Here is a 72,089-nt window from a genome sequence, read left to right as displayed (position 1 = left end):
TTTAGAGATCCTTCTGCTATTATTAATTTGAACTACAAACTGTACATGTATGATCACCATTGATGGTATTTTGCTTCCAATGACCCTATCAGAATGATTTTAGAATCTTTAGAAGAAATTGACTTGCTTCATAAGTCATAGATATCAAACATGTTAGGGATTTATGATCATTATAACTAGATCGGAAGATTACAGTTTTAATTTGAGAAAATAATCCTTGAACAATTTCCATGTTACCCACAGAGTAGAAACAAATCTTGTTGCCTTCATTTCTTACACAACTAGAATTTTGAGAGCTAAGGAGGATTAACGTAGTCTCATTGAAGGATTAACACAGACTTGTTGAGCCTTACCAGTATATTTAGATCACATTTAACACATTGTATCTTTGCAAGGCAGAAACAAGTGCTCCTTCCATCTCATTTACGTCACATTTCAAGGCACCAAAGCAAAAGTGTGCATTTTCAGGAATTCCTTCATCCCCTCGTCTACTTTATAACTAGTCAAGTCATTCAAATAGGCAGACACTCTCTATATGGTTCTTATAAAGCAACACCATTAAGTATTGCAAATTTGTACCTGTAACTCTTATTGTTCCCCATCTCTTACACAAATAATAACTAGGTATAAATGAAGTATTTTACATGGTAATGATATCATTACAAAAATGGAAAGAACTAAATTAAGATACTCCATAGATCATATGATAACAGCATTTGGAAAAACATATAACAGTCCATAAAGAGAGGACATTTACCTGATTATCTGCCTTATTTATTTCATAGATGTAGGCATAAGGGTAACTAATACAAATGCCAACTATTTGCATAAGACTACGGCTAGTACAGAAATTACAGAAAGCACCTGAAATCAATCTATGACTTTGATTTTGAAATGATCAATATATGACTTAACTAAATGACAATATAATCACTACCAAAAATGGGAAAAAGAAATTTATCAGTAAAATTTACCAACATGTACAAGTCATTCATATATGGAAAATAATTATCCAAAGGGTCCGACTAAAAACAGCTTATACAGACAAAATTACTTGATTAAAAAAGACAGCCAATATATACAAAATTATAACTAGCATTGATAGATCCGACACACAAATTTGGAATACCAATATGCAAGAAAAACCATTCTGTTATAAGATGTTATAGTTTTTAAACTTTTTGAACAAACTTTGATCAGAAAATTTTATAATTTCCCTAACCATCTGAAATAACAAATCTATAAAATTTTGCTACATTACTCTTTTCACAATTCACACTTTACAATAGATACTATCACCAAATAAATTGTTAGTAATATAGTATAGTTCATCAAGGAATTAAAGCAAATCTTTTCAAAATGGATGTATTACTAAAGTAATATTCATAAAAGCTCAAAAACCCCTTTTAAAGTACTCTAATAGCAACACACTTAAAACATTAAGAAACTACAGATGCCAATCAAACAGCCATAATATTCTTAATTTGTGGATGTCAACTAACTTAGTTACTTCCGTTTAAACTTTTTAAAGTCTCGTAGGTGGTGCCCAAAAAACACGAGATCGAATCCCGCCCTTTGTTACACCACTACACTCGCATAGAAGAGAAAAAACACAAGTTTAACAAGCTAGTGATCATGAGCAATACCAGGTGTAGAATCTCGAATGGGGAGAGAATTAAAACCCTGCAGTGGACTTCTGGGGCTATCATACTCATCATCCTGCTCTACAACCCTAACTTTCACCTTTGGATACACTTCCAAAAATAAATAATAATAATAATTAAAAAAAAAAAACAAATTAGTATAATTGTCATGTAGCCTATTCAAATTTTCAGCTTCTTTTAGAATTAGTTTAATTGAGTTGCTAAAAAAAGAAAACTAGTATAATTGTCATGTACCCAATTCAAATTAGAACAAAAACACATCAAAAAGTTCAACTTTTTCCCAATAAATTAACAAAAGATGCCAAAAAAAAACTGCCATGAAAGTGCAATGATCATTCTGAAACCAAAACACAAACAAAAACAAAAAATTTAACATAATAAAGTAAACTTACTGATGAGAGGAATTGTTAAGCAGGTTGCTGTTTAAGCATGAGAAAGAATATATTGAAGGAACTGTATTTAGTTTTTCTTAAAGAGTTTCTAAGAAGGTTGACTAAATAAATAAATAAACACTACAATTGTATGAACAAAATGAATATTTGAGGGAATGAAAGAATTAATAAAGGATTAAAGGTCTTTGATTGCGTAACTGAAAATTGTTTTCAATGACATATGTTAGGTGAATATAATAAAGTGACTCTTGCGCAAATGGAAAGGAACAAGGGAAGGGTCAACTTTTGAAATTGGTGGGTGGGTATTGAGATTTCAAAACCAAACCCACCTGATCTAAAACTATTTGTTTCGAAATTTAATCGATTTGATTTGACCTAAGAAAACTCGAATCCAAATGTGAATCGATCATAACTTAATCCGACACCGATTTGACTAGACCCAACCTTAACTCGAAACCTATTTAACTCGACTTGAACTCAAACTGAACCGAGTTAACTTGACTTGAACTCAACCTGAATTGGCCCCACAAATACTTAATTTAATCTAATTTGTTTTTATCTAATTGATACTATATTAACCGAACTGATTTTAACCCATTCTGATTTCAAACAAGACTTAATTTTAAACCCAGCATATTATTAACCTTCCTTTTTTTTAACTTAAACATAACTACTTTAATTCATGTAATTGTTTCATTAATCATTAAGAACATTCTTTTGGAAGGTGAGAAGTGAGCACAACAATTTTTAATTTGTGATGAAAGTAATATAATATATATTTCCTTCACTTTTTTTAAATGCAAGACACCTATTTGGCATGGTTTTTGTAGGAGATAATTAGACTAGCTAGGTAAATGATAGGCACTACATGTAAAAAAATTAGTTTGATTAATTTGTCCGTTCACATTGCTTACTCTCTTTCTCAAAGTCGTGCCAAAAAAGGTATGTTGCATTTAAAAGAAAACATAGGAAGTATATATTTCTTCAATATATTTCATCAATTTGATGTTTTTACTGTATTCAAGTCAGTTTAATCAATATTCCTGAATAAAAAAAATAATAAATAAATAAATAAATAGTTTAATCAATATGTGGCTATCATCAATCATTAGTTCATTACTTATCGTCTCACTTTATGTAAGTATGTAAGTTATTAATAATTCGATTTTAATTTGGCTTAATACTCTGTAAGTGTTAATGACACAATATGAAAAATGCACATGAATGATGCGATAAGGTAATAATTCAATAATTACACTAGTTTTGAAGGACTTTATTTGTCAAACCTGAAAAAGGCTCTGAATTGGAATTGATCCATTATTAAATAAACCTTATACGAATCTAACTTGCTCTTACATGTTTTGAACAAACTACGAATTTATTCTAACCGAATACGAACCGATCTAAAGTTGACCCGAAATTGACTAGACTTAAAATTCACACAACCTAAATTGTGGCGTGTTAAAAGGGTGACCCGAACAGGCCCGACCCATTGCAGGTCAACTTTAACTCCATTCGGTTATTACTCGAATCGACACCCTAGGTGGGTATGAGTGTATGGTTGTACATTTTCACTACTCCCTTCATATATATTATTTTTAATGAAACATTTTGACTTTTTACACGTACTACTTATTTTATTCACTTTCATTAATGGTTGTGATGATTTATACATAAGAGAATATATAGTTTAGTGGGTACTTGTTGGAATCGTCTCAATGAATAGAATATTAGTATTCAACTTTTATAATTTTTACATATGATAATTAAAGATATTATTGGTGAAAACTATAATTTTACATATGATAATTATAGATATCACTACAAGAAAAAGGGTAATTAGAGACGGCCAAAGAAATCGCAAATCCGTCGCAAAAATGGATTTGCGACGGATTTGCAACTACTTTGGTTCGTTGCCAAAGACCTCGTCGCAAATCCATTTTTACGACTAATTTTTGAACAGTCGCAAATTTAGCGACAGATTTGCAACGCCTTTGCAATTACCATTTAGTGACTAACTTTCAAATTTTAGCAACTAAATTATTGTCCGTCGTAATATAATTGCGATGGATTAGCAACTATAGAGATCAATGTTTTAAGACAACTTTTGCGACGGATTAGCGACTGCAAGACCAAACTTTTGCGACTACGAGACTAAACTTTTGCGACTACGAAGACTAGTTTTATTGTGACGGATTTGCGACTATTGAGACTAATGTTTTTTGCGACGGATTAGCAACTACATATGAGACCAAATTTTTGCGACTATAAAACTAATTATTTGTGACAGATTAGCGACTACTGAGACTAATGATTTTGCAACTAACAAATTAGTCTCTAAACCAAATTTGCAGTCGATAAATATTTGCGATTAACTATCAATATTTGAGACCATAATTAAGCGACGACCAATATTAATCACAAAACAAAAAAGGTACCCACGCATAAATTCAAATAACCAAAATGTTAATTTTATTCAAATATCCAAAATATCATCGATTTTGTATCAGTGTTTTAAAAAACAATATTCAAACCCATATGACTTATTGTTTCAAAAATCACCTCCCATAGCTAATTTTTCCTTCTTCCATGTAGCTTTTTGGCTTTATTCTTCCTTGTTATGGTTTTCTTCCGCCATCTTCTTTAATTCTTCAACTTGAGAGCTTAGTTAAGAAATCATGGAAGGAGTGGAAGATAATGTAGTAAGTTGAGAAGTAGGATCGCTCTTGTAGTACATTTGTGAAGAACTCCCTAAACCGTAGACTTTTCTTTTCTTTTGCCCACCTACAACCTCCAAGTAGACTTTGTCGGGGTTTATCTCAATTCCTTTGTTCTTATATTCCTAAAGTTTTTCCATATATTCTCCCTGCATTAAGATACATTAGTAACTATGATCTCAAATGTTAAAACTTAAAAAACTAAAAACATTTGAAAAAAAAAAGTTAAAATAAAAAATGCAACACTTATAGTAAAATAATCTTTGTAAGCAAATATTAGTAAAAATTTCGACAAAGTCTCCTTTGTAAATTGAAGAATTCCCTCCAATAGGATATGGCTTCAAAATAAACCTGTTTCAATTCACATTATGCCATACCACATTAATCATTTGGTTAATGTCGGCCAATTATTCTCATCCTCCAACTCAATCACACAAACAAATGTTATATAGTCGACCTTCTAATCTCTCATACATCCATTTTCGATTCAATTTGTCCATGATCCTAACTATTAAACGACATTGTTAATCATACACACATATGTAATATAGTCTTCTTATATGTGTAATTTATTCTTATTATATATGTTATTTAGTACACAATTATAGGTATACCATGTGTTGAGGTATTAACATACAGATACATTCATCTTATCCAATTTCATGTGTTTTGTCAACTCTTTTAAGCATCCCATCTATTTTAAATAACATATTAAAGTTTGATATGATTATAAATTTATTATAAATTATTAGGTGATAACAAGCTATTCCATCCACTAGCAATGGTTGGTAGCTATGACATAATAGAGTGCTTTATAGGTCTGAGCTCTAAATTATTAAAGGACAAATTTTCATACTAATTTAATTTTAATAGGATCAAAATTTGAGTAGTACAATGTGCTGATATAAATTAGTTTAAAAGGGTGTGAGGGTGTCATTCAAATAAAATGGGAGGCACAATCTCTTATACCGTAAATGCTATGGAAATTCTTTTAAGGTGGCAATACTATTCACTCATTTTTGCCCTGCACCCCTAGTTCAAATATAAATGCACTTAGCTTTAAGATTTTAATAACAAGATTAACAATCTAGTTAGTATAAGGCATATCTATTAGTAATTTCTTCAATAATCAAGACCCTTTTCTTCTCAAGTTTGTACATACTGCACTAATAATCCCACTTTTTCTCCTTAAATTCATGGACAGATCACTAGAAATTATTCAAGAAGGTGATAAGGATGATAATAACTGAGTCAAAGATATTATCATTCAAGAATTTTTGACTCGTTAATAAACTCTCTAACTCTATTTGATTGCTTTACTATATGTAATTATCTTGATTAATTTGCCATGAATGCCAACTTTGGATAATATTCTATAGTTATTTGGCTAGTATCTCTCTGTAATCTTTTATAACCTTTATATGTAATTCTTCTAATCAACTCTTTAAAGCTAATGCTCTTAATGGAATATTATGCAATTCCATCATACTACTGCTTCTTTATTAGGGTCACAAAAAAAAATGCAACTGAGTGGTTTTATGCCGAGAGTTCGCTAAATAATGCAATTGAGTACACGGGGTTTATACTTATGTGACTGATTCAATTCAGTATACCAGAGATTTATGTAAGAAATAAATCCAAAATGATTATAAGATAAGATTAACCATTTCTTGTTAATCTAACTGTTAGTCAACATACTAAGGGCCTGTTCTCATTGACTGAACTCAGCTGAACTGAACTGATCAATGAACTGAACTGAACTCAGCTGAACTGAACTGAACTCAGCTGAACTGAACTGAACTGAACTGAACTGAACTCAGCTGAACTGAACTGAACTAAACTGAACTGAAATGAATATTTTATAAGAGAAGGAAATTAGGAGCTGAGCTGAACTGAACTGAACTAAACTGAACTGAAATGAATATTTTATAAGAGAAGGAAATTAGGAGCTGAGCTGAACTGAACTGAACTGAATTGAGCTGAGCTGAGCTGAGCTGAGCTGAGCTGAATTGAACTGAACTGAACTGAACTGAACTGAATTTCAACGTAAGAGAACATGCCCTAAGTTACATTTGCCATCAAAGAAAAATCAAAACTTTACAATGGGAGCCTGATCCATCAAATAAAATGGGAGGCACAAACTTTTATACCGTAAATGCCATGGAAATGCTTATACACATCAGAAATTCAGAATACCATGTAGATTAACGATTTTATAAAATAAATACCCAGAATCGAATGGAATAAAATGCAATTTATAAATATGCAAGTTAGCTAACAGCATAGCTAATTCCCGTGGCTATGCTATTAGCTAACTCTGGCGTCATCAAAAGTAAATTGTGCCAATCCAAATAATCATCTGTAAATGACTCAAGCACTTATCATAGTTGCTATTGACAATAACAATATTAATTTACTTGCTCTAAAAGTTGTTGCATGCGGGCCTTGAGATCCCAAAATCCATTGAACAAGTGTTAAAAAAGAATGGTGAACTTTGAAGTTTTTTTTTTTTTTTGACAAAATTAAAACAGTAGCAAAATTTATTAAGGGATGCTAGCAGAATCAAGCATCACAACAGCCATTACACACATTACAACATCTACTTACATGAGAGAAAGAGATATGATTACTAAGACTAGCAAGCTTAAGAATATCACTGCTAATAACTTCTTGTTTACCCTGCTTCAAATAATAAAAAAGTTCGATGTAATCAGTCTCAAGAATAACCTTGCTGAGGCCAGCATCCAAAGCAATTGTTAAGGCATGTCTTGTAGCACAAAGGTTTTCATTGATCTTCTCTCAACGAAAGTGTTCAGCAATTCTCTTCAACCAAATGCCCCACAATAGACACCAAAATAAATCCCACCAAGATTATCCTTTGAAAGTTTATCCCCCTCAATTCTCAAGTAACAAGGCAAGGATATCTATTTCAAAAGACATGAAGCAAGGCCTAACAAAATTTATTGTACTCAACTCTATTGTCTATTGCTTTTGTAAGTAGGATAATTTCCCTTTGCAAAAAAATTTTCATAGAAGTAAGGCCCAAAAATTTCAATACTCCCTGCACTTAATAACACTCTTGTATCTAATGTATAATGACTTATTTGGTTCAAAATTATAGCTTTGGATTGCCTTGGAAGGAAACATCATCTGGAATTTAGAAAGCTACTCATCAACACATTTAGAATTCGGAAAGCACTCAATACATTAATTTCAATAACTTCCATAAAGTATAATTTCATATTGCAGGATAACAAAAATCAAATTACATAATCTAAAGACAAAGTAAAGTAAAATCCACAACATAGAACCCTATAATTTGATATGGAAGATGAAAATAAGTAAAATTTGCACAAGTTACAAAATCCACCATATAGCCTAGTAAAATTCATCATATAAAACCCTAAAATTCAAATAAAAAACACGAATTACCTTTGTTTCAATTGAGCATCGATGATTAATTCTAATGTGAAAAGAAAAGTGCAAAACAAGATAAATAAAATAAAAATTGAAGAAAAAAAAAATCATCTGCAGTTAATAGCTTCTTTTGCGAAACAAATTTTCAGAAAAAAATACGAGTAGTAAACTAAGAAAAGCGAAAAAAATGAGTAAACAAACCTAGAAATCAAGGGAAGAAAGCTGAAACAAGCTTGTAACAATGGTGGAAATGAGAGCAAAAACTATGACGGATCGGAAGAGAGAATGAGCAGAGGAGAGAGAAGTAAAATTAGGAAGAGAGAGGAAAGAAAATACTGTAAATGGCACTGAAACGTGCGAACAAAAACAAGGATTGTATATTTACTTTCTTCATTCAACCCGCCACACAATACATTAATGTAAATCCGCTTTTTTAAAAAATTTGTGTTGATAAAATATGTTGGTGTATAGGAAAAATGAAATTCAATTAGAGTAGTGCTTATTAATTTAATAAAGTTCAAACAAATTTTGCATATAACAATTTATTTAATGAAAATAAAGAAAATATTTATTTAAATAATAGAGAAATATATAATAAATTATTCTAAAATTATGGGGGATTACATAAGGTGACAAGTCACCATTGCCACTCACCAAAACCTGGCCCCGAATCAGTTACAATACGCTCCAAAGAAGCCCGAAGGGATTCATCAAAAGAAATAAGTGCCGTTTCAAAAAGACGAGGAGGACAAGTGCGCATAGCAAAGTAGAGTTTTGAAACCCCAGACACGCACGAAGAAGCAACAACTCACATAAGGGATCATCAAGCGTAGCAACAACATCCATTAGCACAATGGTCTTCGACACTCTCTGCGAAACAAGCTCACCACAAAAAGAGGAATCAGCACTGACAGGACCACCTAGCAACTTAACACTATGCACATGACAACCAATATATGGAGGAAAAACACTGACAATACGGCTACGAGGGTCCTCCGAGGGCCAGAAAACTTCCATTTTCTCAATGTTGACATGGAGTCCGAGACGAGGTCCCTCCGCCAAATCAACTCTAAAACCTTTCCTACCACTAAGGTGTCACCAATAATAGTGTAGTCATCTAAATACCAAGCTTGCAAACATAAGTCAAAAGAATCCATGATTTGGTACACTAACAGATGAAGAACTAAATCAAAAGGCAAAGGGCCTAGAGGATCACCCTATTGCACTCCCTGACATGACCATAAGGTATGCTCCCCCTAAAACAGCCTGACTGGAGTAGAGTAACAAAATTCAACCCATCTCGAGAGAACTGGACAACGGAGACGATCCTCACGCAATAAAGCCGAACGGTCAACCAAATTAAAAGCATTCTTAAATCCACCAACAACATAGAGATGCCAACATCACCACCACGCGCCTCAACCAAATGATTAACAGCATGAAGAATGGCCTCACCACCCACCAACACCCCAACACCAAACTGAAGACCTCCTAGATAGCTTCCTAGACGCAGGTCAATCAAAGCTGCCCCAACCTTTGAAACTAGACGCCTCCAAACGGTACCCACAGCAATAGGCTGAATACCACCACCAAGCTTAACAAGAGGCGTAAGAGGAGCACTAACAATGTATTCTCCCAACTGAGCAAGACATTTCCCTGCGAGAAAAAGATTAACCACCTGCATAATAGAGTCCAGCAACTCTTCCGAAATAGCAACTACAACACCACTCAAGCAATCCATAACATGTTGAGCACACAAGCCGTCTCTACCGCATGACGTACCTCGTGGAAAACCCCTAATCTGATCCAAAACAACAGCATGAGTAGCAATATGGTGGGATTATTATTATTATCATTATTATTATTATTATTATTATTATTATTATTTAATATTATTATTATTATTAAATATTAATTATTATTATTATTAAATATTAAGGAAAATTTGACGTTTGCTACCACTTAAACCTACTGGCTTCAGATTTGCTACCTATTTAAATTTTTTTTTACTTTGCTACCACCCTAAACTGATCATGTTAAAAATAACTACCATTTAACAACTTCTGTTAGTTTTCCCACTATGTGGGGCCCACTCAAATGGCTATATGAACTTTTCCCCAATTTAAACACGAATTCCCCAATTTATGAACTTCTCTCTCTAATTCTTTGCTCTGATATTTTTTTTCTTAAATTTTTTTTTTGTTGAAATTGCATCAATTGAAAACACAAAGGCTGTGAAACACTAAAATTTATCAAGTGAGGGTGTTCAGGTAAGTGTTTAGGGTTGGCTGGGAATTTTTGCGAAGCAATTGTTGGCGGAAATCAGGTAATTTGTCGAACAATTTGCTTGCATTTATGCAATTAATGTTGTTTAACTTAGTAATTATACTGCTAGAAGCATGTATTACTGATTTTAGTATGTAAACAGGGATTAATTTGTAGTTGAATTGAGGTTTAATTGATGAGCAGAATGTAGGGTTCTTGACAAAAATCGAATTGGGGGTTTTTGTATAAGGTTGATGTTCATGAAATTGAAGTTGTTTGTTGGTGTTTACAATAGTTGTTGATGTTATATTTGCAGGGAATTATGTCTTTGATTAGATCATCCCCCTCAAAATACAAGAAGTGTGACTGTGGCATTCCCATGGCTAGGTTGACCTCGTGGACTAGAGAGAATCCAGGCAGGAAGTTCTTGACTTGCAAGTTCTATGATCCCAAAACAGAGACTAGGGGCTGCAAGTGCTTTCAGTGGTTGGATGAAGATGATGGCACAGATTGGCAAAGAGATGTGATTAATCAGTTGGTTCTTGACAAAAAGCTGATGAAGGGTGAGATGAGCTCATTGCAGAGGGAAGTTGAGGATCTGATTGGGCAAAGAAGGTGCTTGCTCACTGAGAATGAGAACCTCAGAGTCAAGTGCAAAGCCTTGAGTGGTGACAGGAAGAAATACTCCAAGGAAGGCCATCAAAGCAATGTTGGATTTGGGGTAGTTGTTGTAGGTGTTGGCATATTTTGTGTTTTGTTCATGTTGGGTATGTTAGTTGTTGGAAAAAAGGGTTAAGTTAGTTTAGGATTTATGGTAGTAGGTGTTCAATTTGCTGTTATTATGTTGTAATAGTCTACTCACTTGAAGTGGACACTATGATATTGTAAGGTGGTTAATTATGAATGAAAAAAGACAAGTTTAATGGAAAAGTCAATTTTTTTGGAAAACACAAGTTTCATTGCTGACATTTCACAATAAACATGATCTAAACTCATGCAAAAAGTCATGTTTAATACAAACTTAAACCTTGTTCAATCATGTTCAATCATACAAAGGATGAGTTGTTCAAGTACCTAAGGCATACTTAAAGCATGTTCAACTATTACAGACAGTAGTGGCAACTTAAGTTCATAATTCAGTGAAGCCAAACACCTAAAACTATTACATAAGTCTTCAACACTGAAATGTCAAACAATCTTGTTTTTGCCCTTAGCTTTTGACTGCTTCTTTGGGGGGAGGGTTGTTGTAGTAGCAGAAGCCTGAGTGGTTTGGCTGCAGGTAACAGGTTGAGAGCTCTGTCCTTGGGCCTGCATCTGTTCTTGGGGAAAAGTCCTATTGGCAATGCTCCAACGTCCAGCCCCAGCTGCAGTCTACACTCACAACATGTGTATTAGCATCAAAATACACAACATGCACACACATATTTAAAAAGAAGAAAAACATGCCCTTACATTTCTCAATGCCCTTTCTGCCTTCTTTCTCCTTTGTTCCTGCATCCATGGAGTGTTCAGAACAGGCTTAGCAGCTTTCTTAGGCTCAGCAGCAGCAGATGGTCCTGGCTTTGGTGAGTTTTTGCATGTCTTGGCATAATGACCTAGCTGGCCACACTTGGGACACCTCTTTTGCTTCTTTTGTGGTGGCTCTTTGCTGTCAGCTCTCTCTCCCTTTTCTAGCTTCCTCTTTTTTGACTTTGGCCTACCTGGCATAACCCTTACTGGAGGTGGCAGGGGTCTCCTAAGGTCTACCCTTTCCCAATGTCTTGGCCCAGGCATAGGCTTTATGGCATCACCATAAGCCAGCAAATAGGTTGCCCTACTGTAATAGGCATCCACATAGTCATCTGGGTCAGCTCTCTTGTCCAAAATACATGCAAATGCATGTACACATGGAAGCCTAGTCAACTCCCAATGTTAACAGGAGCATTTCCTCAACCCCAAGTCCACTTCCACCTGGTCACCATTGAGCTCAACCTCATAACAATCATCCCTAGACAGTTGGACAATATAGTGTCTGGCTACAGGTTCCATCCTCTCAAATGTTTTAGTCACATATGGCATGTTCTTACATTCAAGCTTCTGGACTGTCTTCCATTTTTCACTATTTCTCTTCATCATATACTTCCTCAACCATTCCATCTGAGTAAGTATAGGTTTGTCCCTGGCATCCTTGATGACAGCATTGAAGGTTTCACATAGGTTGTTTAAAATCATGTTTGATTTACAGAAGTCTGAAAATGCATGTCTAGACCAGTGTTAGGCTGGGATATTGGCTAAGTAATCATAAGCATCTTCAGACAGGAAATTTATGGACTCCATTGCAACCTCAAAATCAAACTAGCACATGTGAAAAAAAAAGGACACATAAACACAAGGTTGTAATAAAAAATAAACAAACTCACAAGTAAAAATTCCAAATAGTTATATGTAGCAAAAATAACACACATCACAACCAAAACATACTTCACTGCCTAATCTAGCTAAACTAGTTCACATCAAAGCCAAGACAGATTTGTAGAAGGTCCATACCAAGGTTGTTGCCCTTGCTGCATTCCAAAACAACTCTTTGAAAGTTGAGCTAGTGAATTGAAGCTTGAAATTGGCCCAAATGTGCCTAACACAATACCTCTTCTCAGCTAAGGGCATGACATCTTGGAAGGCTTCAAGTAATCCCTATCAAAAAAGTAAACACAAATCAGATGTGTTATTAAATGCACACTCAAGTGAGAATTGAAGCAAATTTAAGTTCAATTGTTCACCTTCTGTCTGTCTGACATAAAAGTTAGCCCTAATCCACCATGGCAGTCACCAACATCTTTCTTCAAGCATTCAAGAAACCAGCCCCAGGTTTCTTTGTTTTCAACTTCCACTGTGGCCCAAGCAAAAGGGTAAATCTGGTTATTGCCATCTTTGGCAACTGCAACCAAAATTTGCCCTAGATATGCCCCTTTTAAATGGCAGCCATCCAATCCTATGAGGGGCCTACACCCTCTATTAAATCCAGTCTTCAATGCATGTAAACACACATACATTCTCAGAAACAGGGGAGATTCTGGTCTGTCAATTCCCTCAACTACAGCATACACACTACTCCCTGGATTATGCTTCAATAATGCCTTACCATAATCCCACACTCTACTATATTGCTCTGAGGCAGAACCATATATCATAAGCTTAGCTCTATCCCTAGCCAACCATGCTTGAGAGTACCCTACACTCACTCCTAAGTCACTAAGAACCCTTGCCCTAAAACTGTTGATTTTCCAGTTTGGATTGCTTCTCCATTCTTCAACATACTTCTCTGCCAAAAACTCAGATGTCACACATGCATTCATCTTAGACCTTATACAGTTATGCTTCAATCTGAGCTCCTTAATTTGCCAAGCTGAACTCTCATAAATCCTCCTTGCAGATACCTTGAGGTTACACTTCCTAACCTCTTCAGTACAGTTACACAACCCAAGACTGCTTCTCTTTGGGTTCCACACACAGTTGCACCTTTTCCTGCAAAAAATAGTTATCCTTTCCCCTACATTGTGTAGATAATAAAACTCATATCTATTCTCAATAGCATGCACTCTCAATGCCTTTCTTAGCACCCTACTACTGGTAAACCTTTGCTTCTGTTGAAGAACAACAGGCTTCTTAAAGTCAAATTCCTCTCTGAACCAGGGGCTTTCATCTACATCTTCATCAGATCCATGCAGACTTCTCAGCTCATCTGAATCACTTCCCTCCTCCTGCAGCACAAGATCCTTGCAGCCTATATCCTTCACTAGTTGATCTAGCTCCCCACCCTTGTCTTGATTCTGATCCTTGTACTCAGTTAACTGTTGTGCTCCCCTAACATTGCATGTTTGTCTAAACCACTCTTCATCCTCCTGCTCACTGTTGCCTAAATCTTCTTCTCCAGCTTCCCAATCTATCTCTAAGTCACTCACATCAGAACTGGATGAACCTGACCCAGATCCCAACTCTTCTCCCTTAAACAACTTCCTCCTGGCCTTCCCCTTCTCACTCACACCAGAAACAGCCTTTCCAGTTTCATTCACAGCAGCTAAGCCTTCCCCAACTCCAGATTTGCTCAAAATTCTAGGGCTTCTCCTAAGAACTGGCTTAATTTGGTTGGAAGGTTGAATTTCTGACAGAGGTAGCTTATTAATGGGGGGTTGACTTTTAGAAGCTTTGCTAACCCTAGGACTTCTCCTAACAACTGGCACAATACTAAGGTCTGGGCCTGATTTAGTCAATGGAGTGGTTTTCAGATTTGAACATTGTCTATTTTGAGATGGGTGGGGTTGTGATGGGTTTGATTGGGATGGCTGTGATCCAATGCCAGTTTGGGCTGAATGTGATGGGTAGGCTGATCCACTTAGATTAGAAATGGGTGGGTTGGAAAGGTCCTGCTCCACTCTTGTAGCCCCAGTTGTAGGATGAAACCTGTCCCACTCCTCTACCCCCACAGTTTGAAAGAGCTCTAAATACCCATCCCTATGTTTGGCCTCTATGAATCCCCTAACATCTTCTTCAGTCAAAAGCCTCCTTTTCCCATTAGTCCATGTCAATCCCTTCTCCTTATACCATATACTGAAAATGCTAGGGACATCCCAACCCATTTCAACAAACCCTTGTACACAAACATACCTAAGGAATGCTACATCAATAGAAGACAGTGGGACATCATGCTTCCAATAAGTGAAGCCAGCTTCATACACCCAATACTCTTTGCCTTTTCTATATTTTGCAACAAACCCACCAAACAATCTAACCTTAATGTCCACATTCTCATTATCACCATCCATTATTCAACAATTAAGCACATAAAAACTGAACACAATAAGCAATTATAAATAGAACACAAGTACCCATGTGCATAAACTACCAATTGCAACCAAATAAAGCACATAACAAGACTGTTTACACACATTCATATTTAATTGCAGAATTATTGAATAATTAGGCTTAAATTAAGCAAAGCTCGATATTCTAGGGTTTACTACTACTTTTTTGCCAAAATTGCCCTACATTCCATCAATTATTTGCAAATCCACCACCATTGTTGGTCCCCATGTAGTACAAAAGAAGCTCTTACCTGTCAGAAGAAGATTCCACTTCCACTTCAGCAATGGTGATGACGAACACTTCACCCAGTTGGAACTCCTCCTCCAATGAACTGCTTCCACGCAAACCACAAGCCCAGATCTAAGGATAAGTTAGAGAGAGAAGCAAAGAAACACACCGACAGAGAGAGAAAGAGAGAATTTAGGTTAATTTGGGTAAAAAATTGGTGAAATTCGTGGGTAAAAATGGAGCTCAAAGCATTCAATGAGAGATGGTAGAGAGAGAAGAAGAAGACACGGGGAGAGAGAAAGAGAAAAAAGGGAGTTAGTTAGGTGAGGTGGGGCCCACTAACAACTTCTGTCACAGAAAACGTTAAATGGTAGTTATTTTTAACATGATCAGTTTAGGGTGGTAGCAAAGTAAAAAAAAAAAAAATTTAAATAGGTAGCAAATCTGAAGCCAGTAGGTTTAAGTGGTAGCAAATGTCAAATTTTCCAAATATTAATTATTATTATTTTTATATTAAATAATAAATATTATTATGATTAAATATTAATTATTCTTATCATTATTATTTATTTGAAACAACCCACCAATGCCACACTCACTCATTATTCAAAGAAACATCGTCAGAAACAAGATTACAAACATAAGAAGGGAAACTATCAAGCCATAAAGTTCTACCAACTACCTAAGGTGGAATATGAGCAAGCTCATGCGCCACTCGGTTTCCAATTCTACGCATTAAAGACCACCTAACTGAAACAAAGAAGCTAGTAGCATGCTTAATATCTTCAAGCAATAGGTGAAAAGAACTCCTTCACTAGTTAGTGCGAGTGAGAGCATAATCACAGGCTCACCAAGATAGCTTTTGCCTCAGCAAATTTCAGATCCCAATCCCCAACAAACTTTACATTGACACACCACAACAGGGTCCTTGATGAGTCTCTAGTAGCCACACCAGTCCCAAACCCAGCAATCCATAGCATACCAACATCGACATTGATCTTCACCTTATTCAAAGAAGGGGTTAGCCACCGACCTGAAGTATCAGTAGCCACACTCTGCACCAGCCTTCGTTCCTCACTTTCCTTCTCACCCAGCAGCTTCTCTATATAGCTCACCACCATCCCTTAGTTCACTCCAATCACCCTCAAATATCCCCAAACGGCCCAGCAGAAAATCATTATCCGTTTGCGCTTCTCCTTCTCAAAATTAATTTTGACATTAATTATCCAATCAAGAAAGGAGCACCACCTACCTCAAACTTCATCCTCCAAGCTACAAGCTTACGAGTATCAATTATTATAATTAATAATTAATAATAATTATTATTATTTTTAAATAAAGCAGAACATATTTCAGTAGAGCAAAGCAGATTTAGCATAACGTAACTACTATAGGGCCTATCAAAACTTGAATAATATAGTACCTAGGGGTGCTAAACCTTCGAGCCGAGCCTGAACAGTGGTAGGCTCGGCTCGAGCTCGTTTATCACACAGGAGGCTCGGCTCGAGCTCAAAGCTCGACGAGCTTTAGGAACTTAGGCTCGGCTCGAGCTCGAGACTTCAAACGCAAGTTCGGCTCGGCTCGAGCTTGTATGTTTTTAGTTGTTTAATGCTTGCGTCAAGCTTGATTATAGGCTTCCATAGTTGAAGGTTTCTTGAAGAGTTGACGACGGTAGAGAACTGAATCTGATCGAGGGTGGAGCGCTGATCGACGGTGGTCGTGAATTAATGAGTGTTTGACAGCTTTTTGCGTGAAGTTGTGCTAGTTTGAGTATATATGGAGTGTTTGACGACTATCACTGCCTGACTGTGGAACACCGATTGACGGTGGAACCGATTTATAGTGGTCGTGACTCGTGAGTTAATTCAGTTTTGATGGGGTATGGGTATGCTGTGAAATTGTGCTTGTTTGAGTATTGAGTGCTGACAGCTATGCTTGAAGAAAGAGATGTGGTTAGGAACTTAGGGTTAAAAGTTAAAACAAACAATTGGGCTGAATAGCCTGTAGTTTTGTAAACCACTGAGCTCCACTAAAAATCCCAAAGGTGTTTGTTTTTTTATTGTTTTTTTATTATTTTTATTATTTTTATTTATTTTTCTTTATTTATTTTTATTATTTTTTATAAATAAAATGAATATTAAAACTTTATAGGATATGACATTTAATATGTATCATTTTAATATTTAAAGTAAATAATTTATATTTTTAAAATTTATATTTTTAAATATATATATATATTTTAATCGAGCCTTCACGAGATTTTCGAGCCGAGCTTTAACTTGCTCGACTCGGCTTGTTAAGGTTCCGAGCCGACCTCGAACTCGAGTCGAGCCTCGTCGAACCGAGCTTTGACCGAACCGAGCTCGAATAGTTCACGAATAACTCAGTCTCATTATCACCCCTAATACTACCGTTGATTTCCTTAAAAAACAAATACCGTAGTGACTACGCCCAAAAGGCCATAATCACCCCCTTTTTTTTTTTTTTTTTTTTTTTTTTTTTCTGCGCGTTAAACCCCAACCCATCATCATCTTCATCATCATCATTCATCTCATCCTTAAAAAATAAACCCTATCTCCTCCTTCCTTCCCTTCTCTCTCTTAATTTTTTTAAAGTAATAAATTATCAAATAAAAAAAATCCGGCGATTTCGAGTTCATCTCAGAGATATCAATTCTCATTTATCACACAAGCCACATAAGCATATTTTAATATTTTTAAATACCAAGAGGTGGGGTCCTTATTTTTGTGAATTGACGACGTTACATGACCATTTAACGGAGGGGTAGTTGCTGGAAAACAAGCAAAACACCAGAAACTTTTCTAATCGAGCTTGCCCTGTTCGTTGTTGCCCTTCTCTCCTTGTTTTCTTCACCAAACTAAACCCACCCAGAAAGTAGCGAAGGGTAAGCTGTCCGGAGCTTGGATCTATGGAGGATTCGTAAACTTTGGTCTCCCACTGCCCTTCAGACGAATTCATTCGTTGATGTTCGGCCTGGATGCAAGGTGTTGTCACTTATAAAGGTAAGCTCAATGTCCTCAGTAGTTGAGGTGTTCGTAGTTAATATCGCTGTTGCTAATTTAATTTCGACAATTTGTAGTGTGAATTGGTTGTAACCTTTGATTTGCGACCTGTGTAGTGGTATATTCTTCTAATTGTTATTGTATGAATTATGAATTCTAATTGCTATATGGGTAAACTGAATTCTGAAATGATTTCTGAATCTTTGATTATTCGGTTTGGGTGACTTCATTTCTGAATTGTTTTCTGAATTATTTGTAATGCAGTTTGGGTGAACTGAATTCTGAATTGATTCTGAAATTTTTGGTAATGTGAAAGAATTCTGAAATTTTGGTAATGTGAATTAAATTCTGAATTTTTGGTAATGCGATTTTGATTAGGTTTATTTCTGAATTTTTGGGCCTATGTGTGTTTCCTATGTGTTTGATTACTGTCTTTACTGATATTGCATTATTCTATAAACTGCTGTAGTTGATGATACATAATATGTGTTTTATATAGTTTGCAGTTAGTTATGTGTTAAATTCTGCTGTTGGTGGTCATTGGTAGCTGTGGGTAATGGATGAGAATTTTGAAATGGATGCAGACAGATTTAGTCCCTTAGGAGGGGTGGGGTGTGATGAGATTGGTACGTTGATGGAGATAGGTGTAGATGATACTGAAAATGAAGGCAATATTACTTTGGATGAAGAGAACTTGGATAATATATCCCTCTCACAGACCGTAGAATACAATTCTCCTTTACCATGTATCAATGACAACTCTTGTAGTCAAAACCATCAAGGTTCCCCAGTTGAGAGTGTAGAGACCTTAAATACAACAGTGTCAACGAATGATGTGATTGAAGTCACCTCTATTGAACCTCCAAAGGTCGGAATGGTTTTTAAAGGATGGAAGGATATTGAGTGTTATTACAAACTATATGCTGAGGAGTGTGGCTTTGGGGTTAGCCGGGTTCAAGGATCATATACTACTAGTAAAGAGAGAAGGGGAATCACTTGGAAGTGTGAATGTTATGGTGCACCGGATATGAGGGCGAAGCGAGAGGCTAAGAAAAGGGCGAAGCAAATGGATGTTGGCGGTTGTGGAGGAAATGTGAATGGTGTAATAGGGGAGGCAGAGCTATCACGTGGGAAAAGGAAATCTAAAAAATGTAATTGTAAAGCTAGGGTATATGGAAGTGTGAATCGTGAAGGGCTTTGGGTGTTGCAAAGAGTGGAGTTGGAGCATAATCATGATCTGTGTCCAAGTATGGCAAATTTAGTGAAAGAGTACCGTATGAAGAAGATGACCTCCACAGTTCGCAAGCGTTTGGTGAATTATTATGAGGTGGGTGTACCTGTGAGTGTAATACGTCGATGTTTAGGCACGGAAAATCCTAATTTGCCTAATGTGAAGGATATGCAACATGAGGTGTACAAACAACGGCGGCTTAAGATGGCCGGTGGAGATGCTCAAGCCATGATGGCTTACTTTGATTCCATGCAAGCCGATAATCAGAATTTTTACCATGCACATAGGTTGGACGATAAAGGTCGTTTAAAGGACGTCATGTGGGTTGATGCTCGGAGCCGTGTAGCTTATGAAGACTTCGGTGATGTCGTTTGCTTTGATGCCACGTATCTCACAAATGAGTATGAGCTACCATTTGCTAATTTTGTAGGAGTCAATCACCATGGCCAGTCGATCTTATTAGGTTGTGCCCTAGTTTCTCATGAAGATTGTGATACTTTTCGGTGGTTATTTAAACAATGGCTGTTGTGCATGGGCAATAAAGCCCCTCTTGCCATCCTAACTGACCAAGCCCCTGCTATGAGGAAGCCATTAGTTGAAGTCATGCCTAATACACGCCATCGATGGTGCATATGGCATATTCTCCGGAAATTTCCTGACAAACTTGGGAGGTGTGCCATGTAAGTTTTGTAGATTGGTTTTATTAAAATTGTTTTTGTTTTTATAATGAAACTTTTCAGATTTCTTTTTGTTTTGTTCTGAAGAATCTTCACCTGTTTTGTGGTTGTTTTGTTGTGTTGTTTGCAATATCATATTGGCATGTTTGTTGCCATTTAAGTTTTCTGCTATTATTTTTGTTGTGTTGTGTGCAGTATGATGTTGCCATATTTGTCAGTGAAATGGTGTTATAATTGATACCTGCTATGTATCAAGAGAGTCAGTACCTGCTATGGTGGAATTGATAACATTTGTTGCCATTTAGGTGTATATGAGATGGCCATTTAGATGGCACAACATGTCTATCTTTATAAGCTTAAACAAAAGGAGTGTAGCTCTATATGAGGTTTTGGGAGCAATGCTCTGGTGTAAAATGAGGATGAGGTTTTTTTGTAGGAGTAGGGTATTATTTAGATTCACGGCATATCCATATCCTGATTCTGAAGTCTTCTGAAATTTAACTTTATCTGATATGACATTTTTTTATGTGTATTAAATAATTTTATGGCTAACTTGTAAGTTGCTGATCTGGAACTGATTAGATATATTCAGTGCTTTAGTATAAGTGAATAATGCCTATTTTTCTACATTTGACTGCTGAGCATTTTTGTAAACTCCTGGTCCTTGAAAAAATTGCTATATGTATTTAAGGCTACATGTGTATGGAGGTCAGTAACACTTTGAAGCAAACAGGTACAATGATTTCAAGAGCCCGTTGAAGAATATTGTTTACGATAGTTTCACTACCGGAGAATTCCAGACCCGATGGTGTGAAGCAATGAAGAAGTATGGTTTGGAGGACAATGAATGGCTTCAAGAATTGTTTGTAGAGCGGCACATGTGGGTGCCAGCTTGGATGAAAGAGTTCTTTTGGGCCGGTATGAAAACTACACAGAGGGTTGAGAGCATCAACAGGTTTTTTGATGGGTTTGTCACCCGTAAAACAAGGTTGTGCGAGTTCCCCGAAAAGTACTCGGCTGCAATGAAGAAGAGGGTTGGTGATGAGACCGATGCAGATGCAAGGGATGCAAAATACATAAGACGGCTTGTGAGTGGGTTCAGAGCAGAGAGATACTTCCAACAAATTTACACTGATGCGAAGTTCCAAGAAGTGCAAAGAGAATGTGCTAGAATGTTGTACGTAGTTCCTAAATCTGAGACTGTGATTAGTGACGTTGAAATTCACTATCTGCTTTCAGATCGAGTATGGATTGTTCCAGAAGGATCAAATGAAGAAATAATCACTGATTATCGAAGGTTGTACTCTCTGGTATTTAATCCTGTTACCAAAGACATAACATGTGATTGCAGGAAATTTGAAAAGGATGGGATTCTTTGCAAGCATATCATTAGAGTTTTTGATGAAAATTTGGTGAAGCAAATACCATCAAAATATGTACTTGATCGGTGGCGCAAAGATGTGATGCGGAGGCACACACGTGTAAAAGTGGCATATCATGACCCAAGTCAAACCGCAGAAGGCATTCGCTACAACAAGCTGTTTCCTGACCTCGAGGCCTTGTGTGATGAAGCTTCCAATGTAGATGAGGATACAATTGTGGCTGTTAGAGAAGCAGTTCTCAAATTGCGCACCGAAGTCAGAGTACGTCGTGCACTTCACTTGGAGAAAAATATTCCGGAAGTGGTACCTAGTAATATGGATCCTTGCTCTCATAAAGGATCATCAAATCAGCCCCCTGAAGCTGGAGGTACTCCAATGTCTAAGCCATGCAATGTATCGGACACCGGAACAAATCCCAACAATGCACAAAATGAAGCTTCAACCAGCTCAAGATTTGTTGTCCGAGATCCAATTACTCAAAAGAGGCCTCGTGGTCGGCCTAAGGGCTCTAGGAACAAGACACGGGCTGAGCTAGGATACAATACAGGAAAAGCAAAGGTGAAAAGTTTTCTGTCTCATGAGCCATAATTGAAGATTAAGTACCAATACCCCTTTGATAATTTAATCATTTTTTTAAAAAAAATAAGAATTGATCTTTTCGTATTCTCCTAATATCATCAGTCATCTCCCTTGTTCTGAATGTAATTTCTGTCTCCTGTAGGCATCAAAAAAGAAAGCTCCAGCAGAGGGTGCTGATGTTACAGGCGCAGCTACTAAGTTGCCGGTATTCGTTAAGTTTTTGAACATGTGTTGATATGATGTTGCTATTTTACGATATGCTGTAATCAAGGTTTTGTTTCAGGTGAAAAGGAAGAAAAAGGACAACCCATACACCGAGTTCCTAGAGCCAACAACAGAGCCAGATGGCTGGTGTGAAGATTTTGAGGCGAACATGTCAGGTGAAGGATGGTCGATGCAGTTTGATATGTGATGAGAAACTTTAGGTGACGAGAAACTATTGTGATGAGAAACTTTTGGTGATTCATTTGCATTCTGATTTATTCAGATCTTTATTGCTTGATGTAATTCATCCTATTTAGATTGAGATTAAGGAATTATGATTAGGGAATTATGATTACAGTATGACCTTTTGTATAATTAGTAAGCATTTTGGTGTCGTATTTTGTAGTCACCAATCCTGGTAACAAGGTTACCCAAATTGGGGTCCTAATCTGACTGATTGCCTATCATGTGTAATTTGAACATGCTTAATGTTTAGTGTAAAATTGGTCTATGTCTATCTGGCAGTACACAATTTGCTTCTTATTTGTGACTTTAATGATTATCAAATTGCGCGACCTTGTATTCGAATTCATAAGGTTCAATTCGTGAGGGAGAATTTTATACTTTGGATCTTTAATAAGGGGCCCTCTCTTTTGCAAGCGTATTAAGCATTAAGATTATATTCCTACTTTAAGTTGGGCCTTGCTTAATTTGCGGGTCACTTAAGCAGAACAAGTCCAACTCAGTTTGTAATTTCTGAATGCTTTTAAAATAAAATTTTTAAAGATAAAACTAGATAATTTAAGGATATTAATGGGTTTAAATGCTCATTATCTATTTATGATTGATTGTAAATGTCGTCCACTTAAACATCGTGCAAGATAAATGCACGAAATAAGAAAAAAAAAAGAATAAATGCACGAAATTATTCCATTTAATTTGACAATTATTTATTCGATAACAAAATGTTCACGCATTCATTGTTCGTTTTAGGGTTAAACACATTTCCGGAAATTACTCTTTTTAGTTCGATTATTTGAACAAGCTACATTGATAATAACCAAAAACAAATAAGTCAATTAGTTTAACAAAACAAACCTTTACTATTAATGAAGTTGCCATCACATACATGACACAGGTTTGTACTTTCTACCTAAAAAACATTACGATTAAGGAAATACAAGATTCATCTAGCTGAAAACCATTAAGCTAATTTGCTAGTACTATATTACATCCAAAAGGGCTAAGTCTACTACAAATTGCAACAACTTAAACTTTCTTAAACACAAAACATTAATTAGCTTCTACTGTAATCAAACCCTCTGACCAACATGTTTTTAATCAGGAAAGGCATAGACATAGTCTTGGTTCTTAATGCCGGATTCCCCAATGGTGAACCTCCTGTTAAGCTTCTTGTCTTGGTGTTGCATGCGAATGATTTTGGGATCCAAGTTGACTTCAGCAGCCCATTTCTGAAACAGCCTTGTGAGCTTCGAAGTCAACTTTGCGCAAACTTTGACTTCATGATAAGGTGTACAAGTGTTTCTAATGTAGAATGCCTTCACCCTTGAATTCATGTTAGCATTAGGACTCTGTAATTAGAGAACCAAAATGAGATAATAAGTATAATATAAGGGGAAGCAATTTTTAGACAAGTTTTGAAATGCATAAATTTAGTATACTACATACCCTGCCATACACAATGATTATGTCTCCGGTCCTTATCCTCATAGCTAGTGCTGTGGCTTCTTGAGGAATAGCCACACCATTCTTCTCTAGAGTTATTGCATAGGGTGAAACATCCACCCTAGAAGCATAATCCTCGTAAATGGCTTCAAAGGTCTCTTCATCCCTTATCTCGTAGAAAACGCCCATGTCATTGCGTTGTCTACTCTTGACCATGATTTTGTGGTTGGTGGGAAGTGGTTCGTTAGCTGCAAGAGGATCGAGAACATCATCTCTCACCACCGGACAGCCACTGCCACTAGCTCCGTCACTAGCAAAGTTCCTAGACTGACGGTTTCCACAAGCCCGTAGTGTGTCAGAGAAAGCTAAACCTTCCATTAGTTGGTTTTTCACCTTGTTTGAAGCCACGTTTGGCCTCTTAGTAATGCCCACAGCATCATTTCGCAACCGCTTAATGGCATTGCGATAAAGTGTTTTCTCCCTGAGGGTCCTTTTCTTAGGAAATCTCCTCGGGATAGGACGAGTCTTAAGGGCTACAAATTGCTTGGCTAAAGATGAAGGAGGAGTATTTTGTGTTGCTTTGGAAAGGCTCAAACCAAGAGGGGATGGCATTTTGTGGGTTGATGAAGATGAAGACATGCTTCACAGAAGGCTTAGGGTTTTGAAAAAAATGTTTGATGGTTTGGTGGGAAAGAAATGTCTTCCCACCAGTAGCCTTTTATAGTCAATGATATCCAATCATGGAGTGCCATGAAACATTCACTTTGGCGGGAAATTATTTAGACCATTGCCCTCCTAAGTAAAGATACAAGACCCCACTTTCTCCCTTGACTCTTTATTTGTTTGTTACCAATATATTTGTTTTGGTAAATTACATAGACAACCAAAACATTGTCCCTATGTCATTTCTATTGATAACAGATACGTATTTAGAGGATCAAACCCTACACTTTTTTTATATATTTATGTTTGTCTTTTATTTTTTGTGAGGGAAAAATAGTACTTTTTTTAAATACAATATACGAAGTACAAGTATCTAAGGACCGCAAGATGAATACAAATAATTAGCGGAGTGTAATAGGGTCCGTCTCCGAATTGGTAATTCATTTTAAAAAAGGATTATTATATCAATTTTTTATTAAGTATATTAATATGCTATATGTATATATCATCAATAGATTAAATGAGTTTTAATAAGTTTGATTAATAAGCAAATTGGCTAGATCAACAATGCTATACCTCCTCAAACTCTCCTTTATTTAATTCTTGGGTGAACAGATACTAATTACTGAAATCCATTTTTATACAAGACGAGTAATACCTAGAAAAAAGTGTTTTCACACATGCATTTGATATAATAAGTTAAATTAAATGTAATCTTCAAATCTATTTTCATTAAAATTCACATATTGCGTGATATCTTCGTTATTTGATAAAGGTGATGATTTAGGAAATCTGATCCTTAAATAACGCTAATCCATTGACACTTTTATCTGTTTCCTTTTATCTTATTGTTGATCTTAATTTATCTTATTGTTGATCTTAATTTACCAGACGTAGTGGATTGGGTTAAGTTAAATTAACCTTTATAAACAATTTTATTTAATTTAATCGATTTGCTTATCTCGTAAAATAGTCATCAGTAAGAAACTCAAACCTAATTTTTTTTTTAAATTTAATAACTGAAATTTTTTTTTTTAGAAAATAAGAAGTTTGATAATTTCCTCAATAAAATAAAATAACAAAAAAAAAACCAACATCAACTATTATTAAAGATACTTATCAATATCAACTAACGTAATCCTACTATTATTAAATTATACTATTTCACTTTGTGGTTGGACGTTCATCCTAGGGAAATTTTGAGAAACATCCTAAAGGAAAGTTGTAAGTTGTGTCAGCGGAAAAGTATATACAAAGTACTGCCATATATATTTAAGTGTAGAACTTTATATGTTCTCAAATAATTCAACCATATCGTCCCTAATCTACCTTTTCAGAACTTACTACAAGCTACATTGATTGTCAACTTACTAATGTTGTTATTTGATTTTGTATTGATGTGACAAGACCTACTATTTGTCCAAGGAAACAATCCTTCCCAACTGAATGATTCACAATCCTAGAACTTATGTTTTACATATCCTACACAATGAACCCCCTTTTTCAATAAAAAAATTTAACCCTTCACGTTGTCCTGTACGTTATTGTCATTTACCTTAAAAAAAAAACAAATTTGGGAAATCTAAATTTGCACAAATAGGAGGAAATTTTGGTAAAAATATTAATATTAATGGTTGTTTGTAAAAGCAAATGGGGTGCACATTTTGGGACTAAAATTTGTCCATTAGGTACTGTCAAAAGGGGACGGAGGGAGTTGTTGATACATGACAAATATTATTTAATGTTATAACATCGTACACAAATTTGAAAGCGTCGTAAAATTAAAATTTCAAACATTATAACACAACGATATAATTTAAATACAGATAAAGAAGAAAACTAACAAGATTTCTAAAAAGGGAAATGGAGCAAATATTTAAATAGGGTCGGAAATGGAAAGTAGAACAAGTATATATTTAAAAAGGAAGGAAGTATAATTTAATACAATGAAAAAGCTTCATTTGTCTTAATATAATTAAGTTCATATATCTTATGTTTGTGCTTGCTTAATCACACTGAATTCATGCTATTTGTTCCCAAGACAAGAAAAGATCCAAAAAAAATAAAATAAAAAATAAAATAAATTTAGGAGTGGTACAATCAAGATGAGGTATGAGTATTTGTTGAGGATACACGTGCATATTGGAAACATTTGGGACATGAAGGATCAAAGATATGTCAATGCCCTTGATGTAATTGCGCTTGGTGTCACTAAGGTTTATGGAACTTTTGACACTAAGTTCATGGGACCAAATTACCATTATACCCTCAAACCCTAAACCCTAAACCCTAAACCCTAAACCCTCAACCCTCAATCCTAAACCCTCAACCCTAAACCCTAAACCCTAAACCCGCAACCCTAAACCCTAAACCCTAAACCCTCAACCCTAAACCCTCAACCCTCAACCCGCAACCCTCAACCCTCAACCCTAAACCCTTAACCCTAAACCCGCAACCCTAAACCCTAAACCCTAAACCCTCAACCCGCAACCCTCAACCCTCAACCCTAAACCCTTAACCCTCAACCCGCAACCCTAAACCCTAAACCCTAATCCCTAAACACTTAACCCTTAATTGTAATCCCTAAACCCTAAACCCTAAACCTTTAACCCTAAACCCTCAACCCTCAATATGGAATTCCTCGATATGGAATTCCTTTGAACACACATATGTGTTTATGAAATATTGCGATCATATAATCAGTCATTTGATAATTGTTCATAATTTGTAATCATATATACACTCGGCGATGTTGTTACCTTTTATGAATTCCATACATAATGATTCATTAACGTCAACTTATTATATTGATAATTTGAGTTTTTGATATTTATTTAACCACTGACTTAAAGCTGTGTTCATACAATTTGTCAACGAATGATTTCCTGAAAACTTCACTCTTGGCATTATGTGTATTATCGTTGTCTTCTATATCTTAATTTATCAAACCTAATGGATCGATTGGGATAAGTTCTCTTGTTCTTAGGAGTATTTTGTAATTAAATTTGATCAATTTGCTAATCTCTAAAAATTCTCATTAATAAGATACTAATGAAATAATTTTTATTTAATTAAATTAATTTTTATTATTTTCCAGAACATATGAACTTTGATAACTATTTGCTTTACATGAAAACCGCATTTCTTCATTTTAAAAAAAATAAACATATAAAAACCACAAATTTAATCGAGAATTAGTCTTGTTCTTAATATAAATAAGTTGCTTTAAAGGATACTCATCAATACCAACAAACAACTTAGAGCAGCCACAATGGTAAGTAGCACCCTCCCCACAACTCTCTCTCTCTCCTCCATTTGAGCTACCTCACCATTGTAGGAGGTAACTCATGGGTTACCCATTTGATGGGGATGCCATCTCTGGCAAGTCACCAAATGCCTCGGCCCACGTGAAGAAGAGTGTTGCGTTTCATATTTTTTTTGCCAGTTTTTGTTAAAAAACGGTACCGTTTGACAGTTTTTAAAAAAAAAAAAAAATACCTGAATTTTCTGACGCGCGTCGGGGAGGACGCGGTCCACCAGATTTACGCCAAGTGTCCACTTGCTTTTATCTTGATTTAATTGTAGCCATTGATTTTATGGCTGTTGGAGGTTATATTTTCAAGTAAGTTTTATCTCTTAAAAAACTTTCAACGGTAATAAAAAAAAAATCTGTTATTTTTTTTTAAAAAAAAATTTTACCAACGGCTTTCTTATATTTTTGCCTATAAAAAGAGACCAACATTGCATATGTTATTCACACTTTAAATTAAGGAAAAATTGGCCGCAACAACACCAACTATGACAAAGGTGCGTGTAGCAGCACAACCTTTCAAGGGCGCACTCAACATCACAAACTATGCACTTGGGTGCACATAACAACATAAATGACATTGGCAAAATGTAGATTTCTTCTAAAAGTGAAATCTTAAATATTTTTAATGCCTTTTTGTTTAAAAATATTTTTGATTAATTTCATTCTACTTAATTTTCCATTTTCCATCACATGTAATTAAATAACCATTAAATTGAATTATTTCAAAAAGTTTTCGCCATTATTTTCTATCGTTTGTTTCTTCAATTACTTTTTTTACATCTCATGTGATGATTGGATTAGTTTCCTCTTCCATTATAATTAATTTTTTCCCTTTAAATTAATTCTCTCTTAACCTCCACAATTTAAGTGTTGTACATCAAAAACAAAAAAATCAATTTGACATATCCTAAAATCCAACTCTAAAATTATTTTTTGAATTAAGTATTTGAAATCACTTTGTGGGTTTTGATATTAGTATTTAGAAAGTTACCTATGTATCCTGAAATCTTGTAGAATAAAGGTATTTAAATGATTTTATTTTTTATTTTTTATTTTTTATTTTATTTATCAATTTAGTATTTAACTAGGTGGAAAGGGATAGGAAACTAAGTCAATCATGTGAGATCGATATTAGAAATAGTAATTGGAGAAGCGAACAAAGGAAAATAATAGCACAATTTTTTTTTTTTAAGGAATCCGCTTAATATAATGGTGGAGGTCAAGAAATGCTTAAATGAAAAAAATAAAATAAAAGGTAAGGCTAATTTAGTTACGCATGATGGAAAATCATATATGTTTAAATAATGTTTAAACAATTATATAAAATAATAAAGGTTCCACTTTTTTCCATGCAACCTTAGTTCATTAGTGTCATTTATGCTAATATGTGCACCCAATTACATAGTTTGTGCTGTAAACCGCACCCTTAAAAGGTTGTGCTGTTACACGCACCTTTATCATAGTTGGTGTTGTTGCGGCCAATTTTTCCTTAAATTAATCATGTCATTATTATGAATACTTTGATAATTATTACAAATAATTATTACGCAAACTAAATTGATGACAAATTCAAGAACTTATAGATGTCATTACTTTGACTAACATGTTTATTAGAAGAATAATTAAACATAAACTCTATTGGTAGGAGAGACAAAACATGGTAGGGTATTGATAAAAGTAGGAGAGAGAATGGTGGGGTTACTCACCATTGTAGGAAAAATAAAAGGAGTGACTCAAGAGGGTGACTCAAGATAGTGGAATATGATGTGGAGGGAAAAAGTAGGGAAGAGAAAATTGTGAGCCACCCCACCATTGTGGGTGCTCTTAAAGGAAAGTTGGAGGTTGTGTCAGAGGAAAAGTATATAAAAAGTACAACCATATATATTTTTAATAGTAGAACTTTTTATGTTCTCAAGTAATTCAACCACATCTTCCCTAATCTACCTTTTCAGTACTTCCTACACATGGATTCAACCATTCTATAATAGACTTCAGTAAGCATGCCCTTGTATTGTTCAAATTTTTTTAAAAAAAATTGATTTGACTAAACGCAATGTATCAGATCATTCAGATTATACTCAAACACGCAATCTAATTTCGTTGAGGATTGAACCCATTTGTTTTGCTAAGTATTCCTTGAGGATAGGGGTGTCCATAATTCGGATAAAAACCGAAATCCAATTCAATCCAAACCGAATTATCAATTCGGATCGGATCCGAACTTTAAATCGGATTGAGATTTTTTGGAAATTCGGATTTTCGGATTGGATCGGATTTACCCTAATTGGATCCAATCCAAACCGAAAACCGAATTGTAAAATTAAGCTTGTATAAATATGAATTTCTTTATTTTTTTTTTAAGTTTAGCACAAATACTTACTAATACAAAACATAAATTAGGGAGACTTTGTATTAATTAATTAATGACTTGACGTTGAACTATTTATTTTACTCATTATTTTAAAGACTTTTATTGTATTAAAGCTTTATTTTTATAATTGTATTAGGAGCTAAAAAATAATGTATTATAATTCGGATTTTCGGATCGGATCCAAATAACCGAATTTTAATTCGGATTGGATCGGATTGGATCAAGGGAGAAATTCGGATCGGATTGGATTGAAAAATTGAAAACCGAATTATATTTCGGATTGGATCGGATTTGGACTAAATCCAAACCGAAAACCGAACGGACACCCCTACTTGAGGATAGTAGTTTTGAATGAACTAGACCAAGTTACTCTAGACACGTGTGAGTAAACATACTTGTTATCAAGTTACTCTAGACACGTGTGAGTAAACATACTTGTTATCTTCACAGGTGCCCTTACCCATAATACCAATATATAAGCATGACTTACACAACCTAAAGACCCGTGCTCACCATTTTCACTTGAACAAAAAAAATAATCAAAGCTTAACCCTCATGGCTACCCTTGATTTCGACCCTCAAAACCCCGTGTACCCTCAGGGCTGCTACGCAGTTCCGCTACCAGACCATATGGTTTTTAAAGATACAAACACTGAGGGAAAACCAGAGATCAATTTCAATAAGGCCATGTACTTTACCGTAAAAAACGAACGTAATGCCCGTGAGATTATTAGCAACGTGACAATTCGAGACATTATTCGTAGTCCTGACAGCCCATGGGAGGAGAAACTTCAAGGAATGGTCATGCTTGGACCAAATGGTGAGTTCGTTCCTGTCCATCTCCCTAATTTAGTTGATATTGTTGGTACAATAGACTTAGTTGATGTGTTTAAGAAACTCAACAGTGGTAATGCCAAGTATAACAAACAAAACCTTGGGGAAGTAATTCCAAAATTTCTTGAGAAAATTGTTGACCCCACTCCAATTATCAATATTGAGGGACCTATTTACCCACTTACTATTAGGAAGGTTAAATCAGAATTTGCATGCTACTCTGATGGTTTTCAGATTTTTTATTTGCATGAGAAGATTAGTGAGCTTGATGTAATAGCATGTGTTGGAAGGTTTCGTGTCGATCCTTTCATAAGGTACACTGACGTTAGCCTTGAGTCTAAGTATGAAGTAGGTGAAAATGCCTTTCGTCTAGGTTCTTCCATTGTTATGTGGAATGCCCGTGGCGTTACTCGTCCCTCATTTAAGTCCAATGTCCAGAAAATTATCGCTGTTCACAAGCCTATCATATTCATAATTGTTGAGGCAAGAGTCTATCGTAAGTCATTTGAAGAAATTTTTAATTCAATTGACTATGAGTTCAATTGGACTTTGGATGAGAGTGTTGGGTTAATGGGTGGGCTTGCTGTGGTATGGGACGAGAAAGAAGTCAAACCAGATGAGTTGCTGGTCACGATGACACAAGACTTCCCAATGAGGCTCTTAGGCACAATGAAGGTAATTGGCTAGTAAAATTCAAATTCCAATTATTACTTGTTATCAATTGTATGGATTTCTATACTTGCATTAATTAATGCAATTATTACTTTCACACAGCCGGCACCTAAAGAAGATGAGGACGGAGCAGCTGATGAACCCCGTGCAAAGGATGAGGAGGGAGCTACTGGTGTGGATGGCGAAGGTGATGCGGCGATTGCATCTGACGAGGAGGGAGCAGCTGATGAGGATGGAGCCTGAGTATGTGTGGGGCCGGGTTGCCTTGGTGTTTGTGTTGGTTGGATTGTATCACCTTTGTTTCTTATGTAATTTGTATGCACTTTGGTCCGTATTAACAAGGAACTCGTTCAATTAGTAGCATCCTTTAGACTTTCTATTATTATGTATTAATTAAGGTATTATCATGGATAGTCCATGGTAACCATGTTTATGTAATGTGTAAGTGAAGCTTGTATGAGCTTCTTTTTAATTTATGTAAGGTTATTAAGATTGTGTGGTTTAATTATCTACTTCATTATTGCATCATATGGTGAATGATCAACTTTATAATATCAAATGGGTTTTGTCGAATGTGCATTGGAAATCGTTTTCAATCGGAATGGAAACAAATAATTTAACTTGATGATTCGGATCACATCTACTTTAATTCAAAAGGTAGAGCTTAGTTTTCCTAGTTAAAATTAACTATAAGTAGATGAATCTAAACTTAGTCAAAATATATTGGTATTGAAGTGAAGAGTCATGTGTGCACTTCTATGTTTCAAATAAAGGTACTAAGGTGTTTGCTTCTGTCAAAAAATAAATAAAGGACTTGATTAGCCGGATCCACAGTAGTCAAGATTATGTGAATGGGCCAAATGAAGTGGTTTCATAGTTTATATCTTAATTCAAAAAGTAGTAGTAGTTTTCCATAACCAACATTAACTATAGGTATTCACAAAAAAAAAAAAAAAAACATTAACTATAGGTAAAGTAGATGAAAGTAAATTTAGTCAAAAGTTATTAGTGATTGAATTGTTTTAAGTGAAGAATCATGCATGCACTAATAAATGTCGATTACAGTTCTTAAGGTGTTAGCATCAAATCTTAAAAATAAAAAAAAGGATGACTTGCTTAACATAACTTGCTTAGCATAACGCTTAGCAGAACGCACAGTAGTCAAGCTCAAGCTTATGTAGAATGGCCCAAATAAAGTGGTATTATTCTACACATTCTTAGTAAATCTAAATTTACAAATAGGCGACTTCTTTGTTCTATATTGGTAAAACAAAGTAAAATACAACAATGTGACAGCATTCAACATGATAATAAGGTCCTCATTTTGGCGAGATGACAACATTCCTTGTATAACAGTAAAAAGGAAGAAGTTTGAACCAATAAAATTGTACAGAAGATCCACCTGCCTTCTAACACACAACTGCATGAAAAAATAATTCAACTAATCAGTTATATGCTTGTTGTGTTTTTATTCTAAGGAAACCCATATCACTTGTGCTTATTACTTACAGCGCTGTTAAAGTAATGAAATACTGGTGAACCATTACCAAGTCTCAGCAACCAAACATCTACAGGATTTCCAACTTTGGAAAGTAGCCAGAAGTTGCTTACTTTTGGAATTGTATGTGCAGCCAGAAGTTGCTTACTTTTGGAATTGTATGTGCATCTCCGCAGTACATCTAATGCTCAAATAAAGAACTATGATGTTATTGAGATGAAAATAAATAATGCACTCTTATAATGACACCATCACACATTTGATGAAGAAGTAATCAAAACCGTACCTTTGAAATTAGAGCCATAAATGTAGTTATTTAGGATACATACAAGGGAGCATAATCCAACAGCCCCACCAGTATGGTGCCTAGAGTGTTTTCCACAGCACACAAGACCAGTAATTTCTACATAGTCTTCGCGCATCATTGAGACCTTTCATATAACCACAAGACGAAGTAAACATGACAGAATAATCCCAGCTGCTCGCCTCAACCGTATTCCATCGCCCCAACTCCAGTACTTCACGATAATCATGCCTCCTAAGACTCCAAGAAGCATCTTATATTCCTACCATTAAAAACCCTTTTCCCCTCACTCCCAGCCCCAGATAAAGTTGCTGTTGTGTTCATTCTTAGTACTGCACATAATTTACTCAGCTTGTTAATCTACGATAGCTTCAATCGACAACATAAGATAAAGGGATTGGAATAGTCATAACCACCTACAAGAAGACCTCGACAATGGGCTAGGTACAAAAGGAAGATGAGACCAGACGTTCTAAAATGTAGAATGGTCAACATGTCAAAATTTAAAGAAACGCTCTCCAAAACAGAGAGTTCCAAATGGTTAAATACGAAAATAGCACTAAAGACCCAGGAATGTAAACCAATGAACCAAAGAACCAGGAATTTCAAAATAGAATCCCCAACACTTCATCTGACATTGTACGATAAATTGCAAACAAAATCAACTCAAGCATGAAAATCATAAGATGTTACCTAAAATTCCCTCACAAAGATTCATAAATTAGAATAAAGAATTCATAAATTGGATTAAAGAATATGACTGGTCACAAGGCAACTATATTGACTATTTTCCTATATAGTCAGATTCAATGTTTCTTCATAAAAAAGAACAAGGGTCCTAAAACCTGGACACATACTGCAAGGTGAAGATGCTCAGATAGGCAAAGTCAGGCATAACTCAATAACATTAATACAAAGTAACCATTTATGCAAAGAAAATACATACTAATCAAAATAACAATCAATTGCATAATTAGCAGTATAGCAACACATATTCATACAATCAATTCATTGATTAGCAGGACAATCAATTGGTAGCAAAAAAAATTGTTAAATTTAAATTTGTCGAATTCAATTCCTAATTAACTAACATTCAATTGTTCACATTGCAGGACAATCGATTGATTCCATAAGCATATTAGGAAGCTCAGCATAACTCAGTCGCTTCTATTTAACAACCTCAACATAACTCAGTAAACAATCAATTCATTAATTAGCGGGACAATCAATTGGTTAATTAGCACAATTCAATTCATAATTTAGGAACATTCAATTCATGCAGGACATTCGTTGAGCTTCGACAAACAGATAAGCAAGCTCAACAACACTCAGTCGGGACTAATTATTAAAAGGCTAGAATGTTAAAATTTGAATTAAATATAACAAACGCAATTAATACTTACAGCCAGTCATCAAATACAAAGATATCGACCACGTTTCCGGGTAACCAACACGGAGACCCACCTAACTTGCTCGGAGACCATACAGCAACAACCCCCTTCTGGTAACAAGGCCGGAAAAGTGATCATCACGGGTTGCCGGATTCTGCGACCCTTCGTTCTCGATCCACCTCTACACTCGCCTCTTTTATCTCAACTATCACCATGAATGAACATCAACATTTTGTATGTCACATTCTCTCTCCTAGGTTTCCATTAGTCTACTTTGGTCGAGGATAACGTTCAATAAAAACAGCCGTTTCTGAGTCACCTTCTGTTAACTTTAATGTTCCAATTATACCCTTAGTCATAATTGCGAAATGACGAATAAACCCCCGAGATAAACACCAAACGTTCATCTCTGAGATGAATGGGGGTGCGCCCAAAAAAATCTGTTTGCTTATCCCAATTTTGTTCCCCATTTTTTCTTCCGCAGATCTTTCAAACCAAATTAAAAATCAAATTTTAAATTAATTTTAAACAAAAAAAAAATCACCTTTTCTTTCTCTCTCCTCTTCTTCGTCTTCTAACTCCCTTACTCTTCTTCTCTTTGCTCTCCCTGTTAATTTTTTTTTTTTCAGATCTAGGGTTTCGCTCTGAAACCCTAGAATTTTCAATTTTGAATTTTTCCCTTTTTTGTTGCTCGTCAATGGCGGCTCCTTACATGACTGCTGCTCAGGTATTTTAATTTCATTTTCTTTAATCTGAATTTCAATGATTTCAACTTTATTATATTCAATTTTTTTACAGTATTTTTTTTTTTTTTTTTTTTGATTTTTTTAGGTGGGCAGCTACTTTGTAACGCAGTATTACTCAATGCTTCAGCAAAGGCCGGAGTTTGTGCACCAGCTTTACTCTGACGCAAGTACGATGCTTCGTATTGATGGTCATACTCGCGAGACTGCTACTGCAATGCTGGTCATATACACTTTTCTCTCTCCTCTTTTTGTATTGCTTGCTTTGTTTTAGTTGCTGCTTACTTAGTGTTGTGCAAGATTTGGTTGTGGGAATTGTGGGGTTTTGTTGAAACTTGAAATGAATTGTTTTTTGGTTAGTGAAATTGGTATTTTCGCCTTTGCTCGGTGAGAAATGAGTGTTTCGGGTGACAGAGGGTGGTATGGGGTTTAAGTTGGAAATGGGGTGGTGGATATAGGATAGTTGATTGTGGTGGCGCTAAGTGATGTTAAGGTGGTGGTGGAAATTGATCAATAGTTCTATATTCTAAATGACGGCGAAGTGTGTTTAGCATATTGGAATTTGATGGGAATATCTGTGTAGTTTATTCAAGTGGAAATGAATGATTGGGAAAGCTGTGAATGTGCCTTTAATTATTTTGCACTTCAATTGCCGGCAGCTTAAATGTTGGTGCTTCATGCGCCTAGATGCTGATATGTGGATATCACTTAATGAGAAATGAACGTTTCCATGTTTTGGGACCAAGGACAAGGTTGTATTTTGGAGTAGAAGAAATCAAAAGCTGACAACGTAATACTAGGAGTGTCAACTTAGGTGTCAACTTAGGTGTTACTGGCCACGAGCTACTTAAAATTTGATGTTTACTATGAATAAATAAATTGTTGAATGGAATAAATAATTCCAATCTTTTTTGGTTCCATTTTGCTTGTTCTACAATCTCTCTTTTCAAGTCAATAGAAACAGTAAAAATGAAGAACAAAATAATTGTCGAACTAGAGTCTTCTTACCTAAGGATGATTGACCTGGATTGAGGATGCCAAATTATGGTGATAAGAACTCTATGGAGATGAAGCTATCCCATGTCCTGTCCAGCTTTGTTTGAAATGGCAGACTTGAAGCCTCCATTCTACAAGCTTGTATTCAGTCATTTTACCATCATGTTTGAGCTGTTTTTATTAGTATTCTTGAAATGTGGACTTAGAGGAGTGTATTAATTAAGGTCCACTAATTTTGCTTCTTCTCTTACATCCTCCCCTAGTTATGAAAATTCTAAGTTTCCCTAGTCACTTTCTGTCAGTAGTATATGGTTTATAATATATATAAGCCATCTTATGGGGAATTTTTGGTTGTACGCTTTCTTTTGTTTATTTTCCATGAATGCTGTTCTTCCCACTCTTTCTTCATGCAACTGACACACTTAACATATTTATCCTGGCAGCAAATCCATGCACTTGTTATGTCAATGCGTTTTACATCAATTGAGATTAAGACGGCTCATTCCCTTGATTCATGGAATGGAGGAGTAATTGTGATGGTCACAGGGTCTGTACAGATAAGGGATTTCAGCGGGAAAAAGAAATTTGCTCAGACTTTTTTTTTGGCTCCCCAAGAGAAAGGATTTTTTGTTCTCAATGATGTTTTTCACTTCATTGAAGAAGATCAAGTTCATCCTTATCCTGCACCGCTGATGGGGCAATCCAATCTTAATGTGAAGTTGAATGCTTCTTCACCCATACCTGAGGCAGGTATGTAACTTTAGCTGTGATTATGGAGTCCCAGCCTTTTCCTAATAGACGAGGTCACTTGGGTGTGGTTAAGGTTTAGAGTAGAGTATTCCCTTTATTTAAAACTAAGATGTTGTGCCAAATTTTTATGGCAAAGCAATGCTTTGTCATTGTTATATTGATGATTAAATTTACCTGTTATAGATACACTTGCTTGGACCTTATTATTGAAGGTTGAACTTGCTGCTTTAAATGCCTTCTGAAGTTTAGTCATGAAATTTATATTGCATACTTTGAGCTAGTGCTGTACCTTAATCTACGACTTTGGTGATGTAAGATGATTGGCTTTTTTACAGTGTCAAACTACATGATTAGTGGAGGAATGCAGGCCAGGGACTACATGCCTCCTGGGGATATAAAAGAAAATGGCGAAGTTGATAATTATCCAATGCCCGAGCAGAGGCTTCAGCAATCCCCTGAAGTTGAAAATATACTCGATGTCAATTCTAGGGAGCAGGCGAATGGTTTTCTTGAGAGCCCAATAAACCCCATACAGGAAATTCCACCATCACACATAGAGGAATCTGCTGAGGAGCCTCAAAAGCATACCTATGCTTCTGTGGTATGTGCCCGCTTGGATTTAGTTGCGTTTGAATTAGTTTCTGTTAATGTTATGTTGTCATTCGTATTTTTGTATATCAGAGCATAGGTTTTATTTCATACTAAACTGATTGAAAATTCTATGTGCTTTGCTGAAGTTACGCGCTGCCAAAGTGCAGTCAACACTATCTGTGGCACCTCCATCTTCTTCTAACAAGGCTGTGACATCTGCTTCAGAGTGGCAGCAAGCCCCACAGCAAGCCCAGCAATCTGCTGCCCAACAACCCCAGCAGCTGACGAATTCAATGCAAGTTGCAAGTGAGAATTTTACAACAGACCTGAGCGAGGAGGTTTCGGGTACAGATGATAGAGGTCTGCCAAGTTCCTTGCCTTTTTTTTTTGTCTTAAGCCTTTGATTCAGAATTTTTCCAAACAGTTTTTTAAGTGATAACTTATCATCTGGGCTGATCTTAAACCTTTATCCTTGCATGCATCATATCTCTTTAGATCTATTACCTGCTTGATTTTCCAGAATTCCATCTTCTGCACCATCTAGTATGATCTATTATTAAAATAATTTTGCTTGCTGTTATTGTAGGTGAAATAAAGTCAGTCTATGTGAGAAACTTGTTACCGAATGTATCTGCCTCTGAGTTAGAGGAAGAATTTAAGAAATTTGGCCAACTTACTGGTGAAGGTGTAGCCATCAGGAGACTGAAGGTTTAAATGTGCATTATTTAATTTTTTATTGGAAGTCTTGGAATAATTTCTACCATCACTTTTCAAAATATTGGGGTGCTTACATGTTGTCTTATGTGAACTATATTCAGGACACTGATGTTTGCTATGCATTTGTCGAATTCGAAGATATTGAATCTGTCCAAAGTGCAATCAAGGTTAGTATCTTAGTATTGTTTGTGGTGCTATCATGCCTTTTATACATTTTTCCTCATTTTAGATGTTCTATGTGCTTCCGCTGGCTGTGTTTGTGGTGACTGGCTGGAATTTAAATTAACTCCCAGCTTCAATTTATTTAATTAATTTATTTATTTTGTTATGGTCACTTTTCTTATGTTTTGTTTTATCATAATTTGAAGGCTGGCTCAGTTCAGGTTGCCGGACGACAAGTATACATAGAAGAGAGGAAAGCAAACAGCAGCTTCGCACGTGGAAGTATGTATACCTGCTCTGTATCTGTTTCAATGTCTTTATAATCTCTATTTTTGTTTCTCAATTAATTAATTTTGATCTAGTTGCTGATGTGTTAAGAAGTATCAATATAAGCTCTCTTGAGTTTCCATATCTGTTTTTTTTTGCCTGGACAAATGTCTAGTTGTCTTGCCTCTTTCAGTTTCCGTTGCCCCCTCCTGGCTCTCGCACTAATAATTTCTAGTATGTATGACAAAAATTGAAGAGAACAGACATCCTTTTGTCACTGGTCAATATGAAAGAAATAGTCCTCTTTTCACAGCTGAAGATTTTACTTCAAATCTTCTAGTTATTGTTGCATCATAATCATAATCAATATCAATATCAATATCAATATATCAATATATATATATTATTAAAACTCATGGCAAGACATGTTGTTCTGCCATGTGTCTCCAATTTTGCCATTTGGCATATGACGTGTCGCCAAATCATACCATATCATTAATAATTGAAAAACTTCATGCATTAACCTCTATGTATTAATGTTTAGTTTAATTGATAAACTCTTCATATGCATAACACCTTTCTTTGGAATGTAACTCCTCGATAATCACACAATAATAAAGTTTGTAAGAAATTAAACATGCTCCATTTTTATTTTGTGCATTAATTCATAAAATTGTAATTATAGAGAAAAAGATTTTTGTGCATTATGGAGTAGTATATATTTTGACATTAAATTTATAAAGATTTGATTTATCATTTTTTATTTTACAAAGAGTTGATTATAATGCAAAAAAGTTATTGTTATAGTCAAACCAACTCATACAAACAACAAACTTCTTAAACTATCATCTTTTAAAAATAATAATAATAATAATAATAATAATAATAATAACAATAACAATAACAATAACAATAACAATAATAAAACCACTTATGCTGTCAGTGACAAACAAGCTAAAATATATACAATTCAATTAGAGTAATAAATTTTTAATGACCGGGGCATCGCCCGGGCCCATAACTAGTTATTGATATAAACGACATTGAACCCCCTGGTCATATACAACACTCATTATAACTTAAGCTAGCTGACATTAACTATAGCATTACAAATTTAAATGTGTGCTGAAGCTGCTGTGTGCCTTGTTAACTTTGCATGGAATGATCTGAGCAGGGAGAGGGAGAGGCAGAGCTACATATCAGCCTGATTCTTCGAGGGGACGGTTTGGAGGTCGTAGTTATAGCAGGGGAGGTGGTCAAGTTGGAGGAGAACGCGAGTTCAACAGGCCACGAGGGAACGGCTATTACAGGCAAACTAGCCGACAAGATAAAGGGTATTCCACGAACCAAGCTTCAAGAAACGGACATACCATATCAGAGTGAACATTGTAGGTTGATGATGAAGAAATAGAGAAATTTTAGCATTACTTTCAGTTTAGTTTCCGAAAGTCAAACATAAATTATACTTAATATTTTTGCAGTTCTTTTGGCATTTGAAGAAATGCATTCTTTGGGGAGAAGCATTCAATATCAAGGCTCTATTATTTATTTTTAACATCTTTAATTAATTAAAGAAAAATGATTGTCTTCATTCAAAGATTTCATTGGCATAAAACTTTTGTTAATATGTTAGCTTTGCTCTATTTGACTTTACACGGCCTTAAAAGACATATTTTAACAAGTATGTATCTTTAACTTTATATATTCAAAATTTTTTAAAAATGTGATAATGGAGAATTGGATGAAGTTTGAATTAAGAGAAATTATTTTTTTTGACTCAGAATTAAGAGAAATTAGACCTTAGCCATTTGGTAGAAAAACCGATTTCAAGAAATTGTAGGTTGCAAGATATCGCCGATGGTGGTTGTGGAGGTGGTGGCACCTGACTTGTGTGTGCAATGCTTCTACTTTTCTTCCTTGGTGCCATGGGTGTGAATTTCAAGCTATTTCTCACTAGAAATTGAAACCCCTTGGTTGGAAGTATGTATTATGAGAATGAAGAGTGAATTGCTAAACCACGTCCTGTATTTATCAAGTAACTCCCGTATTTAAATATGACTTTACAAACATGCCCTCATATAAAATGAACTTTCAATTTCTTTAACCATTTTCTAACTAGTTACCCAACCACCCACCAAACAACCATAACCTACGAACAGCCACCAGGCCCACCACGTCATATTTTTTTGAAAAGAATTGCTTTACTCTTCACCAATTAACGCAAACGGTGAATGGACAAGTTTAAGGAAGCATCGACGCCACTGGAGAGGTCGTCGGAGCATACAAAGTCTGTAAATGCTCTAGACTTTGTCTTTTTTTTTGTTTGTTTGTTTCGTAATCATAGAAGAAATACTTGGAACATTCTAAGATTTCAAGCTTTTAGGGTGGAAAACGCCCGAAAATTTAGAATGTGGTGACATAATTGTGGTGGATTTGCTTTGTGGTGATGGAATTGTGGTAGTTTGCTTGGTGGTGGTGGTTTGATTTGTGGTGGTTGTGGATGAAATTCTTAAGGTAAAGAGAGAGAAAAGTAAAAGTGAAAGTAAGAGAGAAGATTGAAGAGTTATTTAAGAAAGGGTAACTTAAGGGAGTTCATATAAAAATACGGGCGTTACCCGGTAAATATCAGGCGTGGTTTAGTACCCCCGAAGAAAAGAAAAATATGGGAGAGAAGTAGAGAATGGAGTAGAAAGTAAGAAGGAAAAAGAAACTTGGTGAATTTTGGTGAAGAATTGGGTGTTAATGGACATTTGTGGTGACTGGTGAGAAGGGGTTGAGTTCTTTGACTTTTTGAGTGAGAGAGTAGCAAGGAGAAATAAGGAAGAAGAGGGAATTGTATGAAATAATATGAAACTGAGGTAGTAGAAGATTAGTTCGAATCTCAGTTGACGGGGCAGGCTCGCCCCAGGGGTCGGGGTGAAATTTCGCTGCAGCTGCTGTGCTTGATGATTATATTTCGCTTGCTGATTAGATTTTTATAATTAATCACTACAAGAAAGCAAATATTTACCAACTAAAATTACCCAAAAAGATGACAGCTGATATATACCAACCAATTTATAAAAACAAATGACAGTGCATAGTCTCTATTATCCAGCCTACTGCCTACAAGTTTACCGGAAACGGAGTTTGGATTTCATGGATGAAAAACCAACCAAGTCCAGGCATGAAAACATGCATTCTTGTTAGGATTACATTCGGGTAGCAAGATTTGACATAAGAAGCTATAATTACAAATTAGTGTTGGAAATTATCCTGATATGTATGGCTTACGAATGAGGATATATAAGTAGTATATATTTTTATCTCCGGTATAATTTTTAATGGCTTAACTTCTCACAGATGAAAATTTTACGGGCGCTTATCAACATATAAACCTTCCAACAAGAAGAGAGGCAAAATCACATTCTTTATAAAAGCAGAATTTCAACTATTGAACATCACAATTCAATTACCATGCTGTTCATATAAATGTACAACCTGAAGTTCACTATGAAAGAGAAGTGGGTTATCATTCATCATCAATGGTCCATAGAAAACGAGCGTAAGCTGCGAGAGTGTTGCTGCAGGAAACAAGCATAAGAAAATCAGCTAATTTCAAATTCATTAAATTGTGGGGAAAAACATGCATACTTTGAAGTTTAAAATCCTGGAAGACTTGGGAAAGATCAATACCTATCTCCAGGGGCAGCTTCAATAGCTCGTTCCATGTAATATAGTGTTTTTTCCTGGTCATGATGAATATCCCATAGTAACGTTGCATACTGCAACAACATCTCCCCATCTTGTGGGTAAGCCAATATGGCACGTGAGTAATATTCTTCAGCACTCTGAAGATCACCCTTTGTCTGTGATTAGAACATATCATCAACCAAAAAAGTCACATTCCAGACAAAGTTAAAAGGGGCTTACACGGTCCAAAAGTTCACATATACAAGAAAACTCTACCAAAGGAATTAACACGGTCTAAAAGTTCACAGTTACAAGAAATTTAGATAGAACGGAGATCGCAATAATGTCCTCATGGAACTCATTCACAACTTTAAGGAATTGATACCTGATGCTCCAAATTCTAGTGGGTGCTTGGATATAATTGAAAAGTTGGGGTAGGTTGCAACAGTTTTAGGCCCGGGGAATAGTAGGGAGGGGATCTTAAGGAAGCAATACATCAAACAAATATGCATAAATCAGTTCAAACTATAATCTCCTGTCACTATGAATCAATGACTTTGTCTCAGAATCAAATACCTTCAAATGGTCAATGCGATGGTTTACAAATTACAAATACAACACTATCTATTTTTATTAATTGTTCCGACTTTTTCACTATTCACATGTTTTACTTTGACCATTTTTCTTATATTGACAATAAAATATAAGTGTTATTTATGTATAAAGTTTCATCTACTCTATATACCTATCTCTAGAGACAACTTCAATTTTAGACAATTTTCAGTTCAACCATTTGAGATTGAAGAAAATATGGTAGCTTGCAGGAAGAAGATAGGAAAGCCAATCTGTATTGTATGGCATGCAATTTGCTAAAGCAGTATTATCACATTTGACTACGGAGAAACAAACAGTTTGCAATGACAACATTTTCGACTGTAATGCTACTTTTAAGTCAATCATCATTTTCCTTGCTGGATACTGCTGCTAGCTTATGATTCTGTCTTCAACTCTTCCTATAAGGTGGGGAGAGAGGGGTCAAATGAGCATGAAGCTGTGTTTTGCACTAAAAGTTGCTGGAGGTTGTAATCAGATGTTAGGATTTCTTTGTTGCTTTAGCTGTAAAACTTTCTTGGTAAATATTATATTCTATCCGTCCCATAATATAAAGGTCACATTGGTCACAATTATGTGGTCATACTAAAAAACTAATGAGCAAAAGTTTTCATTAGTATATACAAAAGACAATTATGTAATATATTGTTACATTGCTCACAATGTTTATAATTTTAACTTTTATAAAGTTTGTTGAATACTTGATTAAAGATATTGATGGTCAAAGGTATACTTGGAAAACCATGGAAATGGCACTATGCTAGGGAATAGAGGGACATTATTTGCTTTATTTTACAGTAATAGAGTAAATGCTCTTAAAATACAGTTGGAGGTTCACCTGATATAAGAACTGAGCATACTTCTTCAAAAATAGGGGATCTGATGGATCTTTCTCGATCATCCTTTTATAGTAGTTTTCTACATCAGCACTGTTTATAGGGGCTCCTGCTTCAAAATTTGTACTGTCAATGCCACCATCAACGCCAACTACAATCTCATCTGCAGGATGCAAGTGAATTGATTTTTGTAGGTCTTCCTGAAAGCCAACCCCAGTTAGGTTCCCCCCAAGACTGAACGATCAAACATTCACTTTAATAGAAATTCATACCTGTCCGAGGTCAGGTTGAATAGAACCCTCATGTTCATCATCACCTACTTCCCAAAGGAACTTAGCATATGCTGCCAGAACATTGCTGAAGCATGAGGTAAGATGTCAGCATTTCAGCGAATTCGCCAAATTACACTTTAGAGCTTCTTATATATATCGTGACAGGAATGCAGGTACTAACATAGAAATTCCTAATACTCACACATCACAACAGATTACGCTGATGCTAGCTTAAAGCCACAACTAAGGGTTTATACCTTTGCAGTTACAGGGGAATAGGATTGCATACATACATATGAGGCCTGTGTCAAAAAAATTCGTTTTCTAAGATGCTGCTCAAATATGTGTTCAATTTGGTACTTGTATATGTACTTTAGATACATACAACAGAATGGCAAATAAAATTTCACTTATTGTTATTTCTCCAAATACATTGATTAGGAGTTAAGCATATCTCTAATCATAGTTATAGACACCTACATTTGTCCTCCCCATTCAATGTTTAAATCAAAACCGAGATTTACTGAAGACTTGAACTTTACATATGCACAACCATAACCTAGTTCAATTATGAAGTAATTAAACCCCAATACTTTTAATTACAATAATCAAAGATAAGTTCTGCAGAAAAATATGTCTGAAAGCCCAGTTACTTTACACTTATAATATAAGTTTAAGTTAAAATCAATTCATATAATATAAGTTCATATGACTTGAGTTCAGGGATAAAACGTTCTACTCTGTAATAATAATGAAGTGAAATTCAGATTTACATTCGTATAAGAGATGATTGATTAATCATTATCTTCCTTTAATTTCCCTATGTTAAGGGGAAATAATCATGATACTTAAAACTTAACAAGATAGGGAAAAAAGTACAAGCTGATTGTACATGTAGTAAAAGGTGAACTATGTCAAGCTAACATTAAGTAGCAGTATGGTACAAACATTACACACCTATCCTTGGGAGCAGTTTGAGCAGCAAGCTCAAAGTATCCCGAGGCTCTTTCCTGATCGCGATGGAGCTCCCACACCAATTGAGCATACTGTGAAAGAATTTCCCCATCACTAGGATCAGCTATTGTGGCGCGAAAATAATACTCTTCTGCTCCTTGAAGGTCTCCTTTTCTCTGTTTCAAAACAAATTATTCAACAACTTTATCCAAAGTTAATACAAAATAAAAACTGTTTAATAAGTGTTTATTTTCCTATATTGATGCAGAATGTAGCTTAGTTAACACATTTAAAAAAATATTGCTACAAAAGAACCTATTGCAAAAAATAACAAAAGCAAAGTTTGCAAAAGCTAACAGTGGGTCCAAATGAACTATGCCTAGTTGCTCTCAACTTCTGTTATGGAAGTTGCAAAATTACTTTATTTGGTCAAAGATTTTCTTTATCTCTTTCCTCATCACACGAGTCTATTTTTTTCCTCTCTTTAATTTTTCAAAACTATGCACCCCATTTTGCAATTAAAAGAGAACGGATGAAGTACATATTATAATAAATTGACTAAGATGAGTTTAAGATCATTCATTAAGAGAGCCTATTAAAGGTTTACTTCTGTGATTTTAAGGCAAATATAAGTCCTTGTTTCCATATCTTGAATATAAACTTGGACTCTCTCTTGATACCCCACTTCAAATACAATACCCCACTTCAAATATATTCCTGGGCCTCAACCATCAGCTTAAACTTTTGGTTGAATTGGTCCTCTTACATGGTATCAAGAGCCAGCGTGACACAAAGGTCTATCAGCAAACAGAATCATATAGAATATAAATTCAATATACAGTATCATACAAAACTCATAACAGTTTTTCTTACAAAAATTACATTTATTTCCTAGAAACAATACATATTTACAGGAAAGCATATTATAAAATAGGCATATCATAAAATCTGACCTGTAGAAATTGAGCATACTTGTTCAGAACCAAAGGATGATTAGGAAATTCATCAAGCAACTCTTTATAATACTCTTGATCATTTTCTCTATCTTCTCTAAAATTATCAAAATGATCCTTAATCCCAAGCCCAGAAGCAAGGTACATAGGTGGACTAGGTGGTGGTTCATCATCTTCAACATCTAATTTCTTCTCAAACCCACCAACAATTTCACCCAACTCATCACCTTCTTCTTCGATTAAATCCATGTTTGGTTTCATAAAACTAAAATCACCATCACCCTGAAATTCTCTATCAATCTTTTCATCTTGTTCTTCAACACCATGATTATTGGTGTATATCGATAAAGACAGGGCCGTTTCTAACATTTTTGAGGTTTTTTTTTTTCTTATTGATTTTGAGATTGAAGATGGTATTATTCTATGTTATTAGGAAATTAATAGAACAGGGATCTTGATTTTGCCTTTGCTTGAGAGTGAAAATTTCTTGCAATTAAAGGACATCTAATTTTATTTTATTTTTGCTTAAAGATTTGAAGCGCAACACGTGTAGAGCATACGTAGGAGGGTAGTGTGGGTGATATATAGCTTGGGACTTGCACCTTTGATGACGAGTTACGGTTAAAGGTGTTAAGTGTTTGGGTCGGTTTGATAAAGTCTGGTTGGATATAATTTTGAATTTTAGTATTGCCAAATTATTGGTTCAAATAAGTCAATATTTGAAAATTACGAGTTAATTTTTAGGATCAATTTTGGATCGGGTTGGTTGGATATAGGGATGTTAGAGGGTGCGGGGTCTCGATTTTGCGGGTGGTGGGGCGAGAATGGAGATAAAAACTTTACCCGTCATGGATGATGGGGCAGGGGTGGACTTTTTGTTGAATTGGTCTTCGACACCCTGTGAAACATTGTCCCATATTCTTGAAGGACGAACTCGATTTTGTAGGTTATCTTTATATACTCTTTAAAACACTTAGTTTACATTTTTTTTTTAATCGAAAACTAATATTATGGCCAGCAAGTTTAAATATTGTTATTTTAACATCGCTATATTAATTAAAAAAAAAGTCAATATGATAAAATAAAGAGAAGTTTTTGGGTGGCAATTGCAATCGCCTTACCAATGACTTCGTGGGATCAACACAAAATTAGAATGAAAATTAGATAATACACCCGGGTGCACCATGCTCATGGTGCACCTTTGTTTGGCATGGTGCACCCGGGTAAACAAAAAAAGGCGGAAAGAACATATAGTGTTTGATAAAGAACATACCTATGTTTGACAAAGAACATACCTTGAATATGTTCTTTGAGTGTGATTAGTGTGTCCTTTTGAGTAAAATTATATGTTCTTTACATTATAACTTATGTTGTTTAACATATGTTGATAAACATATATGTTTTTTTTGGGTTTAATAATACAAAGTATGTTCTTTGAATTTGGCGTGTATGTTCTTTAAGGTCGTAGTGACGCCCAAATTCTATTTTTATTATCATATGTCATATTTAAATTACTTTTATTATCGTATGTTCTTTGAGTTTTATTAGTGTGTTATTTAGGTATTAACTATATGTACTTTACAATATAAATTATGTTCTTTTAACATATGAATTTGATATTGAAATCTTAAATTATTTTTTTATTGAAAATAATATTAGAGTATAAAACTAAATTATTATGGGAAGTTGAATTTTTTTTGGAGAGATAGAAAATAATTTTTTGGGGAAATGATATTTTTGGTAAGGATTTTTTAAGAGGTGATTAACATTGGCATGACTCGCATCCCGACCCGATCCGGCCCGAAATAGGGTGGGTTTGGGCAAACCTAAATTTGCATTTTTAGTTAAAACACAAACCGGGCTCGAAAAAAGCCTGAAAACCCGTTACTTTTCTACGGGTTTGGGCACGACAAATTATGATATGGCCCGGCCCTACTCGATTTTTTATCACATCTAAATTTTTCCCATTAATAATTTGTAATTTTCTAGAAAATTTTATTAAGTTTTTATTAAATCTTTTTATTATATCTTTATGATCTTTGGTAATTCATGTTTTTGTCAAATACAAACATGTTCTTTGTCAAATACATGTATGTTCTTTATGAAACACAGGATGTTCTTTCCGCTTTTTTTTATTTATCCGGGTGTACGATGAGCATTGTACACCTGTGTGTATAAACCACGGATTGAATTAGAAAAGCTCAACCTTTTAAAATGTTAAATTAATTGTAATGACATCATTAAAGTAATTGTTAATATCATCTAAACAATTAATTAACCATATCATCCAACCAGTTAACCATATCATTAATCCTATGTAGGGTAAGGGGGAAGAATAAAAAAAATTGTAAAAAGCAAAAAGTAGTTGAGAGAATTGGAGAAGCGAGAATATTAAGATAATAAAATATGATTTATGTTAGTTGGGTCCACTATGTGAGAGAAATGAATTATATATTGTAAAAGATTTCAAAATATGAAAATGGTGCAAGTATTTAAAAACGGCCGGAAAAGGAAAGTGGAGCAAGTATTTAAAAACGGAAGGAGTAGTTACTAATACTATCCCGACAATTACACATCTCATCCAAACAACGAATTATATAATCAAACATATACAAATCATATCACTAATAAATAAAGCCGGTCAACACTTGACATTTCAACTTTTTGCCAAGTGTCGTGCCATGTAGGCCGCTACAAATAAGTATTTTTGTGACACATGAAATAAGGTAATAAACAATCGTATACAACTAACTTTTCGTATATACAAAATTAATCGTAGCTTTTAATATATATTCTATAACTCAGTTATATTTCCAACATTAAATTTGTTTTAAAAAGTTCTTTAAAATAAGATTCATAATATGTTTAATTTATTTAAAAAATATTAGAAAATTATTTAAAACAAGTTTTAATCAGTATACTACCTCCGTTAAATGTTATGTCTAACTTTAGAATATTTTATATCTCACAAATACTCCAAAGTTGCACATAACATTTAACGGAGGTAGTATAATTTTAATTTTGTATAAAAAATACTTTATTTTAGTTTAGTAAAATAATTTAAGTTCAATAAAAATACTTCAAGTCAATAATTAACGTAAATATCTATTTACAAACAAAACTATAGAAAGTACACTATTATATAAATAAGCGATATAATATTGTATGTCTAAAATCCCGAATTACAAAAAGGGATTAAATGACGGTATTTAACATTCAAGCCAAAAAGTTTATCCTATATTTTTATCAACCCTCTAGCATTATATTACTAGTGATTAGCATTACAAAATTCACAAATATCTATTCATAATCCAATTAGGCTAACTTTATTTCTTAGTACGTAATATCGATGAATCAAATTGAATTTGATGTGGATAAATATATTTGGCTACTCAACTTTATATAATACAAGTACATCTTTCTATGAGGTCTATGCTCTAGTACTTGATTTTAATGTGAGAAATTTATGAATAATATGTTAATGTAAATTAAAGGAATTTCAATGTTACTCATTAAATTAAAATTATTTATAGATTATGATGAGCAAGTTATATAAGATTCTAAACCATGCATATCAATGTGGACTGTAATAGTTTAAGCTTTCTAACGTGAGATATAATCTAATATAGATCTTTCATCTAAAATTATCTATAGAAAAAAATGTCAACCATGAAAGTTCCCAGTAAATTACATCAATTATTATTTAAAAAACAAAAAGATGTCACAAAAATATTGTACAAACCAAAATTAGATTTGCACATAAATTAAAAGAGTGGGAGAGAAAAGAGAGAATTGTTAAATAACTAGACGCATTCCATTTTTCTCTCTTTCTCCCTCTCCCTTTTCTTGTTCTCTCTCTATCAATTATTTTCTTTTCTTCTTTGTTCTTTCTCTAAATTTTCACTTTTTCTCTCTCTAATCTCCTCTGGTTTTGCTTCCATTTTCTCTTAGATTTATGTCACCCTCCCCTCATCGTCCTTTAGGACGATGATGAGTGAGTTGACCTTTATAACAGCTTTTACACACGACCATCTAACAAAATTGTTTTCCATTGAACATAAGCATTCTTACAAAAAAAAGAAAAAAAAAGCACAAAATAATATAAATTATTGACTACACACATTATAAGAATCATACTTTTAGCAATGGCAGGTTTATCACCATTTCAACTCTTAGAAATAAATCTAATATCAGCTCAAGATATAGCTAAGGTTGCACGGTCCATGCGAACGTATGCCGTGGCATGGGTTCACCCAGATCGAAAGCTTACCACCCGTGTCGACACACAAGGTGTAACCAACCCAACATGGAACGATAAGTTTGTCTTTCGCGTCGACAACCAATTTCTTCAATCAGATACATCAGCCATTATGATTGAAATCTATGCATTACATTGGTTCCGTGATGTTCACGTGGGCACGGTACGAGTCCTTGTAGGCAATCTCATTCCCCCACAAACAAGGACCTTTAATCACAACCATCTTGGCATGCGATTTGTTGCTCTTCAAGTTCGTCGCCCATCTGGTCGACCCCAAGGTATTTTAAACGTCGGTGTTACCGTCTTAGATAGCACCATGCGTAGCATGCCATTGTACACTCAACTTAGCACATCAGCTGTTGGGTATCAAAAGTTGATGGGTCAAGATGAGAATCATAATAGTCATCCACAAGATGGTGAGCTTAATAGTCAGAAGGGTTTGAACCAACTTCGACGGGTGAAAAGCGAAAGAAGCTCTATTCTTGAAAATGAATATGACCCAGGTTACATATTCCCCAAGCCTAATAATTCAATAATCAATGGTTCAGAAAATATTAACGAAGAATATAATAAGAAGGGCAAGCACATGTTTGATAAGCCATTATCTATAATAGATGGAGTTGAAGCTGGATCAAATATGAGTTTAGCTGTCAAATTAAAAGACCAAGAAGGTAAAAAGGCCGAATCGGTTGTGAGTTATGCAGCAGCTTCATCAATTAAAGGGATATCAAACAACTACAATAACGCAAAAGCAACGCAAGATAAAACAACAATATCTACCAACAAAAAGCACAATTGGTTACCACATTACTCATCTATCACAAAAGACTTTGCTGCAGGGTCGGTATGGTCTGAATCAGAAATAGGGCCATCGCCATCAGAAGTGGCAGCAGCAATTGCAGAGAATAATAAGTTTAAGCACTTTGAGGAAAAAGGGAGCTCAATAATAATGGATTATGAAAGTGAAGGAGTAAGGACAAAGCTAGAAAGATGGAGATCGGAGATGCCAACGGCTTATGGTTATGGTGGTTCTTACATTGATGGTGGTAGTAGTAGTAGTAGCACCATCTTCCCTCGGACGATACATACTCGTCGACATACCGCTGATGGTGGAGCTGGTAAATTCTCATGTTTTGGAAATATTTGTGGGTACGAATGTTCCATAGTATGTGGTAAAAACGATGAAGATGATGATAATAACAACAATGGTGGTGGTAAAGCTAAGAATAAGTATGATGCTCGAGCACCTTCTTTAGATTCTGTGTCCACATATTTTTGAGTGAGTAGGAGAGTTTTGAAGATATTGGGTAGGGGAAGAAGACTACACAATTTACTTTCTTTTAATCATAGTAAATTCTGAATGTTAAGCAGAAGATTGAATATTGTTGGTGGTGTCATGCCTGATTCTAACCTCTTCTCTAAAACGTATTCATCTGTGCATTAATTTTGGGAAAAAATTTGTAATATGGTCTTTTTTTTTTCCACCTTATATTGCAATTGCTTTTACTTACAAGACATTCGTAATGTTCTTACTAGTGGCTTGATATCCAAACCAAAGAATCAATCTATTCTTCTATCATTATTCTTTTTGGTTGCCTTTATACATGAGTACTAGCTAATATTTCATATTAAAGGTATATATACTTGATTTACATCATTAGCGACTAATGTTTCTTTGTTTTTTTTTTTTTTAAAAAAAAAAAATATCAAGAAAAGTTTAGAGGGACACAAAATTTAAATGAAAACAGTCCCCTTTATAGTAAATGATGATAATAAGTTAAATTTATTGAGAACTTAAAATGTATTGATAGTTTGATACATATGAAAGCTGGTGAGTAAAACTAATTCTTTGCTATCACTTATTTTTATCGGCAATACAAAAATTCCAAGAACATAAATGTTAACAACTTAGGTAATTTTGATTTTTGTTCTTTTATTTTTTTGGGGGGTGGGAGAGGGAGAGGGAGGGGGGAGGGTGGGATCGAGAGCAACAAGCATATTTCAATACAAGCTATATTTCCTTTATTATTTTGCTACAAGTACACATCATCTAAATTGTAAAGGTTGTGCATGTGTATAATGAGGGTTTTTATTTTTATTTATATATTTTTTTGGAATTGTACACAATAAGTTGGCTAGCTTATTGTACGTACTCTATTAGATTGACAACATAACCCATTGATGTTAATGCTACTACTTCCTCCATGTTTATTAAGTAATCCTTCCGTTTGTTTTTATTTGCATCACTTTCTTTTTACGGGTGTTATTTTTTAAATGCATCTTTTTTAACATAGAAAAGGAAATATATTAAAGCCCTTTAATTTAGGACCAAATTTTTAAATGTATCACTTCTATACTTGGTAACTTTATACTATATTTTATCATTTTTCTTTCTTACTTTAGACCTCACTCAAACTATTTTATCATTTCTCTCTCTTTTATGATGGTCCCTATTTAAATAATAAAAAATATCTATCATCTATCACATATTTTCTCTTTCATGGTCCCCATCTTACTTTTACTATAATAATTTATTCACATACTCACAATATTATATTACTCTCCTAAAACTTCGCACATTCCTAAGTGATGATGTAAAAAAAAAAAAAAAAAAAAAAAAACGAGGGGATTATTACACTAACCAAATGCAGCAGCGTTTTAATAAGTTTTACACTTCCTTTTTGGCGAAAAGTTACATTTTAATATTATGCCTCTCTCCTTCCCGATGTAAAGTGACATTTATGTCACTTTTATGACTATTTTAATGGCCATTTCTTAATAATTTCCTCTCATTTTTGCCTTTATTTCTCTTATTTTCTTCTTTTATCCTTTAATTTAGTCATTTTTTCATTTTAATTATATTGTAGCTTATTTTGTTCTTTATTTATATTCATAATTTAAGAATAATTTTCTTTCTCACCTTTTTCTTTCCTTTTATTTTCAATTCTAATTTAACATTTCATTTTATTTACTTTTATTTATTATTTTATTTTACTTTTGTATGGTTTGTGTAGGTGTGAATTCAACATTTCTGATTTAAGGCAAGTGTTTCAATTTGTTGTCGTGTTCGAGGCACAAAATTTGAGCCAAGCAAACATTGCTATGCTGCCACTCTTCTTCCCTCTTAACCTACACTACCTCAACTCATTATTCATCACCACACACACTCCCCTGCTCCCTCACCTCAAAGACAACTCTTGTATTCCACCAAGTCAATTCATAGCCACCCCGCACAACTCCTTCTCCTTACCTCCCAAACCAGCCGCACAACCACCCCAACACAGGCATCCCCAATTAGCCACTTAAATTCACCAATATGCCACCAATTCACGACCCTATCAGCCGTCCCCTGCAAAACAACCACCATCACCCACCATCTCTAACCTAGCAAATTAAATATCGTAGAAGTCCACCACCGGCAACAAGATCGGCTAATAGCACCAAGATTAGCAATAAGAACTGTGTAGCCGCTTCAAACGTCCACCAAATTAGCCCCAAATCGATGATCCTATAGAGCGGGCGCTCTTTAATACGGCGCAGACGCTCCTCAATCATCCAATATTTATCAATTTTAAGCAAAAGCAAGAAGCATCCGCTCTAACAGGTACGAGCGACCGCTCCGTTGTGGGTGTTGTCTTTCTTAATTCTCTCGTGATTTGCGTGTGAATGGAACTGCTTATGTGATTTTGTTGATGATGATGAACGACATTGTAGGCGTTGTTCGAAGTGTGCTTACGTAAAGTATGTTGTGAATATGTTTGACACTCATAGGAAGTGGAAATTAACGTACGACTAGGGATACGATTAGGGTCAAAGCAAACTAGGGAGCCGCCAACAAGTTTTTAAGAAACTTGTAAACCGTTCACTGATCACATAAGGCAACAAGTAATAAGGGACAACGATACACAACAACAATTGACCCATGAAGGTTACACCTCATTCATAATTCATGAGATTATTAACTCCATATGGTTCGGAACCAGGATCAGGGATGATGATAAGAAGTGAGTCATGGAGTCGCATTCACCCATATTGGCCTCTACTCGATTCTTATTGCGAAAAGTGGTTCCTGTGATTTGAAAGGCATGCAAACAAAGATTCAATTTGCTCTAAACTATAATTATACTAAATCGGTTTAATGTTAATGCAACACATAATTCTATAATATCGTGATCACTTCAATTAACAACAAAATTAAAAAGGAACCTAAACTAGTTGTCCAAATTATCTTATTAGTCGTAATATTCCCATAATAATGTTAGCAAATCAAATAATAATAAACCTAATGATATTAGCAACAAGAAGTATAAAAAGAATTAATAACTCTCATTCCGCGTTTCTTTGAATTGCTACATCATGAGTAAATTGATAGTAACTTCAATAAATAATAAATCAAATTTAATTTGAACTAAATAAAGAGTAAAGTTGATTTGGTTCAAACCCTTTCACGCCTTGGTTTAAATATGGAATTCTGAGTCAAGTGTGGGCTCCTTGAGTACTTAGGGGAAGTATTTTGAGAGAATAGGAAGGCTAGTTAGGATAAAGAGAAAGAAGAGAATGATTGTTGGTGCCCCCTAACTGAGGAAATTAACCTAGTATTTATAGAGAAAATGTGAGGTGTGAAGCATGGAACCCTAGATTTGAAAAGGCGCCGAGGAGAAACCCTACAAAAATACCGCGTCACAACACATAATGCCGCGACACAACTCAGAATGTCGTGACACTGCAGGTACTGCCGTTACACGACATATCTGTCGTGACATGGCATAGCTGTTTTCCTGAAAATCGTCTAGATTCATTATATTTTTGCTTAATAATTAAGTATATGATATTTTAGGCGTCGTTTCAGCTATTCTGGAATAATTTCAGGCCTACGATTTTTATTATTTATTAATCGGACTCAATTTATAAATAACACAAAATGGGTTAAAAAGGGTTTGGGCTAGGATATGAGTTGGAATGAGTTTGAATAAATGGTTTGACTGATTTGTTGACTGAATATTGGTTTTAAGTACTCTCGATATTAAATACTTGACCCGACTAATAATGACGGTGAAAGGATGTTCATCATTGGGTTTGGTTTTGGGAAAACATTTTTAGGTGTCTACAGGCAGCAATTCAGAGCAGTCAAATGAAGGAAGAAGGAGTATGGCATTTTCATTGGTTTGTTTTGGTTATGGGGATTTAATTGTGGGTTTTGTTATATTTATTTTTCTTTTCATTTTCTTTCTTTATTTATATTTCTTTAAAAAAAATTATTTCTTTTCTTATCTTATTTTTATTCTCTTTTTAACCTTGTAATATAAATACCCTTTTTTATGGTTTAATACTCTATCATCTTTTTAGCCCTAATTAGAGAGTTAGATTAGGATTTAGAGAGAAGATTAGCTTAGCTCTAAAAAGAGAAAGTGTTTTGGGTGTTTTTGTCCCTTGGGAGAGTTACAACTCGAAGACTGGTCCTGCTGACTCTGTACCTGCAAAAACAATGGAGACACCGGTTAGGTGGTGCTCCGCCTCCAACGCTCAAGTTAGTAACTTGAAGGAGAATAAAAAGTGCGGAAATTTTGGTGGGGATCTGCTTGGATTCCAAGCTCAGGTGTTCTCTGATGAGAGAGAAAGTAGGATGTAATAAATGATAGTAAATTTCTGAATGTCCCCCATTTTGGGGGAATATCTCCCTATTTATAGGGTCATTGGGAAAAGTGCCCCTCCCTAGGTCATTCTAACCTAGGACTGATGGGCTGCGCCGCCAAATAGCGAATTTTTGGGGAATTGGGCCCTTGAAGGTCGCAATTCTAAGAGAGTATCTGGAGAGGCCACGTGTCAGCTGGAGATTGGTCAAGGATGACATGCCAGCCTCTGACACGTGGCACCTCCTCATTGGTCCACGTACTTGTCGAGGGTAAAAATACCCCAAACATTTGCCCCTCACAGGTGGCACGTGGCAGGCCACGTGGCGCCTGTGACACGTGTCGGCCCATGAAGGGTGAACAGTGAAAACGACCATTTTTTGACAGTGGTGACGGGGATTCGTGCCGTTTCACCCCCTATAAATAGGGATTTACCCCTCCTCTCTCCTCTTCACTTTTCACAATCTTGACTTTTTAGAGAGAGAAAGAGAGTTTTCTTAGAGAGAGGTGCTCTGATCCCGGTTGCGTTTAAGCAAATTCAAGATTTCCGTGTGTTCTTTCGAAGTCACCCGGTCACCGGTTGCTTTTGCCGTTTTCAGATTTTCAGAACTCAAAGTAATAACTATCCGTTTCCTTCTTTAAGTTTTCTTCTTTTTCTTTTCTTTCTCTTAAGCCTGTATACATCGAATTCCGGCTATATACATTAATTTTTCAAAAAATAAAATGAACTCTCCATTTGCACACACGACACTGCCTAGGACGCTCAGCCGGTCACCAGGGACGGCTGAGTCTAGAACCGGGGGTGCCTTGTCTGGAGTTTCTGGAGTGCTTTGCTCATCTCCGGCTTCTTCCCTCTCTGTGTCTGTGCAGGACACAATGGTCAGAACTAAACAAACGGCTACAAAGCCCAGCAGGCGGCGCACTAGGGAAGTGCCCGCAAGTGAGGTTGTTAGGGAGGAGGATTATGAGGCGGCTGAGCAAAGCAATTCAGCTGAGGACACCCCGTCTACCTCCAGCAATAGTGACTCAAGAGGAGACGGTGAGGAGACCGCCTCCTCCCCAGACCAACCAAAGGACGCAGCCGAAGAGGATGCTGATGAACAAGAAGGATCCGGTTCTGAGGGAGAGGTGTTGGGGTTTGGTGAGTCCGACTCACCGCGGAAACAACCCCTCCCGAGGAACCACTCGCAATAATTAAAATCACAAAGCATAAATAAATACTCACAAAGAAAAGATAACGAATCTTACCCTTGAAGCGAGCTTCGCCCAAAACCCGGGGCTCTTACTTGAAAGCTACTAGCACGTCAAGCGCCGTGCCTCCGACGGTATCCACCCACAAATGGGCGAACACAACTTTGAGGTCCGCTACCTTGGAGTTAGCAAGGTCCGACCAAAACCCGAGTGTTATGTAAGTTTAAGAGTTTTCCCAAAAATTATGGAATGCTCTTTTTAACTCCCACTCAAGCACTTTACTCTAAATCCCAAGCTAGGTATTTATAGAGGAAAGTATGAGTGGGAATTTCTATCCCATCAATGTGGGATCATGAAATTCCACAAATTAATTAAAAGCTAAATTAAATTAAAATTGCAAACTAAATCTACAAGTGGCATCACCATGTGAGATGGGTTGGTGAGGACCACATGGAGAGTAGGGGACCATACTTGCTCCCCACTCAATACTCTCCTTGTGCCACATGTCCTCTCCCACTTACTCCCATATTCCAAGCTTCCCCTTTTTTATGGCCCTATGGCCCGAGCCAAGCCACGAGCCAAACCCGAGCCCGGCCCGCACCAGCCCGCACTTAGCCCGCAGCCAGCCTGCACCTGGCCCGAGCCCAGCCCGCACCTGACACGAGCCCAGCCCACACCTGCTGCTGCGATTTGGTGCGGCTGCGGCTGCTGCTGTGCCTAGCCGCGGTTGGCCGGGGCTGCTAGCACGCTGTGCTAGCTTGTCGTGCCCCATAGCATTCGGATGCTCGGGGCACTCCGATGTTAGGGGTATTTTTGGGAATATGGTCGATTTATTATTATTTTGCGCGTCTCGTCTTTTATCATTTTAGACTCGACTTCCGACGATCGGTTTTGACGCTCTAAGCTCGAATTACCGACGTCTAAATATTTAACACTCAGGCGACGAATTCATTTCTTTCGAATTAATTCGTCGAGTTGGTTCGCATATATTTGCTTGGGTGTGACCCGAAGGGTTCAGTCAAGATTAAGCTGTAATACTAATTATATTAATATTACTGATCGGAAGCGGCCTCCACCCAGACATTCCGATCACTTGACCTTATTGAATATATTAGCTTTCTAATAATTCTGAACCCGCTATCAGAATAATACACTTGTTCGAAGGACACCATTCCTTTCAATCTCCCACTTGTCCTTCCGGACAAGTGTGCATTTATTGTATAGCCCTTATCCTATGTCTCTTCATGTCTCTTCATGAACTACAGAGTAAGATTACTAGTCATCTCTGTTACGTCCAGAAGTGTTTCTCGAAATCCGAGTTTGACTGTCTATAAGTAGATGATTTCTAAAATCCATCTGAGCACGACCATGCATTTTTCACAGTCTCGCTCTTTGAGAGGCCTTGTAAACAACAAGACATGTTCCCTATTGTTAGTAAGGGGACATTTCCAGTCTTGTAATGTAGCTTCTCTTACTAATAGGACTCGCCCGCCCGATATCCGTCTTTATAATCCCCAATTACGGCATACGTTTGGCGGATACCAAAACGGACCAGTATTCAAACAAGAGATCTCCCACTACTCATGGTCAAAGGAAAAGAGTTCCGATAGTAATAATGAGAAAATACTTGTGACGATTTTTAAATCTCTTAAAGTATCCTCATAGGTCTATCCAGTATGGCTCTAAACCAATACCTGTGCAAATGATTTGTATCCTCATAGCACAAGAAACGGTGCTACAAATCATACTACACACTAATCTCTGATGGTCATTATTCGTCCACAAAATACGACCTTGATTAGGGATAATTTTCGATTAAAATATTCAATGTTCACTTAATAGGTGTTCCTTTATCCAAGCCATTGACTTGATACCCTATTTTGAATATTTATTCAAATCAAATGGACTCATTATTTAATTCTAAACCACAATTAAATAGTTTTGTGGAATATTCAGAAATATTTTATTCCACTATGAAACTTCAAAATGTTTTATCTTATGATAAATGGTTTTTCCCAAATGTTTTAAGAGTAGTACTCTTCATAAAACATTCATAGAAATCACGCTCATATTTGATATGCTTGATTTCTTTCATGCAATTCACCAAATGTTTTTCCCAAATGTTTTAAGAGTGAATGTTGTCGTTCACTTATTGCAAAGGTTTAGTTAAAATTACTTTGCAAACCTTAGCATCTTCATTATCCACCATTTCCATAATAAGATGATAAAATTTTGAGAGTGTTAATGGATTACATGTGATTCAGGATTTATTGTTCAAGCAATGGCTCCCACTCATTTTCATGATTTGAGACTTTCTACTTGACAACCTGCAATCATTAATGTTCAACAACGAACCTTTCCATTTAACATCTATCTTATTATTGCCTTTAAGGCAACAATATTCTCAACATATATTTTAGTAGACTCCCTGATGATGCCTTGCTTAGGTTTCACTCCAAGCGACTCACAACGATTTGGGAAACCCTAATCACTTGTTAGCATGGAAATTTTCCTTAAATTCCCGCACATTATACATGGATGCACATCCATGTTACCATTCTCAAGCCACGACACTTCTTGCCTCGTGCTTATAAATGGCTTCCTTGCTGAGGATCTAATCCTTGTTAAGGTTTGTGCTTGCAACATCAAAACTCAAATTATATTTGTTTCCATGCGTCAAGAACTTCATCCAACTAATTATCTAAGTTCTATGGATGTTCTTGACTATAATCTAATGATCTAATACTTAGATTAATGTCGATTGGTATTATATACGTACTTCACATGCTCTAAGCATGTAAGTCGTCTGACGATTCCATATCATAGCCTTACATGATGGATTTAATTCTAGAATGATTCTCAATTTTATTCCATCCATGTGACCTTTAGCTCATACAGTTACACTGAGTCTTGCCAAATTGTTCGCTATATGATATGATTGAAAGTCTCTTACTAGAGTCTTTCTCGTTTGACTTAGTACTTAGCCTAGCTTATACTTAGTTCAAATGTTTACTTAGCTTCATACATATGGGTCGAAAGCCTTTCAAAGTCCTTCAAGTTTAACATGGTAATTTCCTTTACTCATTTAAACATTTTAATTAAGTTTATACCATAGAACTTAATTCCAACATGTACTAAGTATCGTCTTTAGCTCGGTCCATTGTCGAAAATACTTACAAATCTAAGCATTTAGCATTTGATAGTTGTTTCACAATAGAGTTTGTAAACATCTTGTTGGACCATTACTTTTGCTCCCACTAAACTTCTTGTTCATCAGAATTTCTATGTTTCTCCATAAGTCAATCCTCTTATTAACTTTATGAGAAAACACGTTCCAATTCCTTTATGCAATGCTTCCTTTAATCCTATGACGGATTCCATGTGCTTGCTTTCAAATCTAGCATTATTTAGATTTTCAAAACCCTTAGACTATTCCATAGTCACTTCCAAAATTCCATTTTGGGAAGGCGGTTTTGGTATCTATTTTGCCATATTTCATTTGCGCAATTTTGCTAGATCAATCACGAAAAGACTTGAGCATTCCGATTGGTGAATGGGATTTTATTAAAGTCAACTCCTTGAAATTAATTATATCCTTTACAACCAATATAGCTATGTATGCATATACATTTCCACATTTGTCAGTTTTCTCCTTGAAAACTTATTTACAATCGATGGGTCTTTCACCTTTCATGCAGATTAATCAAGTTTCAAACATGATTTTCAAACATGGAGTCTATTTCGGATTTTCATGGCTTTTAACCATTATTCGGAATTTGAATTTGTCGTAGCTATCTTACAAGACATTATTCCTTTACTATCTAATAGTAAATAGTATGCTTGTAAGTCTTAGGTTTGTTTCTAACTTAATAGAAAATTTATAGGATTCAATCCAAGCCTTTGGTGAATTCTAAACCTATACGGGGAAATTTGCATCAAACACTGAGTTTTAAGGCGCTTTCAAAGCCCTTTTATTATGTTGATCTTACTCCAACATCTTTAATGTTTTGTGAGTAATGAATTCTCTTTTAAGGCACTTGTAAAGTCCTTTTGAGTATTCTTGATAAAACATTCTCATGAAGTTCTTTAAGGTCTTCCGAGATTCTCAGTTCTAGTTTGTTGCTAAGCTCGATGGTCATCGAGCTCATTTTCCTCCCACTTGTCGTTTTGGAAACGTGTTACTTTCCAGAAAGACACTACTTAGAGCAACAAACAATTTTTGTTCTCAATTACGGATGTGGAGGTAATGCCCGTAGTCTCACTTGAATGCTTACAAAGAGACATGTATATTGTCTTTGGGTAAAAGTTCGTTGTGAAACAAACAGTTAGCTCCTACTTGAGCTATCTTAATCTTTATTGAGCCATTCAACTCCCACTGAGTCACCTAGCTCCCACTGAGCCACTTTGCTCCCACTGAGCTAGTGAACTCCCACTGAGACTAAGAGCCTTAGACATATACTTGAAAAGACTTTTAGAAGTTAATTCTATCCATAACTAAATATGGCGTCCTTTCTTAGCTTCGACATTTTGTTTAGTGTAACATTAGTCATTTGTGCAAATCTTTAAGAAATTTATAGGAAGGGTTGTGAACCATCATCGTTCGAGTCATTTTCAAATGACACCGAGGTCTCCGTGAAGACACACCATGTTCTTTGTGGAGTTATTTATGAAAATTTCCATTCATAACTTTGAGATAGTCACGCTTGGCTCAAGCAAACATCGCTCGATCTAATCTAGACGTTTTGATATCTTGCCAAGTCGATTCTGTACTTCACTAAACTCTTGAGCTACTCAAGTCAAGTTTGTTCACATTTGATGAATATAGCCATATCCTTTCAAATTCTTTGTGAAACGTTGAAGTAATTGAATCCTCTTTAGCCTTCAGAGTCAATTGTCTATACCAAGAACAATAGCTCTCTGTTTTGTTGGTTTCAACAAGTAAGACTTTCTTGTCTTAGAACGATTCCAATTCGAGCAACTATCAAGAGCCTATCTAATAGAGCCTTGAGTACGTTCTTGTCGATGTGACATTGCTAAAGATGTTTGGAACGCAAATCAAGCCCATGACTTGAACTTAGTGAGTTTATCACGTTAGGGAAATGTTTGTTTATAATCAAGGATTTTTAACTCAACGCTTGGATAACCATCCCATTCAAATAAATCTCGCAACTATTGCTCATTACTTTGAATGTGAGTCTTTCCGTGTGTAAATGGATCAATTGCTGATTATGGAACATAATAGCCATTACTTGTTCCAGCCTTTGGCTTAAAAGGTCTTTAAACAAAACATACAACCTTACAACTGATGTAGCTCTTCTTGCTTCATTCTAAGCTTGTAATTTGATAACTTAGCTTAACTTCAATAGTTTGAGGTCACTATCATAGTGGAACACTCAAGCAGTATCCAATACTTGTGAAGACAACGAACTGTTAAGTAAACTATAATAACATGAACTCATGAGTTGAAATGAAATCTAATTCCTTTTCTTCGTTCCTTCTTTCCTATATTTCTTATCATACAATATCTTATAATCTTACTTTAAGAATCATTTCTTTAAGTACCTTGACTTTTATACTTTGTTAGGCATAATCAAGCACATAGTGCGCCGTAAAACAAAGTTCCATCTTTTCCATTAATTCTTACTCGAATTACTACATCAATGAATCCTACTCAATTGTGATGCGAAAAGATACGTTGGTTGTCAAACATTGACAATTTTGAGTTTGCAACTCAATATCTCATGTTTTATCAAAACTACCTAGTATTTTGAATACATGATGTCCAACCATCCTTTCGGACTTAGTTATAAAAGTCATTATGAGAATTGTATTTTAGAAATGTTTTTCCTGTCTTTGAGAACTATTCTCAAGGATTTCCTTTACCAATCATGGAAACAATATTATTTGATTTAGAGTATTATAAATATAAGTGCTAAGTATGACCATTTATCAAGAACATAATAAGTTTGAAATTTAATAGCATTTATGCAAACTTCAATCTTATTAAACGTCTTATTTACGCATAAAAATTGTCCCTATTTGGCGAAAATAAGGCGATTCCAAGATCCAAAGAAACAAAGAGTGGTTAAGCATGCTTTGGCTTGTCTTAAACACTCAATCTTCTTGGTAAGCATTGCCTTGCTAATGGCTCTAAGCCACTCTTGGTTAGACAATCGTCGCATCTAATGCATCTTTGACGATGTGTCTCTTTTGCCACGGTATGTGAGGACTCCTCACTCATACCGACGAGTTAAACCAAAACAAACGTGCACACCCGGTGTGCCTTATGCCCCTTAGAGGAGTGATGGCACCTCGCTTTGGCGTAGCCTACCATCACCATCGTCCGGTTAGTAAGTGTTGTTTGGAAAGGCAAGTTTTACTCAATATTATTAGGGACCTAGGATTTCTATGTTGGTTGATTTAAGTGAACTTAACTAATCATCGCAGCATCAAGAAAACCTAAACATGCATCTAACGAATATTTCACACACATATATATATAACCATAAAATATAAAGTGAAATAATAAATGCATATTGGCAACTAGCATGACCCCTTGAAATCTTCATATCTTCAAAAGGTCTTCATTTGCATTTCAAGGCTTTGTCTTCCAAGATATGCCGTCTTCAAGACTTAACCAAACTATGCAAAAACTAGTGACTATAACTAGGAATAATCTAAATATTAAAGTACAAAAATACTTAACGGTGCGTAGACCGTATAACGGCACGTAGTCCGTATTTTCTATCCTAGTCGGGTCCCACTAGTTGCCATTTCATAAAACCTGTGAGAGAGAGAATATATATATTCCATTCATCCATTCACTATTTGTGAATGGCCCATGCAATTTACAAAATTAACAACAAGTAAAATGCATTCAAACAACGTGCGCACTAGTAACTAATCTAGGTGGTTAATCCGATTAACACGCCTAATTAAAACTAGTCAAAGTTGTTTAACCGATTATATAAATTACGTCATTAATAATTGAAGCTCCCACTAAATTCCGCATTTCCTTAATTAATCCAATTAATTAAGTCGGTAGCACCTTAACTTTTTAAAATGAAATTTTGCCAATGCCGCTCAAAAACCGAGGCCTAGCCTCCCAAAATTTTAATTAAAATAAATAAACGGCAAAATAATTAACATCAAGCCTACTACGGCTAGTCACCTCACCGCACCAAGCATACGCACATGCCAAGACCACGAGCACACGACCCACGGCACACGGCCGCGAGCCGCTGCCACAGCATAGCCGCGCGTGGCTGCTGCTGCCGCGCGTGAGCTGCTGCTGTGCGTGGCTGCTGCCACGCGTGTGGCCCACCATCAAGGCGGCGCAACCACCGTGGCAACCACATGCGGGCTGCTGTGCAGCCCGGCTCGTCATGGTGGTGCATTGCCTCGTTTTGCGTGCCACTATCTTGGGATTTGATCCCTTTTCCGCGAGACAAAAATAATTAATTCTAAATTAATTTTAGAACTAATTTAGTGAGCAAAATAAAACTTTAAACAAGTCTAACTTAATAAAATTTTCAAAGTGCAATAACCAAAATAATTCCAAGAACCATCTTTAATTAAATTGGTTTAGCTTGGTGCAAAATAAAATTGAGGCAATTTCTCACATTCAATTTAATCAATTTAAATTAAACTTGAGAATTTGACAAAGTAAAGAGAAGTTGGAAAAATATGAACTTTAATGTTCAAATGAAAATTCCAACATCTAAAATTTGTGAATCCTTGAAAATTATATCTTCCAACATGAAGATAACCAAATTTCTATCACAAAAATCGAAACTTTATGTTACTAATCAACTCAAAATGATTAAAACAACAAGGTTCAATTCAAAATAACATAGAATTTAGTGGTTTTAAAAGTTTCAATCACTTATCACAAATAAAGATTGAATCTTTAACACTTAGGAAGCCTCAAAAATAAAATTTTCACACTAAAAAGCAATTAGTTTGCAATTATGTGAAAATAAATCAACCTTTAAGCATCAAATACTACCAAGTAAGTGTGCTTTAAGGGGACATAAAGGTGCAGAAAAATATGCAAATAATCAACCATATAATCAACAATTTATGCCATTAATTTCAAGGTTAGAAAAGACTTAAAATTTTTCAACAAAAACGAAAAACCCCTCGAAAAAGGCATTTCAGGTCAGAATTTGGCTAAAATCACAGTTCCAAAGTGGTATAAACCTTTCTAGAACACGTTTTCCACCCAAAATTCACTAGTCTTAGGCGAAAATGTGGGTTCTGGGCCAAATTCGACATTAAAAAACGGGATTAAATAAATAAAACCAAGCTACTAATCTAATTAGCAACATAAACCCGAAAATTAAGCCAAAAATAAACCTTGAAAAACATGATTATAAAAATAAATGAGCGGGGCTCCGATACCGCTATTGGGGTTTGGTGAGTCCGACTCACCGCGGAAACAACCCCTCCCGAGGAACCACTCGCAATAATTAAAATCACAAAGCATAAATAAATATTCACAGAGAAAAGATAACGAATCTTACCCTCGAAGCGAGCTTCGCCCAAAACCCGGGGCTCTTACTTGAAAGCTACTAGCACGTCAAGCGCCGCGCCTCCGACGGTATCTACCCACAAATGGGCGAACACAACTTTAAGGTCCGCTACCTTGGAGTTAACAAGGTCCGAACAAAACCCGAGTGTTATTATAATATGTCGTTGGAAAGCTCTTGAAGTCTACTTTCTAATGCAATTGGAATCAGATTAAAATCTTTTGTAGATAAAAAGATATGGACGAAATAGTGAAAGGGTGTCAGTTTTGGATAGAGTTTCGTATTTCTTTTATATCTTTTTCGTTATAGCTCGGATTTATTATTATGATATATCATTGGAAAGATAATTTCAAGATCTATCCAACCATATAAAATTTGGATAAAAAATATAAGGCACGAAAATAATAGCTGACTATCTTTGAACATGTTTAAATCTGAATAGAATTAGGAAAGTTTTACAAAAGGAAAGTTTATATTCAAATCAAATTCTATGATCTTATCTTTTCAAAAAAGGATAATTAAGATATTTAGAAACTTATAAAAGATTCTAATCAATCCTAATTAGTTTAGGAATAGGATTAAACCTTTGGACCCTCCACATGATCATTGGGTCGTAGGTAAAATCCGGTTTGGGCCCAGTTTAGTATTTTGGCCATAACTTCCTCATTATTCATCGGAATTGGGCTTATAATATATCGTTGGAAAGATCTTTTCAAGCCCCATCCAAGTACACCATTTTTGAACCCTTATCATGGACCAAGATAAACTTAATTGGACGTTTTCATAAAATAGAAATGGTTTTCGAAAACAGAAAGAAGGATTTTAATAAAAACTAACCGCAACACTTGACTTTTCACACTTTCACCTCATTCGATTATTTTTTGACGTGAAAGGTATTCATCACTGGGTTTGGTTTTGGGGAGACACAAATGGGTGTCTACAGCTTGCATATGTATATTCAGGGAAATGATATTGGCACACCTCTTTGTGAGATTCTACGCTTTTCTTTACATAGGGGTGTGCCAAAATTAATTTTCGTATATTCAGTGTACCCTATTTCTCTACCCCTTTTATTTCATAATAATTGCAACACTTTTCTTTTATGTTTGTTTTATAAAAATTGCAACACTTTCTTATTTAGTAAAGACCCACTATTAATTCTATTGTTTCTCTCTCTACTAACCCCACTTTCACACATATTTTATTTTTCTCTCCCTTATCACCCCCACTTATTATTAAACTTTGTGCATGCCCTATAATTGCAATTATTACGTAATAGAGGGAGTATTATGTAATTTTTTTTTGCTCCATCTAGGTTTTCACCTTGGGATGGTTTTTTAGGCTTTCCTTTTTTCGGAAGGCTTTTCTCTATTTTCAAAATATTAATGTACATAAAATCTAGTTATGGTGACCACTTTACTTATGCAACAAGATTACTGAAAACTTAAATCAGTCATTCAATTCACCTTATTAGGATAATTTTGATTACATGCAATTAGTTATAAAAATAAAGCAAACATGCATATCTATATAGAAAGTAACTTTTAAATCAAAGCATCCTAAACATGACAATACGCAATTTTTAGTAAAAACCTAGGTATAATACTAACATGATTAATAAAATACTAAAACATTATACTAATATTTAAAAGATCCTAAACATGATACTAAGCAAGATTCGCCATACAAGAATGAGGCCCTATTCTCTTAAGCTTCTGGACAGGGAAGAGCATAGTAGATTTCAACAGAGTAGATTTCAACAGAGCAGATTTTAGCATTATTGTTATTGTTATTATTATTAGTAATACTATATTATTATTATTATTATTGTTATTATTATTATTGTTATTATTATTGTTATTGTTATTATTATTATTATTATTATTATTATTATTATTATTATTATCATCATCATCATCATCATCATCATCATCATAAATTTATTCTTAATATTATTATTATTATTATTATTATTATTATTATTATTATTATTATTATTTTATTTAAACTGTTATTACTATCATTATCGCATTGTACTATTTTTAATTATTATTATTCTCATTATTATTATTACTACTATTGTAATTATTATTATTATTATTATTATTATTATTATTATTATTATTATTATCATTATCATTATCATTATCATTATCATTATTATTATTATTAACAAGTGCATACCGTTGATTTAGGTGACTGAAAACATAAATAGATGTGTACCATTTTAAAATATGTTAATAGTAAAAAGATAAAAGACAATAGTTTAATATCTTCAAATTATTTCAACCACTTATCAATATAAGAACACAATTACATAAGAGTTTAACATTGGGGTGAATTAACCATTAACTTCCATATGATCTTCATTTTCATCATCGTCGGTATCATCTTGATTTTCATTGTCATCACCTCCATTGTCGCTTTCCGATCGATTAGCCCTCCAAATTTGGCGTGTTATATGATGTCGCACTTGCGCCATTTTGCAAACTTAGTTGAATCTACTACTCCTAAACTTGCATCATGTTGAATGATTGGTGTGCCAAGTTTATGCATCCGAATAAAATTATGTAGTGTGTAAGTGGCTACAATGATTGACATTTGACTCTTTTGTGACACTTGTAGCATGTTATGTAATATCCTCCACATTTTTTTAAACTGTCCAAATGAACATTCCACCTTCATTCTTAAAATGTTCTTTTAATCCTTTAGGTGGCATTGTTCTAAAATCAGGCATATGTACTCTTATTCCCCCGATGTACGGCGTCATATATCCAAGAGTATTTGGATATGCCGAATCCGCCAAATAAATTTTCCTGAAATATGAAGTAAATTTTAAAATATTTTACACAAAATAAATAAATATATATATTTAATACGTAATTGAAGAATTAGAGTCTACCCGGAGGTGGATGAGGGAAATTAAATTTTGAATCGCCCAAACTATCTTTCCACGCCGTGGTATCATGAACACTTCCTTCTCAACTGACATTAATAAACGTGTAAATTCTGCCAAACGAACAACAAGCCAAGACATTCCAACTTTTTTCCATGTCGATCACGAAATGGCACACCATTCGTATTACTTACAACAGCTTCGATAAGAGTTCCATCTAAAGCTCCAATAGCATCCTGGCAGATCGATAATGACACTTATAATTAATTATTTTATAATAAACATCTACACTTTCGACATTGAAATGTAAATAAGCGAATGTAAGTAATGAAGTTATACCTTGAAATAAGGACAATATCTTGTACTATTAGCTACCTCTGGAGGCACCTCCGATAATTCACGATGTAGTCTAATGATATCGAAGGACAAATTAACCAACACTTCTAATACTTCGTTAAAATACTTGCATATTGTAGAAATAGAATGCTTAAATTTGTCAGAAGCATCACGATATGAAAGTACATTTGCTAAAATATATAGACATATACCTACTTGCTCCGCTACTTTCACATACTTAGCGTCATGGAGTAGATCTCTTTCAATCATCAAGTTAACTAGCTGAACAAACATGTTTTGATCAAGTCTTAATTGAATTCGACTTTTCGTAGGAGTTTCTGTTAACAACCTATGTATATATTGATCTCCACTTTCCCCTAGTTCTCTTCTCGGTTGCCTTGTTGGTGATATTGTTGCTGAATCAAGATTGTCTTCTAGTAAATCGCAGAGTTCTTGTAATGCAATAATCATGCATGCATGTTTAATGTTTCATATCCCATTCTACATTACACAAAACAAGAAAATGATCTATAAGAACAATTTATTAAGCCTAAACAATAAGCAAGATGTTCATCTAATCTACAATCTTTAAAAATAAAGAAGATATGCGGAACTATTCCTTATGAACAGTAGGACAGTGTCCTTCCGGAATTACCCTCGGCCTGGGATACTATTTGCGGTCTTGCCACTGTACCTTGACTCTTCGTTTCTTTGATTTTCTTGATTTTACTCTCATCCTCTTATTTTTTTGTTTGAGAACACAAGAAGCATACTCTCAGACTCTAATTGAGCTTCCTCCATGGAAGCGTACCTCTGAGTTCTCCATTGTAGCAGCTTCTGGTATATCTATGACTGGGGTAAAGTTATTTTCTGATCTTTGTGTAAAAGTCTTATATCAATTTCACAATCTAGGGTTTATTGTTGATAAACTACAGACAATATCTATTTTCTGCCTTGCTTTAAGGTTTTTTCTCATCAATTTGGTTTTTTTTTTTTTTTTTATCAATCTGGCGCAAATTATCCTGCCAATTAGGGAAGAACAAGAAAAATCCCTCATTTTTAGGGGAGAGAAAGAGAGGTAATTAGCTTAGCAAACCTAGGAAAATGACGATTGCTACTGGTTCATCTTCATTGTTTAAGACTCTTCTTAATCCTAAGAAGGATGTATTGGCTGATATGCACAAGAGTTAATATGGTTAGGTTTGAGATTGTTATGATCCAATGGAAGTTTATGATATCAAAGAAGCCGTATACAACTATCCTTGAAGCAATCGCAAAAGCCGCCGAAGAAAAAACGCCGGTATATTTTAGCCTTTTAGGCAACATAGGATTATCTTCCTCTGCTTAATTTGTACTACGTATTTTAGATGTGGTCATCTGTTTTTTTAAACACAAAATTTTTTAGCTTCTTTAAGAAGTATATTGCTAGGTTAATGGTGCATTATTCTAAAAGTTGATGTATTGCCTTGGATAACAGCAGCAGATGAATTGTATTCATTCATTTATACATAAAATGATGAAGATTTCCTAGAATTTCTGACGATGTCAATAGAAATTAAAAATTAATGTACTGATGAAGTTTGGGGTAGATGTTATTATCACAAAATATTAAGTCTAGACCTATGCAGTCATAGATTTCTAGGACTTAAAATGTTTTGAATTGAGTTTGGGCTCAATCTTTCAGTAATTGAGTACCAAACAAAAGTATTATGTGTTGAAACTGGTTCAAGTTTGATTTGGACCTTGTTTTTATGTGAAAGTTGAAATTCAAGTGCTGCTATTTGCATTATTGTATTTGACTACTTTTGTTGTAGTACATTAGTATGTGAAGGTCACAATTTTTGTGAGAAGATGAGGGGTTGCTGGTATCTTAACTTTTGAATTAGCTAAGGTACCTCTAAGCTAGATTACCAAATTATTGGTCTTAATAACTATAGTTTCCCCATCATCGTTACATTATCAGTTTAGTTTATTAAGGGTTTTTTCTAAGCTGGCTTATCAAACTGTTGGTTTTAATTTTTGAAGCTATGAAATATATAATGAACGATTTGATGGTAAGATTTTATATTGTTACTATTCTTAAGCAAGAATTTATTGTGATTTTAGGAACCTTATATTGAAATTTTATGACTTTATTGAAACAATAAAAATATAGGTTTGACATCTTTAATACATTTTGCTATAGTAATATATATATTTTTTTTCCGAGGAAAAGCTATAACTTACATAGTAACAAAATAGGAATTTTTATCCAAGAATTTAACATTTTCGACTATCTTATAATATATATTTTTCCCTCTGCTACATTGTACGAAGTGTTTATCCAATGTAAAATATTTTGTTATAAGATATTAGTATAGTAGCTTTTGCAT

General features: G+C 35.1%; 7 protein-coding genes and 1 long non-coding RNA gene across 9 annotated transcripts in view; 4 read left to right on the top strand and 4 right to left on the bottom strand.

Annotated features, from left to right (window-relative positions):
• Positions 1-2,236, bottom strand: part of LOC145608904 (uncharacterized) — a 6,917-nt gene extending 4,681 nt beyond the window's left edge. For both annotated transcript variants that reach the window (XM_081664490.1, XM_081664491.1), the window contains exons 1-2: positions 2,057-2,236; positions 1,647-1,754 (exon numbers count right to left, since the gene is read on the bottom strand). In XM_081664490.1, coding sequence (XP_081520616.1) covers positions 1,647-1,754; position 2,057 — 109 coding nt within the window. In that variant the 5' untranslated portion in view covers positions 2,058-2,236. The remainder of the gene's footprint in view (positions 1-1,646; positions 1,755-2,056) is intronic.
• A 16,943-nt stretch (positions 2,237-19,179) lies between these two features.
• LOC145607032 (protein FAR-RED IMPAIRED RESPONSE 1-like) lies at positions 19,180-21,813 on the top strand. Its single transcript, XM_081662818.1, has 3 exons — positions 19,180-20,456; positions 21,187-21,763; positions 21,805-21,813. The coding sequence occupies exons 1-3, from the start codon at positions 19,180-19,182 to the stop codon at positions 21,811-21,813; spliced, it is 1,863 nt and encodes a 620-aa protein (XP_081518944.1).
• An 86-nt stretch (positions 21,814-21,899) lies between these two features.
• Positions 21,900-22,888, top strand: LOC145609525 (uncharacterized). Its single transcript, XM_081664985.1, has 3 exons — positions 21,900-22,393; positions 22,557-22,619; positions 22,698-22,888. Exons 1-3 carry the CDS (start codon positions 21,917-21,919, stop codon positions 22,824-22,826), a joined length of 669 nt encoding a protein of 222 aa, XP_081521111.1. The 5' UTR covers positions 21,900-21,916; the 3' UTR covers positions 22,827-22,888.
• Positions 22,889-23,701: 813 nt separating this feature from the next.
• On the bottom strand, positions 23,702-35,393 carry LOC145609548 (uncharacterized). Its single transcript, XR_014106035.1, has 2 exons — positions 35,363-35,393; positions 23,702-24,210 (listed from the first exon to the last, which is right to left on the bottom strand). It is a non-coding gene; the product is annotated as an uncharacterized LOC145609548 (long non-coding RNA).
• Positions 35,394-35,788: 395 nt separating this feature from the next.
• LOC145608773 (nuclear transport factor 2-like) lies at positions 35,789-41,224 on the top strand. Its single transcript, XM_081664373.1, has 9 exons — positions 35,789-36,077; positions 36,182-36,316; positions 37,533-37,839; positions 38,175-38,440; positions 38,577-38,790; positions 39,017-39,138; positions 39,249-39,314; positions 39,516-39,591; positions 40,751-41,224. The coding sequence occupies exons 1-9, from the start codon at positions 36,048-36,050 to the stop codon at positions 40,957-40,959; spliced, it is 1,425 nt and encodes a 474-aa protein (XP_081520499.1). The 5' UTR covers positions 35,789-36,047; the 3' UTR covers positions 40,960-41,224.
• Positions 41,225-42,919: 1,695 nt separating this feature from the next.
• On the bottom strand, positions 42,920-47,427 carry LOC145609261 (uncharacterized). Its single transcript, XM_081664789.1, has 6 exons — positions 46,876-47,427; positions 45,926-46,098; positions 44,969-45,053; positions 44,699-44,896; positions 43,252-43,424; positions 42,920-43,139 (listed from the first exon to the last, which is right to left on the bottom strand). The coding sequence occupies exons 1-6, from the start codon at positions 47,242-47,244 to the stop codon at positions 43,088-43,090; spliced, it is 1,050 nt and encodes a 349-aa protein (XP_081520915.1). The 5' UTR covers positions 47,245-47,427; the 3' UTR covers positions 42,920-43,087.
• Positions 47,428-51,020: 3,593 nt separating this feature from the next.
• Positions 51,021-52,412, top strand: LOC145607031 (uncharacterized). Its single transcript, XM_081662817.1, has one exon. The coding sequence runs from the start codon at positions 51,021-51,023 to the stop codon at positions 52,410-52,412; it is 1,392 nt and encodes a 463-aa protein (XP_081518943.1).
• A 16,726-nt stretch (positions 52,413-69,138) lies between these two features.
• LOC145607030 (uncharacterized) lies at positions 69,139-70,543 on the bottom strand. The gene is made up of 4 exons (XM_081662816.1): positions 70,529-70,543; positions 69,721-69,999; positions 69,508-69,617; positions 69,139-69,301 (listed from the first exon to the last, which is right to left on the bottom strand). The coding sequence occupies exons 1-4, from the start codon at positions 70,541-70,543 to the stop codon at positions 69,139-69,141; spliced, it is 567 nt and encodes a 188-aa protein (XP_081518942.1).
• Positions 70,544-72,089: the final 1,546 nt, after the last annotated feature.

The sequence above is a fragment of the Chenopodium album genome, chromosome 23 (assembly GCF_948465745.1).
Source record: "Chenopodium album chromosome 23, dcCheAlbu1.1, whole genome shotgun sequence".
NCBI lineage: Eukaryota > Viridiplantae > Streptophyta > Magnoliopsida > Caryophyllales > Amaranthaceae > Chenopodium > Chenopodium album.
The sequence above is the reverse complement of the archived record's forward strand: the minus strand, read 5'-3'. Positions and strand labels throughout refer to the sequence as shown.

Bases quoted from the DNA above. Each gene is read 5' to 3' on its own strand.
- LOC145607032 (XM_081662818.1), top strand. From the start codon at position 19,180: ATGGAGATAGGTGTAGATGATACTGAAAATGAAGGCAATATTACTTTG. The intron at 20,457-21,186 runs GTAAGTTTTGTA...TGAAGCAAACAG, and splicing joins AAACTTGGGAGGTGTGCCAT to GTACAATGATTTCAAGAGCC.
- LOC145609525 (XM_081664985.1), top strand. From the start codon at position 21,917: ATGCGGAGGCACACACGTGTAAAAGTGGCATATCATGACCCAAGTCAA. The intron at 22,394-22,556 runs GTGAAAAGTTTT...TGTCTCCTGTAG, and splicing joins ACAATACAGGAAAAGCAAAG to GCATCAAAAAAGAAAGCTCC. The intron at 22,620-22,697 runs GTATTCGTTAAG...GTTTTGTTTCAG, and splicing joins GCGCAGCTACTAAGTTGCCG to GTGAAAAGGAAGAAAAAGGA.
- LOC145608773 (XM_081664373.1), top strand. From the start codon at position 36,048: ATGGCGGCTCCTTACATGACTGCTGCTCAG. The intron at 36,078-36,181 runs GTATTTTAATTT...TGATTTTTTTAG, and splicing joins CTTACATGACTGCTGCTCAG to GTGGGCAGCTACTTTGTAAC. The intron at 38,441-38,576 runs GTATGTGCCCGC...GCTTTGCTGAAG, and splicing joins AGCATACCTATGCTTCTGTG to TTACGCGCTGCCAAAGTGCA.
- LOC145609261 (XM_081664789.1), bottom strand. From the start codon at position 47,244: ATGTTAGAAACGGCCCTGTCTTTATCGATATACACCAATAATCATGGT. The intron at 45,054-45,925 runs GTGTGTAATGTT...CTCATGCTTCAG, and splicing joins CAAACTGCTCCCAAGGATAG to CAATGTTCTGGCAGCATATG. The intron at 43,425-44,698 runs GTGAACCTCCAA...TTCTAATCACAG, and splicing joins ATGCTCAGTTCTTATATCAG to ACAAAGGGTGATCTTCAGAG.
- LOC145607031 (XM_081662817.1), top strand. From the start codon at position 51,021: ATGGCAGGTTTATCACCATTTCAACTCTTAGAAATAAATCTAATATCA.
- LOC145607030 (XM_081662816.1), bottom strand. The intron at 69,618-69,720 runs GTATAACTTCAT...TCGATCTGCCAG, and splicing joins GATATTGTCCTTATTTCAAG to GATGCTATTGGAGCTTTAGA. The intron at 69,302-69,507 runs GTTCGTTTGGCA...TTCATATTTCAG, and splicing joins TTGGAATGTCTTGGCTTGTT to GAAAATTTATTTGGCGGATT.